Below are 72,089 nucleotides of genomic sequence, written 5' to 3'. Positions count from 1 at the left end.
AGATAAAGGCCTGATCTCCAAAATATACAAAGAACTCAAGAAACTAGACAATAAAACTCTAATTAACCCAATTAAAAAATGGGGTGCTGATCTGAACAGAGAATTCTCAACAGAAGAACTCCGAATGGCCAAAAGACACTTAAGGTCATGCTCAACATCCTTAGCGATCAGAGAAATGCAAATCAAAACAACTATGAGATACCATTTTACACCGGTCAGATTAGCTAAAGTCAAAAACACCAATGATAGCCTATGCTGGAGAGGATGTGGAGAGAGGGGAACTCTCATCCATTGTTGGTGGGAATGCAAACTTGTGCAGCCACTGTGGAAATCAGTGTGGCGGTTTCTCAGGAAACTGGGAGTCAACCTCCCTCAAGACCCAGCAATTCCACTCTTGGGAATATACCCAAGAGATGCCCTATCATACCACAAAAGCATTTGTTCAACTATGTTCATAGCAGCACTATTTGTATAGCCAGAAGGTGTGGAACATATATACACTAGAGTTTTACTTAGCAGTAAAAAACAATGACATCTTGAATTTTGCATGCAAATGGATGGACATAGAAAACGCTTTACTGAGTGAGGTAAGCCAGACCGAAAAAGAGGAATATGGTATGTATTCACTCATAAGTGGATTCTAGCCATAATTAAAGGTCTTTGAGCCTATTATTCATGATTCTAGAGAAGCTAAATAAGAAGGTGAACCTGAAGAAAATCATGTACTTATCCTCCTGGAGATTGGAAATAGACAAGAGTCCCAGGTAACCTCGGGTGCATGGGGGGGTGGGTGGGAGGGTTGTTGGAAGGGGAGAGGGTTAGAGAGAAGGGAGTAGGGGAGGAGTGGGGAAAACTCCGGGGACTGAGATGGGGGGAGGGAGGAAGGATGGATATGGGATTAGGGAAGAATATATCTCAACTAAGGGAGTAATTTTAGGGTGTACAAGAGACTTGATTATAAATGGGATCCCAGGTCCAAGGAGAGATCCCCAGATTGTTCTCTGAACAGAGGAAGGGTGCCTGAACCAGCCTTGGCCTATAACCATACTGATGAAGATTCTGCTTATCACCATAGATCCTTCATCCGACGATGGATGGCGATACAGACGGAGACCCACATTGGAGCACCAGACTGAGCCCCCCATGGTCCAAATGAGGAGCAGAAGGAGGAAGAACATGGGAAAAAAAAAAACTCAGGACCGCGAGGGGTGCGATCACCCACTGATACAAGGGGACTGATCTAATGAGAGTTCACCAAGGCCAGTTGGACTGGGACTGAACGAGCATGTGATCCAACCAGATTTTCTGAATGTGGCCGGATTCTCTGAATGTGGCTGGCCAGGAGCCTTTCTGAAAAGCCATTGACAATGACACTGGGACTTGTTTCCTCTGCATATACTGGATTTATGGGATCCAGTCTGTTTGGATACTCACCTTCCTGGACCTGGAGGGAGGGAAGAGGAACTTGAACTTCCCACAGGGCTGGAAGCCCTGACTGCTTTTAGGGATGGAGAGGGAGGAGAGGGGGGAGGGGGGGAGTGGGACGGTGTTGGGAGGAGGGGCGGAAATGGAAACTTTCATAATTTAATAAACTTTGAAAAAAAAGAACAACAGAAAATATTTTAATAAGGGATCTTAGATATAAGTAAAAATCTGTAATCAAGTGATCAAAGCATCAGAGTATTTTTAACATTAAAAATTAAATTGAATTATTTACATTGTTTTAAAGACTCACAGCAGGAATCATCCAAGATCAAAGTAGTGTAACTGAGAGAGCTGCACCTTTTAAAGGTGATGCTTGGGTTTACAGGAGAATTAGTTGAGTGATGAATGAATGACAGATGTGGCACATGGTGATGCTGAAACAATGAGAAGGGGTTTTCAATTGAATTCACAGAATACATTGTGGATGCAAGAAATTGAATGTTTATGAATATCATGTATTTGTTTTAACTTATCATCTTAAAGAGCTCATATGTTAGTGTCATCCATCTCTTTCTTACTTCTTTTTTTCCATTACCCTCTTCCCAAAAGGGTAATCATTTGATTTGGGAATCATTCCATTCCCAAAATGGAATCAAAGTCACTTGAGGAATCAGTAGAGAAACACTGTCGTATTGACTTGCTTATTAGTACAAGCATACTCACGCATACACATGTATCCAGGGGGTTGGAAGAGGTTTTGTCAAATGTAATATGTTGTTAGCCTCAGGAATCACATACTGTTATCAAAATATTCAGTGCAGGAATAGAAAACTTCACTTTCATTTGTTGGTTTGGTGAGGTCAGGCTGCCCTTGTCTCTTCCTAAACAATAAAGATTCTAGTCATGGTCCTTGATTGTTTCCCAGAACTTGAAGATACGATGGCTGAAGACAATATGCACTTCAGACTTAGTACCTGGAGCAATTTATAAGCAATTGATTTTGAAACTTTCAATCTGAGGATTTTCATAGTATTGGATGAGGCTACATAAGACATCTAGGGAGAAACGTAACCAATAGTCTTATTATCTGTCAGACCTATGGCTTATAACAATGACTGCCATGGAAAGAAATCCATAATAGCAAAATGGTGGCACTTTTATCTTAGGTTTAATCAGGGTAATCTAAGTCTAATTGGATTTGAGGCCAACTCATGAATAAGAAATTCATGTGTGGTACTGTAAAGTGAGTCAGCTGCCCATGACTGGAGGAATCACACATCCCAGAAGTAGAGTCTCTTACTGCTGTTTGACAAAACAGGTATAATTTCCAACTATATGATTATCATTTGTCCTTATAATCACAGGTCTCACAACTCATCAAAAATCTTTTAATGTGGCCAGTGGAGGATGTTGCAGAGATCCACAGCTGGTCAAAAAAGAGGAGAATAAATGATCTTTGGATGCCTAAGACCAATAAGCACACTTCGAGCAACACAACTTCTAAATCAGAGACTATGGAAATATTTTGGAAAAGATATCCAAAGAGCATAAGAGTCAGAGGACCAGGATTCCTGATGAAAGCTGGTGATATATGATAGCCTATAGGGAAAACTGTGGGCAATCAATGGCTGTCAAGATGGGAGTGCCAGCTTTCTCCACTATGACCTCCCTGATCTATTATTCAATACTCCATTGTCAGCCATAAACATGAGTATATAACAAGCATCAAAAACAGGACTCAGTGGGATGGTGATATGGAGAGAGCAAAGCAGAAGGTGAAGGAAACAGAAAATGATAAAGAACACATGTTCTAAGTCTTACACAAGTCTTTTTATGGCATTCAGAACAACCAGGACAACCAAAGTTTTGTGCCAGGACAACCATGGCAATCAGAGTGCTATATTGTAGATGGGAGTTGGTGTCACACACCTTTAATTCCAGCAGTCAGGAGGCAGAGGCAGGCAGATCTCTGTGAGTTTGGGGCCAGCCTGGTCTACAAGAGCTACTTTCAGGATTGGCTCCGAAGTTCCAGAGAATCCTGTTCGTTAAAAAACAACAGTATCATGTATTGTTGTATGATAAACAGTGTGAACTTTTTGTGGTGGGCAATATGCCATTGATCATTAATGTTTCTTAGTGGGTTTTGAAAAAATCCTGCTTTAGAAAACACAACAGGTATAAAATAGAATCTGTAAAAGTCAAGGTAAGAGCACAATGCTCCTTATAATAGGCAGTTATTTTACAATGCACACTTTGTTTCTGGAATACAAAAATACAAGACCAGCTCACATTTCATTCTCTTTCAAGCAAAGAATATTTAAAAATTGGTTTTATTTTTGACTGTTCCAAAACGAATCAGATTGCTTCCTATCACCCTTTAGCTTGTTACTGATGCTTTAGTTTCCCAGAGTCTTACTCAGAAAGTCCTTCTGGGGGACCCACTGAAAATCCTGGTATTGGGACCTAAAGTATCTGGTTTCCTATCCTTAAATCTCCAAAATACCTGTTAGAGGTTAGACAATAATTTATATCAGATTTCAAAATTTACAATATAGTATAAATTAGACAGTGCATAGCTAAATGCCGTTTGAATCTCCGGTGTGGAAACCAGGTGAAGAGACACTTTGTAAAAGTTCCACAGCCAGACCACACAAATGGTGCTCATTTTAGAAATCCCAAACCACCATTCTAAATGGGAGCTTCACCTACATGGTCAATATTGGTTCCCCACAATAAATTTAATCTTTTCTTCAGGATCTCAGGGAAAACAGGCATGCGTTATTATAGAAAAACAACATGGGAAAGAAAACTAAAATCTAGTTTCTACATACTCCAGATTAAGGATCAGATGTGGTAAGTTATCTTCATATAACCTGGGATGAGAGTCAGCTAGACCTTTTCTGTCATTAATCCTATTTCTACTGCATTATCTCTTAGCTCCCACTTCTTCCTAAATGAAACACACTCTACTCTTCTGGGTTATTAACAAAGTGCCGTAGACCATGTTTGATTGTGTCTGGTTCACCATAAGGCAGGGACCATTTCAACTTCTCATTTACATTGTCTTGTTTTAGGTTTGACAGATCCTAGAATGGCTGATACTTCCTTCGTTTTTTTCTCAATGAACATGTTACAAAAGGACTAAGATGGTGAACTATTTTCTCGTTTTCTTTGAAAAGTCTCCTGAGTGGTAACTAAGCAATCCTAGCTCAACAGTCTTATAAATAGGGAAGAGAATTCTGGGAAATCTCAATCTACTGCAGGTCTGGAAGCCTGTTAAAGCTATACTGCATGTAGTGAGGAGCTGCGGGCAGGCCTGCTTTTCATCTCGCCCAGCTCCCCGCACGGCTAGCTTAGCCCCGGAAATAACAACACACAAATTGTATTCATTTAAGCACTGCCTGGCCCATTATCTCTAGAGAGTTGGTTGCTGACCAACTCTCATATCTTGATATTAACCCATTTCTAATAATCTGTGTAGCAGATTATTAGAGGTGGTGGCTTACCGGAAAAGACTCAGCATGTCTGACCTCGTGGCTGGCTCCATGGCGTCTGCCTCATTCCCTCTTCCCAGCATTCTGTTCTGTTTACTCTGCCTATCTAATTTTCTGTCCTATCAAAGGGCCAAGGCAGTCTCTTTATTAACCAATGAAAATAACACATAACAGAAGGCCCATCTACATCAACTGCAGACATTTTTCAATATCTGCTAACAAAGTTTTTAAATAAACTTTCATTTTCCCCTGAATGTCTACATTCAAACAAGGCTCAAGAAAAAGGTTTAAGTGACCACTGAGAATTTAATGATTCTTGGGTAGTTTTGTTCCCTGTATCAGCAGACTAGAGAAGTTTAGAATGCACTCACTCACCATGCTTTCCTGTGATCATGATGTTTATGTCACTGTTATTGTCATCAAAAACACATTCTGTAGAATCTGTCATCTTTATCTTTGTTTCTAACCTGACTAAGGGCAATCATAATACTTGATTTACATAAACAGACCTTCCAGTGTCATCCCTTTCCAGACTTTAGTAAACTAAGAAGAAAATTGCCTTCTATGGGGACCTCATTTTACCTTTTGTGGAATTTGTGCAAGGGCTGATGCAATTGTGTTGGCCCTTTCTTGTGTTGTGTTATTGATCATTGACCCCAGAGAAAACACCACAACACCATGTTCCCCAGAGTTCCGTGCAAACTCTTCCATTTCCTGTGACTACAGAAATTGTTTTATTATTGAAGATCAATAGCAGATAAAACGCTGTTAAAATCTCTACTAATCTCGTAGAAAAATGAAGCATTATTGGAGAGATAACATCACTGGTCAAGCACACAGAAAATATTCATGCTGTCATAATCACCTAGTACACATGGGTATCAGCAAGGTGTATATTAATATCTTTGAAGAACAAATATTCCAAGTATTATCTTCTGAAAAATTTTAAATTGCTTTATATTCTACCTCAGGCTCCTGATGTGGCACAGCAATCCTGTAAGCTTTCAGTTTGGAATCCTATATACTATATTACATTCATGAAGAAAACTTCCTGGACACAACATGGTGACCCTATGCTATACAACCTCTATAAAATGACAGTTATCACATATCCAGAACTGGTTATGCCTTGCTAAGACTAGTAGTGTTAGAAAGTTGAATAGCAGCTTGCAATAGAAGTACACAAACCATTCAGCCTAGGACAGAAATATTCACCAATATCAATACTTACTACAGCTGAAGATGCTGTACAGACACTTCTAAAATAATCCCTTAGAATGATGGTCATATAGTTACCTAAACACAGTAAAGACAATATTGAAAAGTCTCTATTATTTAAAAATAAGATCCACTAATTAGTTATTTGTGTCTTCAATAGGTTAGTGCATGACAAAAAAAGGAAGTTATAGAAGGAATAGCTTTGGTTGGAGCATATTTTGAGCTTTTGGTATACATCATTTCATTAAATCCATAACAGTGTTCATGGAGGTAAGAGCCTTAACGGCTATTCCTTTTATATTGTTAAACTAAAAGGTGAATATTCTTTAAAAATGCCTGTACAGGTGAACACTTCATCTTCTAAATTGACTTTTTGTAGCCTGTTTGGTTATGATAATGAGAACAGTAGCCAATACAGGAAATTAATGATGATAAGTGTATCAGCGAATCAATCCTACACCAGTTATGTTTTAAGGGGTTATTTATTTTGGAGGGTAAAACTTACATACACCATAAACCATCAGGAAGGGAGCCTAGTGGCAGGAGCAGGAGCCGGGAGCAGGAGCCGGGAGCAGGAACCGGAACCAAGCGCCGGAACCAAGAGAGGCTGATCCGGATCTGCATCCCTTTTTAAAAGAGAAATATACCACGCCCCAGTGGGCTGGTATTTCAGCAGCTATTGGCTGACGGAGCGGAAGTCGCTCCCCGCTGCACTGTGGGCTCGTGCTTCAGCGACTATTGATTGAAGCAGCGGAAGTTACTCCCACAACATAAGTGAGCTCATTGCCTTGAAAGTGTCGCTTTAAATTACATAAGTCTTTGTCTAATGATTTTTTCAAAGAAATGTGGAAAAATCTGGACATATGAAAAGGCAAGTCTCTAGAATTCTGTAAGCAAATTCTGTGGGAAAGTTAAATATGAGTCCAAAAGACCAGAAATTCAAAAAACAAAGTGTGAACAGTGTAGGCTGGGTTCATGTAATTTTGGTAAATGATAATGATTTCATTAGGGTCTGTGTTAGTGGCCTTTATTCTTGTGAAGTTTGATTGTGTTTTACCTATGTTCTGAAAACTTGAGTATCACTAAAATAAAAAGCAATGGAATATGTTGTTTGGTAGAAGAAATTTAGAGAATGTTTTACATCTGACCTACTTTTCAATGCAAATATGGAATCTGAACTCTGAAGTTTTATTTGTTTGAATGGCAACTATGTCGGTGAACACAAAGAATGTGGCAGTTGCAAAGAATGGAGACCCTCCTGCCGTATTTATTTTGTAGGGGTAATTGTATATCTATTGTCTTTAGAGGATGTTTGTTGCCTAGACAATCAACATTGTTTTTCAGAGGCTACAACTTGTGACAATCAAAACAGTCTTCATTCTAATGTTTCTACAGTAGTCAGAGATTCAAGACCAGTGTACGTCAAGATTTGACACTAAAAGAGAAATAAGAATAAAATTTTATATAAAGCTTCTGTGATGTTTTTGATGTATGCATAACATAAACAATGAGAAGTCATTCACTGTTGGTGCCATGCTTGCCTCACCAGTGTATCTCTTCAACCATTAGGGCAGTAATGTAAGAAAATACAGACAATGAACTAGATATCAAGATTAAAAGGAGAAAAGAAGGAAAAAAGGAAGAAAGGAGAGGGAAGGATGGAGGGAGGGAAGGAAACATGTCAATTTTAAAATTCTTAAAGGTCTGTTTCTCTTTTATAGCCATATATTGTCTTATTGTTTCAGAGATTTTGTATCTGCTTATTGTGATTTATCCACAAAGCAAGTCAAATGTATAATTTTATAAATAGAAAGTCATGTTGGCTAGTTTTGTTTACTAAATTTATTTGATTAAAAAATATCTAGAGCAATAGGATATAATTCTTGGTTTATGTATGTACAGTAGTCCTGTTGACTGTAAGATGTAGGACTCTCAGTTACTTCTCTAGCATGTCTGACTCATGGCATCTTGTTCCACCATGATGATGATGACCTGAAACACTAAACTATAAATGAGTGTTTTTCTTTATAAGAGTTGCCATGGTCACGGTGTCTTCTTACAACCATAGAAATAGCAATAGGCTAAGACCGATTCTAACCCATTTTTAGGAGTTATTAGTTTATCACATTGAGGATTTGTCTTGGAAAATCCACTCAACAGCATATTCTCACTTGAGTGTCTGTTCCATATCACCATCTTGGGACTCTACCTAGGAGGGTTCCTGTGAAGTAACTGGCTAACTGTATCAGCAACTTAGTTTTCAGTCTTAAAATAAGACAATGGGCTCTGCCACCTCCAGATTGCCATAGGAAGTAAAACTTTGTAACCCAATTGGCTCAAACTGTAGAGAGCCTTCAGGAAAAAATGGGTATGACTTTTTATTTCACTGTTGCCCACTTATCAATTTTAACTTTCTTCTTATTTATCTGCAGACTGATGAAGAAATACTATAGCCTCAACAACAATAAAATTGTCAGAAATCCTGGCATAAGGTTCTTTGCTTAGAGAGGTCCAAAGAAGCTGAAAAGTTGTCCCATCCACCTTCTACTTTAGCTGTGTAGCTGTCACAACTGCTAGCCTGATTGTTTTTACTTATGTTGAAATTCTTACATTTCTCTGAAGCACTCAGCTAGCCTTACTCATTTGGACCCCAAAAGAGGTCGAATAGAAAAACTACCTAATAAGATGAGAAATAAAATGTTAGTGTTCATAAATGTACATCCCCATACTGATGAGAATGTATCTACCTTCAAAAAACTGCTACAGACCTTGGATTCTGACCGGAAGCACTCTGGGCACAAAAGTGTCACTTCATCTTGTGCAAAAAGCCATCACCCTATCTTACTAGCTGACAATATACAAGGCCCTTCTGATGTTATCAGTACAAAGCCACAACCAATACTTATTCAGGCAGATAATAAATGTTTAAGATGTAGGGGCTGAGAAATGCAGGCCCATTTCCCACATTGTCTGGCAGTCAGAGAATTTGAGAGACGAACTGGCACAATCTGTACCTCCAGACACAGGATGTGGTCACCTGGACTCTTTTAAAGTTTAGTAAACTCAGTGCCATACTGAGACAGAGTGCTAAAACGGTTCTGCTCCTTCCATTTTAACTATGATGTCATCTGGGAAGAGATTTTTCTGCCTACTTGACCAAGTGGACTTAAGTAAAACCTGACTTTAGTCACCAGCAACCTATGCAACAGAATGTTAACAAAGCAATACTTACCTGCTCCACGCTTTACCTTCATATAAAATTGTTGAAAAAATAAACGCGGGTGATTTCCGGATCGGAATAATCATTGAAATTCCATTCTGGTACTGTTGTGTAATTTTTTTGTCTTCATTTTTCCCACATGTCTACCCTAGAAAGAAGTGTTTTTTGTTGGGCTGGTCCCCAACATAAAACCAAGCTAACAGTGTGTAACTTGCATTAGAATCTGTATTATTTTCATCCCACAAATTTTATTTGTGAAATTTGAGAGAAAATGCTATAAAAGTTTTCTTTGGCAGTCTGGCTTTGACACACTGCTCCTTGTTTTGGGTTATGTAGACGACATATGGATGCTCTTTGAGAATGAAGTGAATTTATGATAATAGACATGTGTGACTTTACAGGAGAAAAGACTTCCAAGGATGGGCCTCTATCAGGACCATCTTCCTGCTTTTTTCCCTTCACCATTTGCCCTCCAACTTTTCACTTGTCATTAGGCTTTAATGAGAGATAATTGTGAAGCCTTCGTGTGGCAATTTTCTCTGAGATAAAATCTTCCATCTTTTAGGGGCATTCCTTAAGATCTAGACTATCTTGAGATGGGGAAAACATTCCATCCTACAGGAAAGCTCTCTAAGACTTAGGATGTTCCAAGAGATACTGAAACATCCTGTCCTGTAAGAGAGCTTCATGAGTCTAGAAAGTTAACAACTCAAAAAATTTCAGGAACTCTCTGAGACCCTCTAGATACACTCGACCATCTATAACATCTTATAAGCAGTAAGAATTGTTATGATATACTCTCTTACAAGATGAATAACCTAAAAAAGGAAGAGACCATCCAAGCTCTCTGGAAGAGTTTCAGGACAACTGAGCAGCTTTGTAGAGACATTTCTAACCTGTCAAGCTGCCTTCAATTTGTACACTGAGCTCTAGTCTTCAAGATTCCATGAGACTGATGATAGGGACTTTAACTTTTAGTTGTAACAGAACAATCACAAAATTGTTTTAGCATAGTAAAATTTCTTGACAAAAGTATTAAAATACTTACATAGGAGACATATTAATATATGGGTACTATATTGGGTATCTAATATGGGCCTATTAGAAACAGCCACAAAGGGTCGACAGTTCAAATATATCTGATCTCAAAATCAGATATATCTGATATCAAAAATATGTGATAATAAAGTGATGGAGGAGGGTTATCTGTCTATTGTGTTATTTTCATTGGTCAATAAAGAGACTGCCTTGGCCCCTTGATAGGACAGAAAATTAGGTAGGCGGAGTAAACAGAACAGAATGCTGGGAAGAGAGCAATGAGGCAGACGCCATGGAGCCAGCCACCAGGTCAGACATGCTGAATCTTTTCCGGTAAGCCACTACCTCGTGGTGCTACCACAAGATTATTAGAAATGGGTTAATATCAAGATATGAGAGTTAGTCAGTAACTAACTCTCTAGAGATAATGGGCCAGGCAGTGTTTAAATGAATATAACTTGTGTGTTATTATTTCTGGGGCTAAGTTAGCTGTGCGGGAGCTGGGCAGGATGAAAAGCAGGCCTGCCCGCAGCCCCTCACTACAATAAAGATTTATAGAATGAGAATAGAATACACAAACAGATATAAAATATTAGAAGTTAAATTTCATTTAAGAGTGTCAAATAAACTACTCAAATATTTAAAACAAGGAGTTCTTTTAAATTTTATTAGTGTTCAGAGACATGTTCTCAAGCTTATCAGAGACATTCCCTATAGTAATTGAGAAAATAATATAGTTATTTATATTGTCCCTCAAGAAAATTATTCTCACATTTAGACTAGCTGTTGTGCATAGACAGGCAGCAGAACTTCCTTGTGGTCTGTAATTGACATGGATGTTTGTGTTTCTGTCCAGTAGTTTTCTACAGAAGCAGTAGAGGTTTAAAAGGCTTTAGCTGAGGCAAAATAAAGCTTGTTGTTCTTCCACCTGAAAAGAAGCCTCCGTGTCTCAATCCCAGCACTCCTGCCAGTCTAGGCATCCAGGCTGTGCTGGTTGCATGGCAACTAGCAAGCTCTATTCAAACTGAAAATGGGCCTCATCTTCCTTTGCTTCTCCTTCTCTTTTTCTCCACCTGTCCCTTCTTTTGAGACAGTGTTCCATGTACACTCTCCGAGCTAACCTTATAAACTTTAAGAGTAAGCATTTCTCTTCCCTTGCTGAAACTAAATTATCTTATTGAGGACCCTGCAGGGCTCTGATATCTATTATTAGCCAGTGTTAATGAAGTTTTCTGCCTGAAGGATTATTCAACTTTGAAACTTCTCTTCAACCCATCATCTCCAGTTCCTCTAGCTATGTAGACATCTGACTTTAAAATTCTGGTCTTCTTGTCTTTACCAACCATGTACTGGTCTAATTTGTATAAACACCTACTTTCAGCTCTATCTTTTGCTTCTAAAGTCACAAAATGGTGAATGAAGCATTGCAAATAACTGGGAATATGTATGTGTAGTAGAAACCTTACATGATATGAAAAGTGAAAAAGATGAACTATGTCCTTTTTTGAGGTAAGATTTTCCTCTATATCCTTGGTGTCTGGCCACGAATGGACAGAGATCTGATTACCTCTGTTTCCTGAGTGCTGGGATTAAGTCATGCACCACCACTGCCATGCATTAAAAGAAATTTTTAATATTATTGAGAGACCCTATTGCAGTCAGTTAAAGTTTAAATTGTTTCTTTACTCTGAATTAGACTGTCACGTTTAAACGGACATAGTGAGGGTACATAGTCACATCAAGACCTAAACCAAGAAGGTTTAAAACAGGACAGTAATCCTCACTGTTCTCCTCATTTCTCAGATCCAAGAAAACCTGCATCACAGATTGAAATAAAATAGTCAAATCTATTGGATGAAGGAGTTTCCACACAAGCCTAATTATATTTATGTCTTATAGGCCACACTATAACCATTCCCAATGTCCTACCCAAAGAGCAAGCCGTGCCTGGTAGCCTCTGTTAAGTGTGCCCCTCTCCTCTGCCTTTTCCACATTGCACAGGCCACATATTAATAAGTCTGTTAGTGCAGAAAATCCTCCTTATAAACATTAAAGAGTAGATACATCCCTTTGCCTGGTGGGACTGAATCATCTCACTGAAGAGCCCCAATTGTTTTCTGATACTCAGTTGTCTGCCAGTTTTAAAGCGCTTGCTGAAGATTATTAAACTTTGGACCTTCTCTCGAACTCCCGTTTTCCTGTCCCTCCTTAATAATCTTCATGACCTAAAGGAGTCTTCTTGAAGTTGTGTATAAGAGAACTAATCTATCCTGTGTGGCAGCTCGTATCAACCCTTTAAGTCAGAAAATTAAGCTAGGATTAAGTAGCACATACAGAAATTGGGTAAGATAATAAACACTTGATATTAGTATCATTTCATATATATATGTATATATATATATATTTATATATATGGTATACAATGTATACCTTAATTTGTAAATATATTTTGTAAGTTGACAGCCTACAAAAAGATCTTACTACAAAAGAATGAATCCCAATTTTTTTTAGCCTATATCATGTTTCACAGAAAAGAAAAATTTTACCCTTGTTCATATACTGCATCTCACAGCCAACATTGACAGATTCTTGGGCTCAATGTTTAGATACATGGACAAATTTTACTCTAAGTCTTAATCAAGAAGCTCCTCTTTGCAATGAACAACTGTAAATGAAGCATGTCTGTTCAATAAGCTGAGAATGACAGGCAGGTAAACGTTCATCTCAAGACAGTAGATTTATCCAACAATTTCAGTGGCTGAAGTAACATCATAGAACAGAAAATACAAATATTGTGACCATAGACATAGAGAGGAAGGCTATAAAATTGCCTCTGTCCCTAACTCAGCCTATGTTGTCATTACCTCCCAGCAGATGCAAATGCCTGCAGTAATTTCTCTGGTGAACAGAAAGAAGAAGCAACAAAAAAAGACTTTTAACAAACAACATAGCCAAAGAAACAGTATTCCTACCTCAATTATCCTAATGTAGAAAGTGTTTGGAAGCTTGCCTACTATGCTATTTTAGATTCTGTCAATATTTTCTATTGCATGTGAAACTTTTTCCCACTAACTTGAAACTCTAGCCTATCATTTCCAAGAAAAGAGTTTACTCTTTGATGCCATAGGGTCATAAACTAAAATGCATTCATTCAGACTTTGAAAATTTGCCACGGGTAACAGTTGTACAATGTTTAAAACACAAACTCCAAAATGTCTTATGATACTAAAAGTGATCATTTTACTGTAAGCTTGTATAAAATCAAAGCCAGGTTACAAAATTCTGTCAATCAATGCCTCATGATAAGTACTTCCAATTCAAAGTGTAGAACTGGGAGTACAGCATGGAGTTATTGGGCCTGAGCAGGATTTCCACTTAGCAAGGAAACACCAACTTCTGTGGTACCATGTCTTGCAGTTTGGCTTGATGTAGTCATATGCGCTTCAAAGAGACTGGGTAATCTCTCAACTACTATTTGGTCATCTGCAACATATAAACCATCTGTAACAGAACTGCTACATTTTAATTTTAAATTTTTGAAATTAAAATGTTTTCCCCTTTCTTTTTTCTCTTCAATTTCTTCTCTGTACCCTTTCCTTGCTCTCTCTCTCTCTCTCTCTCTCTCTCTCTCTCACACACACACACACATACACACACAAGCACAAACATGCACACAATACACACAAAGAAACAGAGACTATATATATATATATATATATATATATATATAGTATGAGTATATATATATATGTAGACTATGTAGATATATATCTATATAAATATATAAATGCAACCTTCTAATTCCATATAATGTTAGTGGTTTGTATTTATTTTCAGTCCATCCCACTTGGAGTTTGATAACCAATATGGGGACTGTTCCTTAGGAAAGATCATTCCTCTTACTCTGAGTATTTCTTAGTTGTCTCCAGTTCTTTGTCTAGGATTAGGACCATATTCACTTTCTACCTTTGGTATTAGTATGTCTATTAGCTTGTTTCTTATTCAGGTCTATGTTTAAGCAGCCATGTTGATGAGACTTCATGCATGTAAATTCTTTGACATTTCTGGAAGAGACAATGCTGCACAAGACTTCCAGTTTCTCTGACTCTTAAAATTTTTCTACACCCTTTCCATGTTGTTTCCTGAGCCTTAATAATAGGTGCTGTGTTGTAGATATGTCGGAGGGAGCTGGGCACGAGACAATAATGTGTGCTATGTATTTAATTGGTTGTCATTTTCTGTATAGTCTCCATCAGTTTTCAATTCTTGAACTGTTTCCATTACCTGTTTGATTGTTTTTTCTTGGTTTCCCAGAATTTCATTTACGGATTTACTCATTTCTTCAAAGTTTTTGTTATAATTCTCTTCCATTTCTTTACTCTTTTCCTCAATCTTTTTGTTATACTTATCTTCCATTTCTTTACAGCAGATTTTCACCTCCTGTTTAAGTTCCTCTATTATTTTCATAAAGATCCACTTAAAGTCGATTTCTTCTACTTCTTCTGGAGTAGGGTGTTCAATTCTTCTATCTTCATGATCCCTGGATTCTGGTGATGTCTTGTTGCCTTTCAGGTTTTTGGAAAAATTCTTTCATTGGCGCCTGCCCATCTCCTCCTCTCTGGATGAAACCCCTCAGCACTCTCTGCATAGAACTTCTCAGCACTCTCTGGATAGAAATCCTCAGCACTGAAACAGGGACATCTGGTATTCCAAGGACACAGGAGACAAAAGGGTGGCAGTAGTGGGGGCAGGGAGGGGTCCCGTGGAACACTGAAGACCCTGCCGCAGAAGCTGAGGGGGGAGAGGCTGTACTCTCTTCCTGGGACAGAAGGTTCCGGCGAGTACCCACTCACCTCTCTGGACTGAACTCCTCAGTACTGAAACATGGACAGCTGGTATTTCAAGGACTCAGGAGACAAAAGCTCTATTTTTGTTTAAAGTATTCTACTTTGCAGCTCATTTAATTATGTAATTTAAAGTTTAAGTGCTTGAAAGCTATTTAGGGTAATAAATAAATGCAGGTTAATAGTTAATCGTTCTAACTATAAAATTTATAGTCATATTGCTTATGTTTTCATTATCATACAGAGATATATTTTAGATTATAGGTGATCATCAAACACTTCAGAGATATACAGAACATGGCATTTAAGATGCTTTAATAGCCTAAGGATTTTCATGACAATGATCTACTTCTGCTCCTTGCAGGACTGATCTACTTCAGAGAATATGATGGGCATCAAAGAACCTTCATATTGAAGTTTGTTTCTTTGTGGCAAAATCTAGTCATTTAAGCAAGAAATTGCCATTGCCTTGACTGCTGGTAACATGGTATCCAAACTGGCAAAGTAGGACACAAAAAATAACTGCTAGGACAGGCTGGAGCAGTCTTTAAACTTTCCTGCTTCTTAGAAAAGTCTGTCAGATATTCTAGGCTTTTAGGTCAAAGCTGGATGCCCCAACATTGCAAAGAAAACTTAGATGACTGCCCAGGCATCCAGCTGTTTCTGTCATTTCTTGAATTGTTGGAAGTTGCTTGCACTACACTTCCTGTTTACACAGGTAATATTGTATCCTTCTTAGGTCTTTGATGGGGCTGAAAGCTAGATTGGTACCATTACAGTTTTTCTTAATCATGTCTGAAAGTGTTTAGGTCAGAAACATTGGATTTCTTAGGAGATGACAGTCAATGGAGCTATTTCTCTCAATTTTCCAATTACAAATAGACTGGACATTTTGAATATATTTCTTACTTGATAATTGTTCTCATTGTTTGTAGTTTCATTTTTGTTAAGTTTAATAGCCTTTCTTTCTATTTAGACTTTACCTGATAATCATTCTTATTGTATATAGTTTTTCTATGTTATAATCATGCCTTCTTTTTAGACAGAAACTGGGAAAGGTTATGGGAATTTTGTCTATGTTGGGGTCCGGTGTCCAATTGGAGTAGTGCATTGGTTTGAGATGTGGGATTCATATTCAGGTGGCCAAATTTATCATGGAGTTCCCTGGCAAATGCTGGACTAGGGAAAGAGAGGCCCTCAGAAGAGAAAAAGGCAGGGTCTTGGGTTTGCGCAGTTTTTTGTGCTGAGAAGTAGATGGTGGTGGTGTATTGCAGTCTCACAGTTATCTCAAGTTCTTATCTTTAATATCTATCCCCTAGTTTCATTTTTTTAATAAATGGTAAAAGAAATTACTTTAGAAGTGAATTTACTAATTGCAGAAAATATAACTAATAATGTGAATTTAAAAGTAAGAGAAAGAATAATAAAAAACAATATACAATGGCTGGAATGATGTGTTAGTAATTTAGAGCATGCACTCTTTGCATGGACCAAGTTTGATTCCTATACCCACACTGAGCAGTTTATAACTGCCTGTAACTCTGGCTTCAGGGAACCGGATGCCTCTGGCCCCTCTGTATGCCTACATTCACATGAACTTACAAACACATAATTTAAAATAAAATATATCTTAAAGGAAAAGAATAAAGATCATAGTATTAAATACTATTTCTCTATCCCACTGATCTTCAACTTCCACTGCTGTGTCTAGTCAGCTAAGTGGCCATGAATTGTTAGTAAATGGATTCAAGGGATGGATACCACCTTACTTTAGGCCAGTCTTCATCCATGAGTTATACTCTAACTCCTTTGTTTTGATGATTTTCTTGTCACAATCACCCATCTTGTTTTTTAAAAATATTGTAGTTCACAATGTTTATGTCCATTTCGATGTCACATCATTACTTTTGCAAACTGCATGTAGTTACGATTGGCTTTTGACTTTTAAATTTTGTTGTTTATACCTAGAATTGCTAGTTAATTAGTATCTTTTTATGTCAGTGATTCATTCAGTTCCTTCGTTTGTCAGTTTCTCTGAGTCACATCTATCATTGCTGGGGAGCCAAGTTGTTTTTTCTCCGAACTGGGACATTAGCACAAACTGTCCACAAGAGGTCGGTGTAGCCTCTGAAAAAGAAAAGACTGCCTCATTAACTTAAAAGATGGCTGGGTAATCCACAGGATCCCTCTTTGCATCTTTGGTTGACCTGGAACTCACTATGTAGGCCAGGCTGTCCTCAAACTCGCAGAGAAGCAAGGGTAAAAACCAATAGTACTGTCTAGAGAAATGCAATGAAGAGTGAAAGTCCTTGAAACAGACAGTTCTAAAGAGGATGCCTCCAATACATGTGTCCCCTTAGCGCTCAGGGTACTCGAAGGAAGAGGAGGAGGAAAAATTGTAAGAGTCAGAGAGAATGGAGGACACCAGGAGAGCAAGGCTCTCTGAATCAACTGAGCAAGGATGGTATCATTTCGCAGAGAGTGAAGCGGCAACCACAGGATCAATACAGATCTGAACCACTTCCTTTCCACATACGTTATAATTTTCAGACTAAGTATTTTTACACGACTTGTTGTTGTGTGAATGAGTAGGTCTTTGATTCTTCTGCCTGTAGACTGAGTTACAGACTGAGATGCAGTCTCCAAATGTATAAAATGAACTGGAGAATATTTTCAAAGGCTGTGCTGCAACAGAAAACCAATTAGTGAAAACAAAGTCTTCTCATATCTCAGTGCAAAAATAAGATTGATAATTCTAATCTCATATACATTCCATGAGATGTTGATTAAAATAAAAGCAGAAAGTAGCTGTGATTTTATTCCATTTAGGCAAAAGTGGGTAGTATGATTTAAGTACATTACAGCCAAGGAGCACAATTTGTCTGTCAAAGATAGAGAGGAATGTATAGGAGTACATGCATAGTTTCAGGGGCACATGATATATTTTCCTTAATTAGCCTCTGGAAAGATTATAGAAAAAACCTTGGCAAATATTAACATGCTTACATGATATAACTCTGCAGGGAAATAAAATCAAGAGATTGATGAGAAAAAAATATAGGGATAGCACTTCTTCTAAACACATAATTTGCAGTCTCATTGGTGTAATAGAGTAAGGTGATCAATATGGCTGCCACTCTTTCTTATTCTACAAACACATACATAACCTAAGGGGAAATCAACAATGAGCAACACACTTAGTCAACTCTGTAAAGAACAGGTAATATCTACTGGTTCTTAGCATGCTAGAGAATTCTGTGATTTTATCATTAAAAAGTGGCTTTTTCTTAGAATATAAATGTTCGATGGGCTTTAAGCGTAGTGGTATAAATGTATTTATTCAATATAGTACTGTGAATTTCTGCTTTTAATAACGACCAGAAAGAACAAAGCATAATAGAACTTATGCTTCTTGTAGCCAGTAGCAATGAAGGAAAAAGGGATTCTCTGTGAATACTCACAAGCCATTACTTTGGTGGCCAAGTATTAGCTGCCTCTGCTATAGTACCTACTTTTCTAAATATAAGACTGGTAAAAATCTTTCAGACATTTAACACTAAAATCTAGTTCCTACATACTCCAGATTACAATTCAGATGTGGTGAGTTATCTTCATATACCCTGTGAAGAGAGTCAGCTGAACCTTTTCTGTCGTCAACCCTATTTCTACTGCAGTATCTCTTAGCTCCCACTTCTTCCTAAATTAAACACACTTTACTCTTCTGGGTTAGAGACAAAGTGCCGTAGACCATGTTTGATTGTGTCTGGTTCACCAAAACGGCAGGGACCATTCTGCCTTCTCGTTTACATCGTCCTGTTTTAGGTTTGGCAGATTCTAGAATGGCCGATTCTTTCTTTCTTTCTTTCTTTCTTTCTTTCTTTCTTTCTTTCTTTCTTTCTTTCTTTCTTTCTTTCTTTCTTTCTTTCTTTCTTTCCTCCCTTCCTTCCTTCCTTCCTTCCTTCCTTCCTTCCTTCCTTCCTTCCTTCCTTCCTTCCTTCCTTCCTTTCTTTCTTTCTTTCTTTCTTTCTTTCTTTCTTTCTTCCTTTCTTTTTTTCTCAATGAACATGGTATAAAAGCACTGAGATGGTGAACTGTCTTCTCCCTTTCTGTGAAAAGTCTCCTGAATGGTAACTAATGAAACCTAGTCTGGCATTCTAATAAAGAGCGAAGGGAAAGCTGGGAAGTGTAGATGGCAAAAGCAGGTCCATAAGTCTATTAATGCTATACTGCAAATATTTTTCAATATCTACTAATAAAGTTTTTAAATAAAACTTCATTTTTTCCCTGAATGTTTAGATTCAAACAAGGATCACGAAAAAGGAGTAAATGATCACTGAGAATTTAATTATTCTTATGTAGTTTTGCTTCCAGTATCATCAGACTAGAAAAGTTTAGGATGCACTCACTCACCAAGCTTCCCTGTGATCACGATGTTTATGTCACTGTTATTGTCATCAAAAAGACATTCTGTAGAATCTACTATCTTTATCTTTGTTTCTAACCTGACTAAGGGCAATCATAATATTTGATTTTACATAAAGGGACCTTCCAGTGTCATCCCTTTCCAGACTTCAGTAAACTAAGTAATAATTGTCTTCCATGGGGACCTCATTTTACCTTTTGTGGAATCTGTGCAAGGGCTGATGCAATTGTGTTGGCCATTTCTTGTGTTGTGTTTTTGATCATTGATCCCAGAGAAAACACCACAACACCATGTTCCCCAGAGCTCTGTGCAAACTCTTCCATTTCCTGTGGATACAGAAATAATTTCATTGTTGAAAATCAATAGCAGAAATGCTATTCAAATTGCTAGTAAAATAGGAAAATGAAGCATTATAGGAAAGGTAAGTGCCGCTGGTCAAGCACATATAAAACAAACATTGCTGTCTTAATTACCCCGTACTCATGGGGATCTCCACAATGTTTTCATATCTTTGAGCAACAAATATACCAAGTATTATCTTCTGAAAAATTTTAAGCTGCATCATGCACTTACAAATGGTATACTTACAAATTTTACTACATATATATGTGTATATATATTCGTATGTGTGTGTGTGTGTGTGTGTGTGTGTGTATACACACACTGCAATATTTATTTAGTTAAAAGCAAAACAAATCAGAACTTATTCAGCTGTGTGTCAGTCACTTGACAAATTTTGGGTGAATAAGCATCCCTTACAGACGGAGACACACATTGGAGCACCGGGCTGAGCCCCCCAAGGTCCAAATGAGGAGCGGAAGGAAAGAGAACATGAGCAAGGAAGGCAAGAGCAGAGGGAACCTTCATCCGACGATGGATGGCGATACAGACGGAGACCCACATTGGAGCACCGGACTGAGCCCCCCAAGGTCCAAATGAGGAGCAGAAGGAGGAAGAACATGAAAAAGGAAATCAGGACTGCGAGGGATGCTATCACCCACTGATACAAGGGGACGGATCTAATGAGAGTTTACTAAGGCCAGTTGGACTGGAACTGAATGAGGACGTGATCTAACCAGATTCTCAGAATTTGGCCGGATTCTCTGAATGTGGCTGGCCCGAAGTCTTTCTGAAAAGCCATTGACTATGACTCTGGGACTTATTTCCTCTGCATATACTAGATTTTGGGGATCCAGTCTGTTTGGATACTCACCTTCCTGGACCTGGAGGGAGGGGGAAGGAACTTGAACTTCCCACAGGGCAGGAAACCCTGACTGCCCTAAGGGACGAAGAGGGAGGAGGAGAGGGAGTGGGGGGAGTGGGAGGGTGTTGGGAAGAGGGGCAGAAATGGAAACTTTTATAATTTAATAAAATTACTTTCAAAAAAAAATAAAATGTTTTCCCCTTTCTTTTCTTCCCATCAACTTCTTCTCTGTACCCTTTCCTTGCTGCCCCCCTCTCTCTCTCACACACACACATAAGCACAAACATGCACACAATACACACAAAGAAACAGAGACTTTATATATATATGTATATATATATATATACATTAATATATAAATACAACCTTCTAATTCCATATATTGTTAGTTGTATGTATTTTATTTCAGTCCACCTCACTTGGAATTTGATAACCAATATGGAGACTGTTCCTTAGGAAAGACTATTCCTCCTACTCTGAGTATTTCTTAGTTGTCTCCAATTCTTTGTTTAGGATTAGGACCATAATCATTTTCTCCCTTTGGTGTTAGTATGTCTATTAGTCTGTTTCTTATTCAGATCTATGTTTAAGCAGCCATGTTGATGAGACTTCATGCATGTAACTTCCTTGACATTTCTGGAAGAGACAATCTCGCACAAGACTTCCAGTTTCTCTGACTCTTAAAATTCTTCTACACCCTTTCCTTGTTGTTCCCTGAGTCTTAATAATAGGTGCTGTGTTGTAGATATATCGGTGGGAACTGGGCACGAGACAATAATGTGTGCTATGTATTTGATTGGTTGTCATTTTTTGTATAGTCTCCATCTGTTGTACATAGAGATTCAGTTTCCTTTTTATGATGGTGAACACTGTTCTTATCTGTGGTATAAGAATTAATATTTATAATGTAGCCTGAAATTATGCTTGTTTAGAAAAGTTCATTGTAAGTTTTCCTGGAAGATCAATAATATCATCAGCTCCAGATAGTTAGCTAGATTTTCAGTACAGGCCATGATTTTCCTCCAGTTAAGTGGGTCTTAAATTCAATTATCAAGCTTTTTATTACCACCAGTATAGGTAGCCACTGTTGTACTCTTAGGTCTATTATGCCAGGCTGGCTACTGTTGTAGTTCAAAGTCATTGTAGCTGGGTAAGGCCAATGGTGTCTTCTCTCTACCTTGCAAGATATCTGCTCTACAAGGAAAGCTAGTCTTCAGGAAAGTCTTTCAGGTCAGATTGAGCTCAGCTGCTATGGATCCTTTGTCTTAAGTGCAAGGTGTCTTCCACAATAGGAACTTATTTTCCATCTCTGGGTGTAATCAAAATCAATAGCAATAATCTGTATGTTTTGAGAGTCTTTTGGACAACCCTAAGTAAGCAACAACTCCAAATGTGACTTCTCATGCAATATATGACAGTTTTTTTCCCAGTCTAGGGTTCTCGTAGGAATTTTTGCAATCTAGTAGGAAAATTACATAAAAACTGTACATATATATATACATATGCATAGACTTATATGTACTATGTGCATCTTTAGGTTACCATATTCTTACTATCATTTTACTCTATCCATTTATCTCTCTCTTTCTCTTTCTCTCACACACACACCTTCAGAAGAGTTACAAAGAGTTACTTTAATTCTTTCTGAATTAATGAATATTTGCTTTGTTTTTCAGTGCGTTGTCTAACTTAGAGTAGTTTCCATGGGATTCTGAGTTGAATTCTTTTGTATTTCAGGAGTATTCTCCAGATATCTCTGAATCCCAAATAATGTATGATGTTATTTTTTTCTGATGTTTCTTCTGCTGAATTTTTGTCCAGATAACCAATCTGTTGGAGAAAGCAGATTACTTAAGTCAGTTATTATTAATGCCTTGATATTAATCTATTTCTTTAAATCCAGTGTATATTTTTAATGAAATTGGCACCAGAATTTGGTTAATGTATGTTAAAGATAGTAATGTTTTCTTTGTTGATTGTTCTTTTTATTAGAATGACTTGTGTGCGTTTGTGTGTGTGTGTTTTCTTCTTGCAGCTTTTAATACCCTTTGTTTCTCCTGGATACTTACATACTCATGTTTTAATTGTGCTAATGATGTGGGAGATTTTTTTCTTGATGTTAGATGTTTGGTGTTGTGTGTGCTTCTTCTGTCTATATGGGTTTACCTTTTCTAAGGGGAAATTTTCTTGTTGAAGATCTGATCTATGCCATTGATTTGGGATTCTTCTTTTCAATTGTTCCCATAATTCAAAAGATTTGTTTTTCCTTATTTGCCACTTAACTTTCATGTTCCTTTTCTATTATTTCAAACTTTACTGTTCTCTGCTAATTCTGCCTAGGAACTCTAATTTATATTTAAGTCCAGATATTCTACCTGTTTTTTCCTGACTCACTACACTTGCCAGATTTTTTCCTTTGAATTTTCGAGTGGGGTACTGAGATTTTAGGTTTAATCTTCACTGCAGTTTAAGTCCCTTTTAATTCTTTTATCTCTTTCTTTATTTATACTTTCAAATCCTGGATTGTCTTCATGATTTCTATCAGTTTTATGTTTGTGATTTCTTCATTATCATCAGATGTTTCTACTATTGAATTTCATTTTCTTTACATTCATTCAGATGTTTCTTTGATCTCTATTCAATTCCTTGAATAATTGGATAAATTTTAAGATGGTTATTTTAAATTCTGTATGCTATTTATGTAATTTTACTGGAGAACATTTTTATATTTCTAAAGGAGTGATAGGTTTGTTGAGGGAAAACGAACTTGGCCTTTCACACTGTTTGTATTTTATAATACTATCTGGACATGGGGACTTCTTTTGTGAGTTCTATGTCTAATATGGTCACAGAGTCCGAGACAGACTACAGTATGTACACTGTGGAGTGGGCATGAGCATTGGATATAGCTTATGTGGAATGAAGTCCAGTGAACATGGAAGGCTGGGTGCTGTGTAAATTCTGTTTTGTGATCAATATTTGGAGTTTAGAGATAGGTCTGGTGGTTTAAGAGGGAACATGAAGGGGTCAAACAGGTTCACCCAGCTGTATTCCAAAAGAGGATGTGAAGACCTAGACAGTGCTAAGGGATTGGATGTGCCAGTTGTATGTGGAAGAAAAGTAATGTGGGTCTTGAGTGAAGTCTAGAGATTGAGAATATGGCAAGCAGGGCTATCTGGACAAGTTCAGGGCACTGGATGGGGGACCTGGGTTAAAAATGTGCTGCATTGAGAGAGGTTCTGATAAACTTCCAGAGTTAGATTCTGTCACAAAACATGCATGGCCTGGATGGGTGGAGAGATTAGGTATAAAGCATAAGACCTTTATGTTATCTGTACTATACTCTTCACATGTAGATATTACCAGTAATGTCCTATGGTCCTGATATCTCCAATAGCCTGGTATCTCATTTCCAACTTAGGCTTCACCTTAATACCTTTATGCAATAGGCCTCTCGTGGCACCCTAACATAGGTTCATGTGCTGCCACTCATATCCTTTCTGAGGCTTCTAAGTCCAGAAATGCCTTCATTATTATCTTAATGTTGTATCATTTATATCTGCAAAACTACCACTATGTGAATGATGCTGCCAAATTTTGAGGTAAGATAAATATGTGCCCCAAAAACCTTGAACAATAGTTGTATCTGGAGATATACAAACCTTAACTAAATGCATTTCTGGGCTCTTGTTTCTGTGAAGGAGTGCTTTGTGTAGTAGTCTTAATTCAGACTCTTTCTTTTCTAATTGCTTTGAGTTTTCATAAAATAGAGCTTTCAATGAATGAGTTATACCCTCAAAGCACTTTTGAAGTTGAACCATTAAAAGAAACATGATTTCTTCCTAATGGTGCTAACCTCTTCCACAATTAGAATCATTTTTCAGTCCCTTCTTCTTGGAAAATGAAAACTTTCTCATACTGCTTTCCTTGCAAACCTTCCCATTTTTCATAACTGTCTACTATATCTCAGTGCAGATCTGAACTAAAGCAGCAAGAAGTAGTGATATCATGTCTTGACGTAATTTGGCTTAAAATTTCTTCTGCCAAACAAATAAGTTCCCTAATTTTTAATTTGTCTTCAATCAGCTTCTTAGCACATGTGCAGAATCAGCCAGATTCTTGGGCAATATATGACTTAAACGGCCTATAATCCAGGTGCCCTTAGAGTCCTCCTTCCTTTCTGTATTCTGGTGAGTCAAGCCTCAGTTCACATTTTCCCTCCATTCTCTTCATCCTTATTCCTACTACAATAGTCCAATAGCCCATTCAGCTCTACTTACACCGTTCTGATTCAGTCCCTCCATATTCCTCTTGCAATCAATCCCTGAAGAATCATGATCACACTTATCAAAGCAATAGCCCTACTTCTTGGTACAATTTTTGCATTATGTACACTTATTGGTGCTGTAACACTTACATGTCAAGAACACACATTCACTTAGGATTTCATTTGATTTCCAAAGATAATAATGGCATTATCTCTTCTCAATTAGCTGTGTGTGTATGTGTTTGTGAATACACTCTTATAAAACTTCTTCATCTAGTAAACCAAGTAATATACAGAGAAAACAGTGAAAACTTGAAGATATGAATAATTCCTCCAGTTTTACTCATTATTTAAAATTTTATTTACATTTTTATTTTTGTTTTATATTTTATGCAGGCAAAGCACTATTATAAATTTACCAAAAGGAATATCCTTTCTGGGTTCTTTCTACATCATATCTAAAATTAAACTAACAAAGCAATAGAACTTCTTATTAAGGAAGAGGATGAATATTAATCCTACATATTTAACCAGGTTCTGTGTGATGATGTTGCAAATGATATTGGAGAGATCATACAAAAAAATCATCATATATTTTAGTGAGTACTTTCCTGTGGCCCATGTTTTCTGCTAATGCATAATATGTCATGGTAACTACATGGCCTATAAGCATAGCATGACTCTGTAGGCCAACAGTACAAGACATAGCCACATCTATTATCCACATGAGTTCCAATTTGTATTCATAACTTACCAGTTCAAATCTCAAGTAATGAGAATATGACCATCATATATGGAAGGGATGAGAAGTCCTACATAGTACACATTTCTTTACTTTAAAGTCACTTCCATTCTTTTGGTCTTTTGTGAACATTTCCCCAAATTTGATTGAAATGATTTTATATATAAATTGCATAAAATAAAATCATCTTCAATTTCAATATTTTTTATATAAAGCTGTCAAAACTGAACAAGTGCTAGACTCAAAAGATGCCCCAATATGGGTATAGGACAAGACAAGAAATATTAGGCCAAATTTTATTTGTTGTAAATAATGAAAGACATAAAGCAAGACATATAATGTGGACATTATTTAAACTCATGAAAAAATAAAACTCTTTTAAAATGAAATTTCTTACTTTGATAATGAATAAATGCTAGCTCATATGTGTAGGATTGTCTCTGAATTCAAATATGGAAAGTACCTTTTGCACTCATTTACAGAAGTAATAGATGGCATAATATAAATTCACAAAAGACACACAATTACATATCATAATCTTATGTCAATAAAAAGAAACTAGCTCTTAGTGTGGGAAGTCTATATATATATACATACATATATATACATACATACATATATATATATATGTTTCTTTTACTGGTTAATGAATGAGGAAGCTACTTGTGCCTATGACAGGGCAGAGTAAAGCAAGATAGAAATTGTAAGCAGAGATAGAGGAGAAAATAAGGTAGAGTCTGAGAGACAACATATAGATGCCGAAAGAAAACAAACACAACTTTTAGCAGTAAACTATGAGCCTTGTGGTAAAGTATAAAATAATAGAAATGGTTTAATTTAAGATATAACAGCTTGATAGAAATAGGTGTAAGCTATTGGCCAAAGATTATTGCAATTAATAGAGTTCTTTTGATCATTTTAGACTGGGTGGTCATTAAATGAACAAACAGTCTCCACCAACAAGTTCTGGAATAGGTCAGTAAGTTGGAAACTAAATCCTAAAACATCAGACAAGTAAACAAGAAAGTCAATCTAATACAAGAATTGGAACAAAATCAGCCTGTTGTAGGGAGGTCTCTTATTTTTCCTGCTGCTGAGCCCCAAAATAAGCACACAGAAGCTGTATTAATTAAACCACTGGTTGGCCTTTTAGCTCTTGCTTCCTATTGGCTATCTCTTACATTTAAATATGACCCATTTCTATCAATCTGTGTATCGTCACGTTTCTGTAGCTTACTGGCAAGATTCTGTCCAGAGTCTGTCTCTGGTGGGCTACAAGGATTCTCCTTGACTCTGCCTTTTTTCTCACAGCATTCAGTTTAGTTTTCCCCACCTACCTCTATTCCCTGCGTAGTCTAAAACAGATTATTTATTAACTAATGGTATTCACAGCATACAGAAGGGAATCTCACATAATCAGCACTTGCATGTACCTAGCTTAAACACAGCTTTTGGATGATACAGACTGTCAAGATCTTGTTAGAATTCTTTAACTGGTCAAAGGATCTTCATGAATTTTGAATAGTCAATATTGCACATATACACACTAGAAGAAAGGAACCCACTAAAATTCTAATTTGTGATTCATGGGTTTCTGCAACAAGAGAAAGAGGCTGACAGAAAGATGAAGAGAGAAAGAGAGAAGAGGATGCAATAAGTACATTTGAACATAATCCTAACTAAATTTTCAGCTCAGTGAAGTAATTAACAGACAGGGAATTTGTGTATACATAAGAGCATAAAATAGACACAATGAATTTAACATATTCTCGGGTCAAATAGTAATTCCACTTGAATTCTCAGAACTGTGAGCTCTAATCAGAAACAGAAAGCAATAAACACAGAGTTATGTTGTAGGTATTAAATCTTAGCACATCACTAGGACAATAATGGTGTGGGGGAATTGTCTGTATTCTGTCAATCATGTTTTAAATAAACACTGATTGACCTGGCAGGAAGTATAGGTGGGTCAACCAGAAAGGAGAGGCAGGAAAATGAGAACAGGAGAATTCTAGGAAGGAAAAATCCCATTCCTCACAGTCCTGCCCAGATCACCGAAGAATCAGGATGTGACCTGCCCTGCTGATAAAGGTACTGAGCCACATGGCTAACAAAGATATGAATAATGGGTTAATATAAGTTATAAGAGCTAATAAGTAGCCTGAGCTAATGAGACAATCAGTTTTATAACCTATGAAGATCTCTGTGTGATTTTCTTTGGAGCTTAAACAGCTGTGGGGCCTGGTGGAAGGGCAGAAACCCCAACAAAACAGCCCCTCATGTTACACAATAATCTAAAGGTTAGTATCTATTCTCCTAAAATATTATCTGTACTTTGGTACTGTAATAGACTTTATGACCTGCTTTGATTTTGCTTTTTACTTTTACTATTTCTCTATCTTCTTCCTCCAGACAATGATAAAGCTATTCTTTGTTAAGTTGCTAATTTTGGTACTTTAAATTCATTTGGCAGCATTGGTACCTGAACTCGGAGTATATTCTGTCCATCTTTCTCTCTGTATAATTCTTTAAGAAGCCCATATGGACTCCCAGTTTCCTGAGAAACCACCACACTTATTTCCAAAGTGGTTGTACAAGTTTGCATCCCCACCAGCAATGGATATGTGTTCTCCGTACTCCACATCCTCTCCAGCATAGGTTATAATTGGTGTTTTTGAATTTAGCCATTCTGATAGGGCTAAGAGGGTATCTCAAAGTTGTTTTGATTTGAATTTCCCTTATTGTTAAAGAAGTTGAACATGACCTTAAGTATCTTTTGGCCATTTGAACTTCTTCTGTTGAGAATTCTCTGTTTAGTTCAGTACCCTATTTTTAAATTGGGTTATTCATAATTTGAATGTCAAGTTTCTTGAATTCTTTATATATATATATTGAAGATCAGGCTTTTGTCTGATGAGGGTTTGGTGAAGATCTTCTTCCATTCAGTAGGTTGCCTTTTGTCTTAATGACTGTGTTTTTTGCTTTACAGAAGCTTCTCAGTTTCAGAAGGTCCCATTTATTTATTGTTGTTCTTATTGTCTGTGCTACTGGGGTTATATATAGGAAATGGTCTCCTGTGCCCATGTGTTGCAGACTACTTCCCACTTTCTCTTCTATCATGTTCAGTGTGGTCAGATTTATATTGAGGTCTTTAATCCATTTGGACTTCAGTTTTGTGCATGATGATAGATATGGATCTACTTTCATTCTTCTACAGGTTGACATCCAGTTATGCCAGCACCATTTGTTAAAGATTCTTTCTTTCTTCCATTGTATAATGTTAGCTCCTTTGTCGAAAATCAGGTATTCATTGGTTTGTGGATTAATATCTGGGTCTTCAGTTAGATTCCATTGTTCAGCATTTCTGTTTTTATGCCAGTACCAAGCAGTTTTCATTACTTTAGCTCTGGAATAGAGTTTGAAGTCAACACCCCTTTATGATAAAGGTCTTGGAGAGATTAGGAATACAAGGTTCATTTCTAATTATAATAAAAGCAATATACAGCAAACAGCTGACAGCTAACATTAAATTAAATGGAAGGAAAATCAAAGCCATCCCACTAAAATCAGGAACAAGACAAGGCTGTCCACTCTCTCCATACCTCTTCAATATAGTGCTTTAAGTTCTAGCAATAACAATAAGACAGCATAAAGAGATCAAGGGGATTCGAATTGGAAAGGAAGAAGTCAAACTTTCATTATTTGCAGATTATATGATAGTGAACATAAGCGACCCCAAAAAACTCTACCAGAGAACACCTACAGCTGATCAATACCTTTAGTAGTGTGGCAGGATACAAGATCATCTCCAAAAGATTGTTTGCCACAAAGAACAAAGATACCAAGAGGAACATCAGAGAAACATCACCTTTCCCAATAGCCACAAATAGCATACAGTATCTTGGGGTAACTTTAACCAAGGAAGTGAAAGATCTATTTGACAATAAATTTAAGGTTTTGAAGAAAGAAATTGAAGAGGATACCAGAAAATGAAAGAATCTCTCACGCTCTTGGATTGGGAGGATTCACATGGTAAAAATGGCAATTCTACCAAAAGCAATCTATAGATTCAATGCAATTCCCATCAAAATCCCAACAAAATTCTTCACAGACCTTGAGAGAACAATAATCAAGTTTATATGGCAAAACAAAAAACCCAGGATAGCCAAAATAATCCTATACAATAAAAGTACTTCCGGAGGCATTACCATCCTTGACTTCAAAGTGTGCCTTGTAAAAGTAACTGCCTATTATGGGGAGCATTGTGTACTTACCTTGGCTTTTACTGATTTAATTTTATACCTGTTCCCTTTTCTAAAGCAGGAATATTTTTAAAACCACTAAGAAACATCAAATCAATGACTTATTGCCCTTCACAAAAAGTTTACACTGTCTATCATACAACAATACAGGACACTTTTGCTGGTTTTTTCATTACCGGGTTACTCTGCAGCTTTGGAGCCAGTCCTAGAAAATAGCTTTTTTAGACCAGGCTGGCCCCACATTCAGAGATCTGCCTGCCTTTGCATCCTGACTGCTGGAATTAAAGGTATGTGACACCATCTCCCATCTACAATACAGCACTCTGTTTGTCATGGTTGTTCTGGCACAACACTCTAGTTGTCCTGAATGCCATAAAAAGACTTGTGTCAGACTTAGGAGATGTGTTATTAATCATTGTCCTTTGTGTAATATTTCATTTTTGTGAAAACCATGCAGAGGTTCTAAATTTTCATCGTTTTCAGGCTCATTTCTGTTTTCTTCACCTCCATCTCTGCCCTCTATCCTATCACCATCCCACTGAATCCAATTTTTGATGCTTGCTATATACACACATTTTGTGCTGACAATAGAGTATTGGATAATAGATCAGGAAGGTCATACTGGAGAAACCTGACACTCCCATCTTGACAGCCATTGAATGTCCACAGATTTCCCTATAGGAATAAGATTTTGTGAAATTTTCCCCATCTATGATGACAGGTCAAATGGGGCTGTCATTACACAGGTCTTATTTAGGCAATCACACTGGTGAGATTTCATGGATGCAATATTTCAATAATACAAATATATATATATATATATATATATATATATATATATATATATATATATATGTGTCACCATTTTCCATCAGGCATCCTCTTCCCCTGTCTGTTATGCTCTTCTGATACCTTTTCCAAAATGCTTCCATTGCCTTTAATTTAGAAGTTGTGCTGCTCTAAGTGTACTTACTTGTCCCGCGCTACTGTCTCGCCAGCAAGAATGACGCAGGGCACGTAGGATCCTTCTGCAGAACAGCTTTTTAATGCATCTTGAGAGCGAGAGCATAAGCAAACATGGCGGAGATCCAGAGCGAGGCGAACCCAGCCCTTATATAGGAAACAGTCCCCGCCTCGGACGTGTCACTCTCAGATTGGTCAGCTGCCCATCATCCCAGATGACGCCTCTGGAGAGGCAGGGACTACAGCTTTGAAAATTTGCCAACACATGCGCGTTATCCTGTTCACTGAGTGGTGGAACCGGATGTCAGCGCCATCTTGGAATGGCGAATGTGGTTACGGTCATCTACATCTCCCCCTTTTTTTTTTTACTTCTTTGCAGAAAGGCAATTCCCTCAGAAGGCAAAGATAGAGGTTGCACTTCCCAAAGTGGAAACATTATAATGGGCTTGCACGGAATCTGCCCCTAGGTTCATGACACCTGGAACTTTTCCGGCCTGCCCTCTGCCATTTTTCTGGGAAAGGGAATATACGGCAGGAAACCCTTATGCAGGGCGACATATCTCTCAGAGAGGGCCATTCTCTGTGCGATGCTCTTTAGCTCGACAACCTTCAGGGCTAGCTAAGCCAAGCACTCCACCCTGTGCAATGGACAGAGGTGTCCTAGGGGTGCAGGAGCTGGTTGGCATAAACCTTACTGCTTCAGCACAGATAACCACATCAGTAGAGGTTCCCTGTTCCAGGGCAGCCAGCGCTTGTGCAATAACCACACTTTGTCCCTATGACTTTGGGATTTGAGTCAGCAGACCATCCAGAGGAGAAACACTGATCCACAGCATAGGGCTGTTCCAAACATTCCCACCCCCACCCAATCTTAAAGTAAGAGATGAAGGACACAACCCAGGACTGGAATCCTTCGGCTAAGCTTATAAATAGAAGGTAGGGGAGCCCCAGAGTCTTATTGGTTGTAAAATAAAAAAAAAACGAGGAAACACTGCCACTCTATGGCTGACTGGTGTCGGTTTCAGGAAGGCTGAGAGTATCCACCATCGCTGCTCCTTCGTAACCTGCTCCTTCGTAACCTTTGTCATCCATCCGCAAAATGGTAGGAGGAACAGAAGCCAAATCTTCAGGCGAGTCCGCATGTTGTGGGTCACCCCTCACTGTTTGGGTCAGTCTTTCTGGCACCCAGAATGGTTTTTCCTGGTCCTGCGGGAACACACAAACAGCTCCCCTGGATCTCAACAGGATGGGATCCGGGCCTTTCCATTCATTAGAAAACACATCTTTCCATATAACCAAATCCTTGGCCTTCTGCGGATCTGAACTATGTCGTGTTGCAGCATTCTGGCCATTATCATCCAGATTTAAAAAATTTATAGTGAACAGAGCCATGGCAATGGCTACTCTTGGTGTCGGGGGTAATTCCTTCAATATTCCCCCTTTTTGTTTAAGTAGATAAGATTTGAGTGTGCGATGTGCTCGCTCTACAATACCTTGCCCCTGGGGGTTATAAGGCAGGCCTGTAATGTGTGTGACTTGCATCTGTGCACAAAATTGTTTAAACTTTTGAGAAGTATAGGCAGGCCCATTATCCATCTTTAAAGATGTGGGCTTGCCCCAAGCACTCCATGCCTCAAGACAATGTTGAATGACATAAGAGGTTTTTTCTCCTGTAAGTGGTGTGGCATGAATAACGCCACAGCATGTGTCAATTGACACATTCACATACTGAAGTTTTCCAAAGGCAGTGATATGAGTCACATCCATTTGCCATATTTGCAAAGGCGCAATCCCTCTGGGGTTTATGCCAGTGTGTCTGACAGGGAGAAACTGGCAACAATTGTGACATTGGGTTACAATATCACAAGCCTCCTTTCTGGTAAGAGAAAAACGTTTACGCAGGGTTTCAGCTGTAACATGAAAATTATCATGAAAGGTTTTAGCGGTCTGTAACGGGGAGGCAAGAGCTACCACAGCAAGCTGCATAGCACGATCAGCCAGATCATTACCTAAACTCATGGGGTCCGGGAGCCCCGAATGTGTTCTTATGTGTGTGATAAAAAATGGAGCTCTCCTATTTAGTAAACAGTCCTGTATCCTCTGGAAAAGAGCTGCCACTGTACTAGTAGGTTTTATAATTCCAGCGGTCTCTAATAATTTAACAGCATTAGCCATATAGACAGAATCAGAAACAATATTAAGAGGACAATGAAATTTTTGAAGAACCTCTAAAACCACCATAACATTCCATCACATGGGGTGAGGTGGCAGAAAAGTTCTTTGTATATATTTTAGAATCCACAACATAGGCTCCCACACCATTTTTGGAGCCATCTGTATACTTCATCACCCCGTCTTTTAGCAGGGCAGAAGACGTACCTCGGGGAAACACAATGGGATGACATGCAGCAAACTGCAGCAGAGGGTGTTTGGGATAATGATTATCAATTTTTCCTGAAAAGGTGGTAACCAAAATTGCCCAATTGTCAGAGGTGGCGGCCAAAGTTTGTATCTGAAAGGAGGTATAGGGAACTATCATAACCGCTGGATGCTTACCAAAAATGACTAACAGACATTTTAAGGCCTTTAAGGGCAATTTGAGCTACAGCAGCTGGATACCAATCAATACTTTTGTTAGGAGAAGCATGCGGATGGATCCACAGTAACGGTCCATCCTGCCATAACACAGCAGTGGGTAGCTTTCTTGTTTTAAACACACATAGAACAAATGGTTGAGTTTCATCAAAACGGTACAGCTGTGCCTCCTTAATGGATTCCTCCACTAGTAATAAGGCTGCTTCTGCTGCCGGCGTCAAGGCCCAAGTGGAGGTAATATGAGTATCCCCTTCCAACATATCAAACAATGGCTTCAAATCAGCAGAGGGGATTTTTAAAAACGGTCGCAGCCAATTAATATCTCCTAACAACTTTTGGAAATCATTTAATGTTCGCAAATCATCCCTATTAATTTTTATTTTTTGTGGTAGAATCTTTTCAGGAAGAATAACAGAACCTAAGAATTGGCCAGTGTCTGTAATCTGGACCTTCTCAGCGACTATTTGAAGACCCCATAGCTGTAAACTCTTAATGAGCAATGGGTAGGCTTCCCTTAGGACCTGTAAGTTCTCATGACACATGAGTACATCATTTATTTGGTTGTACTCCACAGGCGCATACACCCGTCCATTTTCCCCTTCGTAAACGGGGAAGGCCAGGTGCAGCTTTCTCTTGATCTTGTCAGGGATAAATGAAAAAGTCTTTGGCCCAAGGTGTTCCTCATAAGGAGGCGCCGAAGGGGCAGTCGGGCAAGGACGCAGCTCGTAAGGAGGCGGATGGGCCCTTTGGGATGACCTCATGGCCCTACCGCTGGTTAATTCTGCCTCCTCCTCTGCTACCTCTTCTCCTGAGCCAGAACTTTCATGCTCACTTTCATGGTCACTTTCAATTTGCAGAGCTTCAAGCTCCTGCAGAGGATATAAACTACTGTCCTTTCCTTTTTTCTTATTGTTGGTTCCAGAAATCTTTCGACCTTGTAAATCAGTCTTCTCCCCCATTCTTATTTTCTTAAAACCACTGGGGGGTCTTTTTTCCTTATTTGAGACTGTGCGCGCACCTAACCTCTCACTGTACTCAGTTTCTGAAATGCTATCCTGGACTTCCTCCGTTGCAGCAACCGCCTGGCAGGATTCATCTTTTAAGCAATCTTTGGTGAAAAATAAGAGGACTACTAAAAGAGGTAGCAAGGCCCCTACGAAACCTTCCCAATGCGGAAACAAGTCAAGCTCAAAACCGAAAAATCCAGGAAAAGCCATATCTCTCTGAGTATACAGACCTGCAGTTCTGAATCCTCCTTGTGTCCAAGGGGTCTCTGGTGGTGCGAGCAGTTGTCAGGGTCCCTCAGCGTCCTGAGGGATTCGGCACCAGATGTCCCGCGCTACTGTCTCGCCAGCAAGAATGACGCAGGGCACGTAGGATCCTTCTGCAGAACAGCTTTTTAATGCATCTTGAGAGCGAGAGCATAAGCCAACATGGCGGAGACCCAGAGCGAGGCGAACCCAGCCCTTATATAGGAAACAGTCCCCGCCTCGGACATGTCACTCTCAGATTGGTCAGCTGCCCATCATCCCAGATGACACCTCGGGAGAGGCAGGGACTACAGCTTTGGAAATTTGCCAACACATGCGCGTTATCCTGTTCACCGGGTGGTGGAACCGGATGTCAGTGCCATCTTGGAATGGCGAATGTGGTTACGGTCATCTACACTTACTGGGTTTGGGAATCCAATGATCATTTATTTTCTTCATATTTGACCAGCTGCGAATCTCTGCAATATTCTCCACTTGCTGCAAGAAAAGACTTTTGATGAGTTGTGAGAGCTACAGTTACCTGTGATTATAAGTATAAATGCTAATAATTTAGTTAGAAATTATACTTGTTTTGGAAAACAGCAAAGGGAAACTCTACTTCTCGGGTGTGTGATTTCTCCAGTCATGAACAGCTGACTCGCTTTACAGTACCACACATGAATTTCTTACCACTGTGTTGGCCTCAAATCCAATTAGACTTACATTTTTCTTGGTTATACCTAAAATAAAAGTGCCACAGTTTTACTGTTATGGATATCTTGCCATGGAAGTCATTGTTATAAGCTGTAGGTCTGACAGATAATAGGACTATTGGTTACATTTTTTCCCCAGACATCTTATGTAGCCTCTTCAAATACTATGAAAAACCTCAGAGAGGAAGTTTGCTTCTGAACTGCTTCTGGTCCTAAGTCTGAAGTGTATAATGTCTTCAAACATCTTATCTTCAAGTTCTGGGAAGCAATCAAGGACAATGACTAGAATCTGTATTTTTTGGGAAGAATCAAGGGAGAAGTTTTCCATTCCTGCACTGGATATTTTGATATTATTCCTGAGGCTAACAACATCACTACATTTGACAAAACATCTTCCAACCCCCTGCACACATGAGTATGCATGAGTATGCGTGTACTAATAAGCAAGCCGGTATGACAGTGTTTCCCAACTGATTACTCCAGTGACTTTGGTTCCATTTGTTATATTGGGAAGAGGGTAATGGAAAAAAAGGAAACAAGAAAGAAATGGATGACACTAACATGTGAACTCTTTAAGGTGATATGTTAAAACAAACACATGATATTCTTCAACATCCAATTTCTTCCATCCACGATATACTCTATGTATTCAATTGAAAACCCCTTCTCATTGTTCCAGTGTCACCACATGCCACATCTGTCATTCATTCATCACTCAACTAATTCTCCTGTAAACCCTAGCATCACCTCTAAAAGAAAACAAAAGGTGCAGCTCTCTCAGTTACACTACTTTGGTCTTGTATGATTCTTTATGTGAGGCTTTAAAAAAATTTAAATAATTCAATTTAACTTTTAATTTTAAAAATACCCTTATACTTTGATCACTTGATTACTGAGTATTACCTATATTTAAGACCTCTACTTAGTATATTTTCTGCTGATCTTCTGATCCTAGGTAATCCAAAAACAAAAGTCACATATCGGTTTCCAGAATCTGCATGTGCAATCTTACAGAAATTGATGACCTCAGGAATGGTCATCACAGTGTTTCCTTGAGAGGAGGGAATGTAGATGCTTGCACTCACATACTTTTTAGAGCCTTTGTAGACTAGATCCTGATAACATGCTATTCAACTACTTCTTGGGCTTATGAAAGGCCTGTAGACAGGTTAAATGAACAAACTAACTGCCTTAGCAGACAATATCACTCAGATTAGTCTGTCAACTATGAGTCTAACAATTCAATTGCTAATTTACTTTTTCCCTAGGGACATGTGTAGGAGAAGGCTATTGTTTATCTGCTTCCCAGGGTTTCGGTCAGTAGAATTCGTTAGGTGCACTACCAAGCTATTTAAGAAATTATATGCATGTGTATATGTTTATCAACATTCTTATAATAATTTCTTAAAATGATAATAATAAAATATGTACTTTATATTGCAAGTACTTTATATTGGCTTCTTTGTTGAGAAGAAATTGTTAACTAATGTTCTCGCCAATATTGCTAACCAAAGATCTTGCTACTATTCAAACATCTAAGAAACAGAACAGTTATGCAAACAAGTCATGAACTCTTGAATTTGCTTTATTTACTGCATTTGCTTCCGTCAACCTCAGTTATATTTTAACTCAAGGATTTTTCTTCTTAGATACAAGGATAAGCGATGACACAGGGGAAACACTGTGACAGAAGATTTGATGTCCCACAATGACTGTGAAGTGGATGTCTGCTCTGCTGCTCCTGCAGATGAGTTGCTACTTCAGATCTGGGAGCTGTGGGAAGGTGTTGGTATGGCCATTGGAATATAGTCACTGGCTGAATCTAAAGACAATACTGGATGAACTTGTACAGAGGGGTCATGAAGTGACAGTTCTGAGATCTTCAGCTTCCATCTTTCTTGATCCCCAAAAATCACCTGGTCTGAAGTTTGAGAGTTTTTCTACATCTGTCAGTAAAGATGATCTGGTCAAGGTTTTCACAAAGTTGGTAGATGTACGGACTAATGAAGTACCAAGAGATTTGTGTTTATCCTTCTCTCCTTCACTACAAAATGTGGTTAATGAAGTATCTGATACCTATCTAAGGCTTTGCAAAGACACAGTTTCAAATGAACAACTTATGACAAAACTACAGAGATCCAAGTTTGATGTCCTTTTTTCAGATGCTATTGCTCGCTGTGGGGAGTTGATAGCTGAACTTCTCCAGATCCCTTTTCTGTACAGTCTTCGCTTCTCTCCTGGCTATACAATGGAAAAGTACAGTGGAAGATTTTTAATCCCTCCCTCTTATGTACCTATAATTTTGTCAGGACTAGGTGGTCAAATGACATTCATGGAGAGGGTAAAAAATATGATGTGTATGCTGTATTTTGACTTTTGGTTCGAGACATTTAATGAGAAGAAATGGAGTCAGTTTTACAGTGAAACGTTGGGTGAGTTATGTTTCTTCTCAGTAGCTCAGTGACCTAAATTTCACAAGTATTTAAATCTATAGTCATATCCATAAAATACAAAGTAAACTTGACTTTTATAGGTGATCAAATGTAATATGATATTAGCTCTCAAAGTCACTGTAAAAGCTCATATTATTGATCAAAGAGAAGCATGTATCAGACCTTATACAGGACATTCTGGTAAGGTACAGAGCCGCAAAGAGAAGCAAGTAAACTTTTTCTCAGTGGTTCCTCCTTGTTTTGCTGTAATTTTTAATCTATTTTAATAAGTAACTAGTTAGTTATTCAAATCATAATTAGTGTATATCAAGGAATAAAATATTTTACAGTTTCAATATGTATATAACATTAAAGAAATTATTTTCCCTTGCATAGGCAGCTGTCTTTATTTAAAATTGAACTGAGGGGCTTGAAAATATGACTAAAAGTTTAAGAGTTTTGTTTCTTTTCATTTTGTGTAACCAAGTTCTGTTCCTAGCACTCATCCAGGACGATTGACTCAAAATTGCCTGTAACTTCTGCTTTTGGGACCTGCTGCCCTTTTATGGTATTTGCCAATTTCTGAATAAACTTGGTATATATTCACACAGACACACATATATAAATAAAAAATATAAATTATAAAATATTTTCTCTGTATTTCCTACAGAATTCCTTTACACTGACAAGATACTATGTTAGGTCACAGGCTTAAAAGTGGAACTGGAGTTTCTACCAACACCATACATTTTTATTGTATACTTTCCTAACATCCATTGTTTAAACACCACAGAAGCATAAATACACAGGTACCTGGTCTTTATTTTTTGGAGTCTTGTTTTCTTTTTTCTTTAAAAGTATTTCATAGGTAAGACTAGCCAAAATTTCTCTTCTCATAATTTCTGAAAATATTGTGCTTGTATTTGTAAGATAAGTATTATTAAATTTCTTAATATGAAACAAAGTTAGAAGCACTAACCAGAAATTCAGCCATTCATAAACTTTACAGCTCCTTTAGCAAAACAAGGAAGAAGGAATGGCTACAAACTACAAGGACACTGGGGAAGTCTGGCCATGGTACACAGCGTTATGTGAATTTTGGCCCTGGAATGTGTGTTTATATTTGCACTGTTCCTTTTAAAAATGTAGAGAGGAGTTAAAGGTGTGCTTATTAAATAGGGGCTTAGAGGATTATTTCAAATTACTATGGAAACATTAGGTAATTCTTACAGTTTGCTTTAAAAATAAACCCCTAACTGATATTTATGTATATCATATAAGTCAAATATACTGCAAATTATGTTACATATGAAGAAACATTGGTGTTTAAAAGCGTAAGTTTCATATCAAACATATATTCTTCCATCATTTTAAGGAAATATATTTTATGTTCGAATGACAATTCTGTCAACTTTTCTCTTTCTAATTTGTTCATTTCTCCTTCTAGGACGGCCCACTACCTTAACTGAGACAATAGGCAAAGCAGAAATGTGGCTCATTAGATCCTACTGGGATTTGGAGTTTCCTCGCCCATCCTTACCAAATGTTGACTTTGTTGGAGGTCTCCACTGCAAACCTGCTAAACCCTTGCCTAAGGTAAATATATTCTTTAGATATATTTTTCTTTTGATTTACTTTCTGGTGAATGTGATTCTACACCCTTCAGTACATTTTTCTCCCAGGGATAGAGATATATAGGAACTGGACTTAAGCCTCCTGCTAAATAGGAGTTCGATTAACAAAGGAGAAATATGATAGACCTAGGAAATATTCATATCAGTAAACTACATTAGGTTAACTAGGGTACTTAGGTTGTTAGCCATTGTGTAAAGTCCTTACCTAGTAACAATGAGGATGTAACTTTGAATCCTAACACCCACGTAAAAAGTTTGGTGACCCAGCACAGTTCTATGATATGAGCACTGAGGTTGCAGAAATAGGTTGATTCTGGGATTATGCTGACCACTACTCTGTTAATAAAATGGTGACATTAGTGTTCAATGTGAGACAATCTCAAAACCTATGTTGAAGATTGATAAAAGAAGACATTAGATTTTAACTTTTGGCATCTATGTGCTAAACAATGGCAAGGAACCTCCCTAGCAAACTCAAAACAAACAAACACACACACACACACGGGCACAGACACATAAGCACACATGAACATGTGTGCAGACACACACTAAGAACACACATGTTCACATGCATATACACAAACAGAAATGTGCACACAAGCTATCAGACACATAAACACATGCACAAAAGACAGAGAAATTAAGTCAGGTAAACTCATCATTCATAAACTGCTCATCACCAAAAGCTATGATTAACATATATCCAAGGTAATTGTTTGATAATCAAACAAACAACATAGAAATAGTTTCTCTCCAACTAGTAAATTTTGAATATCAGCTCTGAAAATACCCTCTGAAAATATTCATACACCATATCAGAAAATTATTGTATAGTATATGTTTATCCTGCAGCTATAATTATTTTACAAAGAAACAAAATATTTTATTAATCATAGTAGGACATTTGTGAAAACCACCACATATGTACATACTATAATATAAATATTATTTCATCAAACACTAGTTAATATTATTAAATCAGCCATTATAGGAGAAAAATTAAATAGCAAGGGAAAAAATATTACCCTTTCTGTAGGAAGAAAGCTTGTAAATGAAGCAACAATTTATAAATGCTTCATAGAATATGTTTGCACTCCTGAGCTTTAATTTTGTCCGAGGAAATTATTTTGAATGTCTGTTGGACAATGTGTAAGTATAGTTTGTGTGGATGACTGAGAAGTTCAAAGTCTTTGATATTGTCATGTTTGTCTCTGTATATTTTAACACCACTATACTAAATATTCTTATAAACACTTCAATTTTCATTCTTTTAGTTTTTTCACAAAAGGTTTCATAAGTGATTATTCTACAACTATAATTTATTATGAAATAAATTCTCTTCACAGGAAATGGAAGACTTTGTCCAGACTTCTGGAGAGCATGGTGTCGTGGTGTTTTCTCTGGGGTCAATGGTCAGAAACGTGTCAGAAGACAAAGCCAATGCAATTGCATGGGCCCTTGCCCAGATTCCACAAAAGGTGAGGGAAAGAATTCCATGGGAGGTGACTCTATACAAAGTCTGTGAATGTCCTTGAAAGGTCTGATTATAGAAATGATTGTGTGAAAGGTAAAGTTTTAAGGATGCTCTAATTTCCCTTAATCAAACAGATATCAACAACAGATGTTTCAATACTGCAGAACGTGGTTTTGACTGAACGTGACTTGGATGTAAACACCGTGATCAATGTGAGAGCATTCTGAAATGCTGGCATGATGATGACATTGTTATCAAGAGTATGTCGACATAGTGATACTTCAGAGTCAGTTTTTCTATTTGTTGATTATTTAAAGTCACTGCATACATTAGATTTTCAGTGGTGAGTTAATTTGTATTTAGTATTTTTATCAGAATAACAGTAAGCAGGTGTTGAAAATGTTTGAAATGTAGCCTGACTGTGCACCCTAATTTTCGTGTTCAGTGTGCAGTTGAGAGGGCCCTTTAAAGGAAGGGAGTCCAAGGTTCACCACCTGTCAATCAAAGTACAATTTTGGCTGATTAAGAGAAAAAGCAATAAATGAAAAAAAAAATCTGTTTTCTGGTTGGCCCGCCAGTATTTGTAGGAGAAATATCTAAGGGAAAGTTAAAGACGGGTGTTTCCCTCACAGTGATGTCTGCATCATGAACGATGAAGCTCACAACTCTGCTCTAAACCAGTCAGAGTAAAGTCTTACCACTCAAGATATAGGAAAATAAGAAAGGAACCAAAAGAACATAAGGTAAAAAATAAAGTTTCAGATGACTCACTTCATAAAGCATACTACAAAGTAATTTTCTATGGATTAAATTTGAATGTTTATGAATGTTTTTAAGTTTGGTAGTGGAACAGCCTATCTTTAATTACCTACATTAATTTTTTGATGTCATCTCGTAGTTGATTTATCAGTCATGTAGCAAATTCATCTTAACTGTGTGGCTAATGCTTCATTTTATAAGGTCTGTCTGAGAATTTCAAAAATAACAGTTATCCTAGGCTTCAACTTGAGACTGGCTTTTCTGTCACAGAGCATCCATGAATATTTGGAGTACACGACTGGTCTTGAGGGAACCTTTTTTAGGGATACTGAGTGGAATGGATAGAGAAGGGCTGATTTAGGGAGGACTGATGTAGGGGAATGAATATGACAACAGGATACTATCTGACCTCCCAAAGAAGTGAAGAAAAAAAGAGATGTCAGTTTCACTTTCTGTGATCATAGTCGTCGTTTAGATGGCAGATGGAGTCCCAATGTGCAGGCATGTTCTAAGCTTATTGCTCTGAATAAATAACTTCACAAAAAAACAAAAACAAAAAAAACAATAGTTTTGGAGGGCGAATGTGATACAGCTGGTTGAATGTTTTATTTTAAAACCTAAACTGTTCCTGCTCCAGGGCCAGTGACACTTGGGAGAACAGGGCAGAAAATGGGGTAGAATAAAGTCTCAGGCCAGAGTAAACATTATTCAGAGAACCAGACAACGTATGTGCCGAAGGTTAAGAAAGGTCTTATGAGCAAAACATCCATGAGTTAAAGCTGTATGCAATCATAATGAGAAACTCTGTGTGACAAAAACATGTTTTTCCACAGAGGCACACAAAGAGCAGTTTAAATATTAACTAGAAAACAGCAGCAAGCAGTAGTGGCTACCCTGAAGTAAACACACTCCTTTCTACTACATCTGGGAGAAGGGCAAAAACACATTCCAAGAAATAATAGGGTATGAAGTTAAATGTAAAACAGTTTTCTATCTTTCCATAATAATGTATAAACAAAATTTGAATATCCATACAGTTCTGTAACTCTCCTTAAAACTGATTGTTAGTTAGGGGTAATATAGTACAGTAAGGATCAAAACCATATGCTTGTTGACATTGGACCCTCCCCTGATTCACTGATTGAGCAATAAAAAGAAGGTAAGCAGTTAGTATTTTATGGCCCTTATGGTGTAAATAAATTCATTCTAAAGGTTTATCCTTCTGTGCTACATTATGTCTAGGAGACAATTGAGCAGTAAAAATAAGTTTAAAGGCAGCAAAGTATCCACACTGTGGGGGCCCAGAGATTTAGTTCCACTCCACATTGAGCAAAGGCCAGAGAATTCAAGCCTATTTCTGTTCCTTTAAGGATAAGATAGGTTTGACGCAGGGAGTGACTGCCTACAGGATACTTGGTCTAAAGTAGAGTCACAGCATGTCCTGCCTAAAACTTCAGAGTGCTTAACCAAGGAAATTGTGAGTTGATGTCTCAAGTATTGAAGCAAGTAATTGTTCTATTTGTTCTTTGTGTCAGGTTAAATCAGTCTTTTGTCTTCTTCCCCCTTTTTTGGATTGGGGTATATAAGCAGATGAAAAAAAAAACACAGGCATATTCACTATTCAGTATTCACTGGATAATCCTCCTGCTTCTATCCTAAATGTCTGAATTTCTTTCAAGTCTCTGTTCCTCCTACCTGAGTTTTCTAATCCACAGGCTGCTACCCTGGAACTTGCAAAACCTGTCAAGGCTGAACCCCAACAGAGGTCACCACAAAAGGTGTCACTCCAACTTGTGGTTATGACGTTACACAATATAAGATGCCTTATTTTAATTTAAAATTAAATAATTATAATTCTTCCGTTCCACTCAAGATAAAACTAAGAACTATAGAATGCTTTCTCTCTTTTCAGAGTTTTAGAAATATTGGTTAAGTCATAATTAGGTATTCATAAAGTGGTATACAGAAAATTGACATACCCTAATGGTTTATGAAAGTCATTTAATGTTTTAAAATTGTCTAATGGACATTTGTGGTGGAGGTGGGAAGTTGCTTAGAGGTTGTTCTAGTAACTAGTTACCCCAGATACTACACAGTTGTTTCATTGCTGTACTTTTTCAGGTGTAATAATAAGCCCATATTTATGTAGTACATCCTGAGTCATGTCCTATATGGATTGTAGCTCTTTCTCTTTGGGGAAGACTAACAGAACATCATCCGTATAATTAATAATATTGAATTTTTAAAAAAGAAATAAAAAGATAAGGAAAGGATGTAGTTGTTCTTATGTATACTGGAGAAGAAGGTTTATTATAGATATATGAGAGAGCAGAGCCAGAGGCAGGGACAGCAACATCTCGAAGAGTCCTGAGAGGTCATGACAAGACTGAGCCGGTCAATGTGAGGAGAAAGGAAAGGGGAAGGGAGAGGGTAGAGAGGAGAATCAGGTGAAGCAGCCTAGAGACAAAAGGCATGAAAAAGAGCAGGTTATCATAATGGTTGTGTTATGTAGGGAAGAACAGTCCAGCCCATTGGTCTGGAAAGTCCAAGATATGGGGCAGGGTATGTCAGGCAGGAGGGTTTCACAGGTAGGGACTGAAGAATGAAGGGAAAACCAGGCAACCAGGTCAACTTTGCAATATTAAATAATCACCTTAGCAATTTGTCCAAGTTTGAACCTAACAAATCTAAGCCCATCCAAAGGAAGACCTCCCTCACAGGCTCTAATCATTTGCTGCATAGTATTGACACATAATAGGGGATTTTGTAATGTCTTGGTTTAATACAGTCCATTAATATCAAAACTGAGATCATTTATGATTGAATGAAGGAACAGAAAAGCCAAAATGTACTTTATTATGAGGACAAATATGTATAGTAAAAAACCGTTTTTTACAAATGCAAATCTATTAAATGGCAACTATAGCTGTCTTTAGATAAACCAGGCTGCAAAGCTCCGATTGGCCACATGGTGGCATTAACATTTCATAAGTCTTTCAATCATCTCCATTTGCCAGATGATTTATAATTATAAAACCTGGAGAACTCCAGGAAGAAAAAGAGGTCTCTATGTGCCTTTTCTACACTGTTCTCTGTCGACCTTGTGAAGAGCCCATATCTTTTCTTTAGAAACTGAAAGGACAGGGTAGCTAGATTTTATATAATTTTGACTCCTATGAAATCCCAAATTGTGTTTATATTCTTATCCATGTGAGAATATAGGCTTCATAATCACTTGTACCTCTTTTCCTAGTCCTTTCGTTTTCAAGAACTCAATATTTTCATTAGCAATTCTGATTGTGAAGTTGACTGAAAGTCACACCAAGGTAAGATTGAGGCAAAGAGACCTTAAACTCCGCCCCACAGTGACATACTTCCTCCAGCAAGGTCACACCTCCTGATATTGCCACTCCATTAGGGGGCCATTTTCTATCAATCCACAACAGAAATGCACAAAGGGCAGTTTAAACATTATCTAGATGACAATAGCAAGGAGTAGTTGTTAACCCGAAATAGATCCACTCATATCTGCTATACCTGGAAGGGGAATAAAATACACTTAGCAAAATCCATCTAGCATTTTGAAGAAATTGAGGTCACAAGAATCTTGTCTTGTTTTCTTAGAGTGCTTTCTCAAGGACTCAGAATTCTGCTCATGTGACTCTATTCCTGGATCATGTTCCAAAATTATACTATGCAAAGTTACTCCCTGGATGGGCCAAATGATTCAATACTCCTATTGGTCAATATGATGGTATTGTTTCAAAGAACTTCAGACCAGAGAGAATTGTGGATCAGGAATATTTGTCATGAATAAGTAGCCAAAGATTAACAACTTGAAATTCAATGAAACTAACTAACTCATAGGTGAATAAAGTAAACACCCCAAAGCATTTAAAATATAATTGTGTTTAAAGTAGACTATTAGAACTGTCAGAATATGTTTATATAAAATAAGAATTATTAGTAATGTGCCACTCTTCCCTGCATTTGAATTATACCACCATGGGAGTTTATTAAATATTTTATGCATCATTAGCTATGTCATTTGTCTAAACATCTATGCTTAGAAAAATGATGATTATGTTCAACCTGTCTGAATGTAAAAATAAGCACAGACTTCTGGAACAATCTTCTTCTTAGTCTCTCCAGAGATCTCAATATTTAACCTTTTTGAAGGCCTCATCCCTTTTATGGGAGGTATTTACCTATGTTATATTTAAACATAAAAATATCTATTTTTATAATTTCTGTTTTTAAAATTATAATACAATTGCATCATTTCTCCATTTTTGTTATTCCTCCAAACCCTCTCATATCCATTCTCCTTGTTCTCTTTCAAATTCATTGCATCGTTTTTTGAATGTTGTTACAAACATATATGTAATATATATATATATGTATATGAATATGTTCCTATTCCTAAATATAACTTATTTAATCTGTATAATGCTAAATTTCACTCCAGCAATAAAGGTGATCTAATCTTTAACAGGTTCTTTGGAAATTTGAGGGCAAAACTCCAGAAACCTTAGGACCCAATACCAGAGTTTACAAATGGCTCCCCCAGAATGACCTTCTAGGTAAGCCTCTCATAACAAACCTATCCTGGTTGACTTCAAAATCCTTTATATTACACTTAATGAATGTATTATTTATTTAAGATAACAAGTTCTGATATGCAGTTGGTCATTTTTAATACTCATTTTTTTTCTTAGCTACCATGCACCTCATGTGATCAACTGGGAATCAGGATTTCATAGTTAAACTCTCAAGTTCAAAGCAATTCTGCAAAATATCTCTCTGTAAATTTAGTTTCTTCTTACTCTGAGAAAAAAACATTTCACCAAGGTTATGAGTATTAGAATCTTCACATAGGTTTTCTTGGAATGAGAAGTGAGGGGAAACAGGAGTTGTGTGGTAAACTAAATTAATAAATTGAATTAAGTAAAATTAATCTTCTTGTAGAAAATCCCCTTTCAGTTCCTGATAGTGCACATTTCTCCTTTCATGTCTAAGACTGCTAATTAATGTCAACCTGAATTCATCTTATTCTAGGTCATCCAAAAACCAAAGCCTTTGTTACTCATGGTGGCGCCAATGGAATTTATGAGGCGATCCATTTTGGAATCCCTATGATTGGCATTCCTTTGTTTGGAGAGCAACATGATAATATTGCCTACATAGTAGCTAAAGGAGCAGCTGTTTCATTAGATTTCAGAACAATGACAAGGGCAGATTTGCTCAGTGCACTGGAGGCCGTCATAGATAATCCTTTGTGAGTATAACCTTTTGAAATGTACATATGTTGTTATTTGTTTATCATTAATTGCAATTCTTACTGAAGGTCAAAGGAGCAAGAATTATCCTGAAGACAAAAATAATAGAAGGTACAGAGACAAATTAGGGTATGATTCAGTGTCATGTTTTTTTCCTCTTTTTGTTATTAATTTTCATTTTTATGTTGTACTTTATATTTCTTTCCTATGTCAATCATACTGGTCCTAATTGTTTAATCCTTCTACTTAATCCTCCAAACAGATTGTCCAACAGGCTCTGGACAATTTTTTATTTTCGATTCTTTTAGTAAAGTAATTGGTCAGAGTTTTAAGGATAGTATAAAACTTAAATAGTCAGTAAGTGAAGTGAAATTAAATGTTGGAGGGGAGAGTCAGTTGTTTGTTCCTTGTCATCGAGACCCAAAACTATCACACAGAGGCTATATTAATTAAATCACTGCTTGGTCCATTATCTCTAGCTTTTTATTGGATAACTCTTATATATTAATTGAACCCATTTATAATAATCTGTATATCACCACATGGCAATGACTTACAGGCAAAATTTCAGCACATCAGTCTCCAGCGACAGCTCCATGGCATCTCCCTGACTCTGCTTTCCTCCTCCCATACTATAGGTCAAGCCAACACACAGACAGATGGACCGAGCACACCATTTTCCTTTTTCTATCTAAACAGAAGGAAGGCTTTACCATAGTAAAATTTCAATTAATAAAACAATTATCAAGCAAGAATTACAGTTACAATTTTTATATCTACTTTATCTTTTAGCATAACTAAGGAAAACTATAAGCATAAATTCTTCAACTCTATCAAAGACGCCAGAAAGATTGCATTGCCTAAGTAAACAGGAGGTGCATTGTCAGCAACTTCCAAAACCGTAGAATTGAAAGAAACATCTTGATGCCTGGATAGTCATCCAAGGTTCTTCTGTATTGTTGGGCCATCTTCAGTCCACAGGTCCATAATATCCAGCAGACTTTTTCATGAAGCACAGAATCTTAAAGATACTTCTGCCTATACTGGAAGTTTGTCAGTCTTTTTCTTCTGTGTCCTACAGAACATCTGGCAGACTCTTTCATGTAGCAGGAACTCCGAAGAACCATCTCACCTTTAGGCAATTTCAGCAGTCATTTTTCTGCAGGTCCTGCATGTCCGTTTATGTGGCCACACAAGAGCAGTTTCTTGCCCAATTGACTAACAAACTTCATAAGGAGCCTCTTTGATGCCCATCTTCTTCTTGAAGTAGCTTGTGCTACCAGGTGCAGATGTGTCTAATTGTCATGAAAAGTCCTAATTTCTTGAAACATTTAAATGCCATATTCTGAAGATCTCTGAAAGATTTGAAGAATACCTAAATGAAATATCTCTCTATATATCTAGAAAACCTAACATAACTACAAGCTTGACTATTATAGATGACTATCTTTTAACCTTTATTTCTTAATTATACATTATATTTTTAAATGAACTACACAATCACAATACCATAATCAAGAGCAGAAATATACATGCAATAAGATTGACCTTAGATTTGCATCAATAAACCTAGATCCATACAAATGTAAATCTCTATAGCATATCCTCCTTTAATATAAAGAGACATTTATAAATAATATTTAGGAATATGGGTATAGTTTTTCTCCAAACTGATTCCTGCTGTTTATTGGAAAAGTAATTTTTGAGGGGTGTTCAAGGCAACCTTTCAGGGGTTCTTGGTCCATCAACCACACCAGTCTGGAAGCAATCCATAGGTTCTCAACCTCTGTGAAAACAAGAGAAGAACCTCTTTTCCAAAGCAACACATCCTTAAACTCAAATTTGGAAGTCATGATACCTTTATAATATATATGCTGGTTTAGCTTAGCAGCACATACAATGAAATATCTCTCCGTACTTAGTTTTTCACAGTCAAAAAATTCAAAGAAAACACAATAATATACATGATCCAGACTCCCTGTGAATTTTCCATTATCTTTACATGGTTTATTTTTCTTTACTCCTTTTATTGTATGACTTTCTATACTATGTCTCTTTAAAGACTTTGTTTTTTATATGATTTTTTTACAACTCTTATACTCTTTTCTTTCTCTCTCCCAAAGCTACATACATTTATCCAACTCTGTGACCCATTTAGAGATCTTTTCTTTCTGAATTTGTCCTATTTTGTACCTATAAATATTTACTGTCCAAAAGAGTTTTTTAAAATGCTAAGAGCTTCACTGGTCAGCAGGCTTCTTGTCTCTACAGTCCTGTGCTAGGATTGCATACCAGTTTGCCCCTGGCTTTGCAGCCAATGTGGCCACCACCGGTAGTGGCAGCTGAAGCCACAGCCACCAAAGTTGGCTGAAGCCACAGCTACCAGAGTGACCAAGCCCTCTGAGTCTCGGAGTTTTCTGTTGCAGCCTCACTACAACATCCTCCTCAGGCACTTGGGCCCCAAACTCCACTAGAGTCACCACACTTTGCTGGGTATTTTTTTTTTAATCAGGATATTGCTGATTTTATGAGCTGGCTTTGGAAAAAAATCTCTCCATTTTAATTTTTCAGCTAATGGATAGAATTTTTAATAGCCATTGATAGTTTTGTATAGCCTGGTATACTGTTTAATAGCCATATCTATTTTTTATTTTCTGTCCAGAAGATCGGTCAATTGCTGAAACTGAAGTGTCAAAAATTCCCTCTTTGTCTCTGATTGTTTGTTTGTTTTGCTTGTATATTATGATTTCTGATTTTGTTTTTTAATGGTATGTTATGCTTTTTCTTTGTTTTTGTTTGTTTTTACTTTGTTTTAATTGATTTTTGTTTATTTCATTTTTACCTGTTTGTTTCCTAAAAAGAAAGAGAGAGAAAGAAGATGTGGAGTTGGCTGAGTGAGGAAGTGGGCAGTATCTAGGAAGATTTAGGAAAGGACCATGATCAGAATATGCTGTTTGAAAAAAAATTATTTTCAGTTTTAAAAATAAAGTCCTTTACCATTATTAAAAAAAATGCTAAGAACTTCTTAAAGCTTCTTTAAGCTATTACTAAAGTAATAGTGCCATTACTATGGTATATGTGGTACCTCTTGCTTGCCTGTCCAGTCTAAAACTCAAGCTGCACCATTACTATGTTATATATGGAACTTCCAGCTTGCTAGGCACAGTCCAGCATGGCAGAACTGTTTGCTGTCTCTGAGAGCCATGTCCACAGCCTCAATTTCAGGCACACATCCAGTCTATGCCACAATTAAGCAAGCTGCAACAGTCTGTTCACAAACCCCACCCAAATATTCTGACTATCAAAAGAGCTAGAGGTCACACTAGCAGCAAGACCAGAATGCTAGCATTTCAAAATGGTCACAACTGAATCAGAAAAACCTCTCTTAAGGGAGCTGCAGCACACTGCCAGCAAACAGCAAGAAGCTGTGTTAAACTCTGTATTTTTGTGTATAGAATTCCTTTTCAAGCTTTCTCACGTTTTACATGGATTTTAGTCCACCACATTGACACCAATTTGTTGAAGAGGAGAGCCACTTGTTGGTTCTCAGCCATCCAGAACGGAAATAATCACATAGAATGTGTATTAATTAAATCACTTCTTGGCACATTCGTTCTAGCTTCTTATTGGCTATCTTACATATCAATTTAACCCATATCTCTTAACCTGTATATCACCATGAGGTCATGGCCTACCAACAAAGTTTCAGTACGTCTGTTTCCAGCAGCTTCATGGCATCTCTCTGACTCTACCTTCCTTTTCCCATCATACAGCCTAGCTTTCTGCACCTAATAATGTTCTTCCTTGCCACAGGCTCAGAGCAGTTCTTTATTCATTAACCAATAAAAGCAACAGATATTCAGAAAAACCTCCCACACCATTTCCCCTTTACAGGATATAGACCTGCCAGACTTTTCCAGTAAGCCACTGACTTGTGGTGATAAACAGATTAATAGAAATATGTTAAATTAATATGTAAGTGTTTCCAATAAGAAGCTAGAGCTAATGGGCCAGGCAGTGATTTAATTAATGCAGTTTTGTGTGATTATTTCAGGTCTAAGGTAGCTGGGTAGCAAGGAACCAACAAGTGGCCCTCCTTGCAACAGTGAAATGTTAGAGATGGTACCAGATATTGTGCACCTAGAACCCATAGGAAAATATTACAACCGATAAATTGATTGTTATAAAAGAGATAGGTAAGTTATATGAAAGCTGTAACTTTCTACATTGAAAGAAAATAGATATTAGTATAAAGGTAAGCATATGGTTAGATATTTAAATATAAAACTTGTCTTAGGATAAATTTAAATAATGAAAAACTATTATTTTGAAGCAAATTAACATGTTGATAATCATTTTTATTTGATTAAAAAATCTATTTTTAAGTCCTTTCCAAAAAGAGCTTTTTTGGAAAAAGGATTTTTCTGACTTTTAGCATCATTTTAGAGCCTATAAAAATGTTGGGTTGAATTAGGACCAAAGTGAAATCTACTGCTTTTCATGTTAGCATGGCTACTGGTGTCATCCTTATTCAGATCCTTTTGGAAGAAGCTGCTTGTTTGTTCACAGTCACTCAGACTCAAAAATAATCAAACAGAAACTATATTAATTACAACACTGCTTGGTCTATGTGCAGATGCATATTTCTTGCAAGCTCTTATATCTTAAGTAAACCTATTGCTATTATTCTGTGTATCACCACATGGTTTGGACCTACCCATAAGTGTCTGCCATCTATCTCCTCCGGGGGCTGCATGACTTCTCTCTGACTCCACCTGCTTTCGCCCAGAACTCAATTTAGTTTTCCCTGCCTAGTACTATTCAGCCCTGTCATTGACCTAAGTCAATTCCTTATTAACCAATCTTATTCACAGAATACTGTGATAATACTATGTAATATATTTAATGTTTACAGAAAAAGATTCACATTATGATCTTGTTTAGGGACCTATGTAGTTGATAATGACAATAGATGTCATATTTATTCAGATTTTGTTAGGGACCTACGTTTTTCAAAATGACTAAGAATGACTATTGGTGTCATCATTATTCAGATCTTGTTTAGGTTTGCATATTGCTAAGACTTCATGAGTGTAGTTTATCAAGGAAACACCTTCACAGCAGTTCCCTCTGGCTTTTAAAATTTTTCAATCCTCTCTATTGTTTTATACTACAAAAGCTACTTTTCAGGTAAGAGGATATCAAGTCAGTTCAAGCTGAGAGGTCTTTGGGCTCTGCTTCATAATTGAATGATCATTCAGCAATAGAAAATTACCTTTCACTTTGGGGAAATAAGCAACATCAGTAGACTCAATGTTTAGGGACTTTCTTTGACAGACCTGGCAAACTTCTTATAAAAAAGATTACTCGTGTTTGGTGTTGAAGTGTATGTAAGGTGCTCTTTGACTCTTCAACTGAACACCATCGGTCCAGAAGAGGACAAGATCATTAAAATTATATATGTATATTTATACATGAAATTGTATGCGTTAAAGGGGATTTGGATAAATTATTAATAGTAAAATTTGTTATTGCTTTTTCTGATATTTTTATTGGTACTTTATTACTATCTGTACTTTTTTATATAAACCTTCCTCACCCTTCCCTAAGGAGCTTCCCCTCTTCCCATTATTTAATCATTATGTAATCATATGTTACAAAATAAATTTTAAATAGATGTAACATGCATACTAAGAAATGATAATTAATTAATGAGAATAAATAAATAATTCTCTCATCTTGCTTTGTAAATAAAAAGGCAGTAAGTTACCATTATTGTCATTGCTACTTCTGCTGCATCAAATTGACATCGGAGTTGATGACTTGTCTTTATAACTCTTCTCCTTTAGATGTTCATCAATAATTGTTTCAGCATTAGAATCAAGTACACATTGTATTTGATCTTCAGTGTGAAACTTTTACAACTCATACTTATAAAATGGCATTACTAACAAAAATTATCAATAATAAGATCAAAAATTAGACTTGAAAGATGGCTCTGTGGAAAGGGGATGGTCTACCCTCTCAGAGGACCAGAGTTCTGTTCCCAACACTTACATCAGTTGGTTACAAACATCTGTAACACTAACTCCAGCAGCTCTCATAACACACACACACACACTCACACACAAACAATGTTTATACACTTTGCACACATGCACTCTTACATACATATTTAAAAGTAATAGCAAAAATTTATTGTAATTATACTTTATAATAAGAATAATAAAAGTAATAAAAATTTCAGTACAGTGACAGAGAAGAAAATTATTTTTCCTATTAATTTTATCAAATATTTGATAACCTTAATTAGAAAAATGTAAAAGCAATAAGAAGCAGCTGTTAGAGCTAATTAATAAGAACCAGAAAACATTTGCAATTAAAACCACTAATCATTGATACATGTAACATAACAATCTCATTTCAATCTTTATCAGATTTACAAGATTTACACAGATATGCACCAACATGAAAACTCAAGAATGACTTGCCTTCTACTTATACATCTTGAAACCAGTACAGATTTTGTACACAAAAATTACTAATAATTGCTTATGGGTAACTGAAGCTTTATATACTCAAATAATATCTTATTTTGATTTATTTTGTATTTACACTTAGCTGTCTCTAAACTCTTTTTTAGGGATATTTGATCTTTATTATTTTTCTTTTTAAATGCTTAATCTTGCATTTTCAAAAAACTCAGACATGCCTCTGAATATCTTCCTAGTCATGAACATGAAACAAAATATGAAACAAAATATATTTTCCTTATATATGGTGTGATTATCTATAATGTTTACACAAGAGTTTACACATGTGCATTTTTTATTTCTTATGTAAGTTGATGTCTGTTTTCCTTCTGTCAGCTATAAAAAGAATGCTATGTGGTTGTCAACCATTCATCATGACCAGCCCATGAAACCCCTGGATAGAGCCATCTTCTGGATTGAGTTTGTCATGCGCCACAAAGGGGCCAAGCACCTGAGGCCACTTGCACACAACCTCACCTGGTACCAGTACCACTCTCTGGATGTGATTGGATTCCTACTGGCCTGTGTGGCCGCCATAACTTTTGCTTCCACGAAATCTTTCTTATTCATTTATCGAAAGTTTGTAAAGACAGGAAAGAAGACGAAGAGAGAGTAGAGCTCACTGAGAAGGCACATGAACTATATTTCAGCATCGTTCTAGTTTATGAACGGCCTTCTGAACATTCACTGATTACTCTATCAAGACATATCTTCATTAGACAGGAAGGGAAGGGAGAAATAATGCAATTATATTATAATCTCAAAAAAATAAAAGACATAATGAAAAGAACAAAGTTGAGCAAATGATAAGGAATAACCTAGTAAGCAGAGTTCCTCCATGGTATCAGTTTCAGTCCTGCCTCCTGAGTCCTGCCTTGAACCCTTGGCCTACTTTTCCTCAGCAATGAACAGGGAGCTATGAGATGAAATAATCCTCTTTTTCATCAAACAATTACAAACAAAAATTAAAATTTAAAATCTAAGGAGAAGCCTGGGTCTGAGTCAGGGCATGTAGCATTATTATGAGCAAATATGTGGTGGAGAGGTGAGACAGAAAGGGAAATGAGATCAGTTTGTTCTCTGTGAAGAGAGATGGGACTGTAGACATGAAGCTAGCAAGGAACGGCCTTTTGTGAGAGGCCTGAACTGCCATCAGAGGCCATGGTGTTATCTGGACCGGTGCTGCTGCAGAGGGCCATGGTTGAGTTCATGGCCCTTCTGTAGCAGGGCTCTGTGTCAGTGTCCATGCATTGTGGACCTCCTTCATCTGGGCTCCCATTTGAGGCCATGATGTTGTCTAGGTACGGTGCTGAGCTAGTCCAGACCCTCACCAAACACCACACAGTCACACCACCAGTGATACAAGTGCAGAAAACATGGCCCAGTCTCTAGCCTGGGCAGTGTGCAATAGCTGGACCCACTGGTGTGGACATGGGAGAGCAAGATCTACCAATTGCTGGACACAGGACTAGGGTCAGCACACCCTGCAACTTGCTTGAGCAGCTAGGTAGAGCTGGTCCTGAACAAAGGTGTGGATGAGAATGACCTCATTAGTGTGGGAAAGTTGATTTTTACTGCTCATTTTGTATCTTGTCAGTGTCAGAGAGTTGGTTCTGGTGGCATGGGTGAGGAACAGCTAAACCTGATTGTGTGGAGACAGAAAAAGCAGCCTCACCCCTGGGCATCATGGAGAGCTAGAATTGGTGACCAACTCAGCTACCACTCAGTCCCAGAACCCGGGCTTTGAGCTGACCCACCCAACACATAGCACATCTGGAATTAAGGGAGGGGCAGGTCCTGCAGAACCAAAGTTGGAGGATCTCCACGGCACAGGATAGCCCAGAGGAGTCTCAGGGAGGACCCAGCATCAATAGTGTAGCAGAGCCCAGAGGCCTTGAACCAGTCCAATGACTCATTGCAGTGAACTTTCACAAGTAAAGCTGTTGGTTTAATGATTACACCATGTGACACACTGTGAGACACTGCAGCTTCCACCATGAGACTTTTTGGTAATTTTTATTTTCTATTGTCTTTTGGGGAGGGAACTTACAAGGGTGGAAGGCAGATCTGGAAGGACTGAAAAATAAGTGGGATTGAGCTGTATAATGTGAAATTCACAAACACTCAATAAAAAAAATGTGGAAAAAATTTAAACAAAGAAACAACCTTTATTCTTTTATGAAATGTTAGTGTGAAAAAAATTATAGAAGTAATGATTCATTATGATAACCCATCTTATATCCATAAAAGTTGTGTTTGCAGCGTGGTGTTGTTTAATTAAATATGTACGAGAAAGTTAGTTCAATAATTAAATCAAAACAATACCTGACAAAATTCATACATCTTATCATAATATATTACTGAGGATTGCCTCAGAGCAGGAAAGACAGACAATGTTGAGAAGTTTCAGAAAAGAATGAGATTGTGTTGTAAATGATGGTAAAAGTTGTAAATGCTGTCCTTTGTTTTGTTTTGCCTGTAAATTTTATTTTAACTTTTTGTTTGTTTTTATTAATTTTTTTCCTTTATTTTCCATACAAACCACAGTTTCCCCTCTTTACTGTCCTCCCATTCTCTCCATTCGTTTCCCGGCCACTCTCCATCTATGCCTCCTCCATTAAAAGGTACAGGTCCTCCATGGGAGTAAGCATAACATGGCCTATCAAGTTAAGACAGGACCAAGAATTTTCCCTCCATCAAAGCTGGTCAAGGCATTCCAACATAGGGAAATGGTTCCAAGGTGTCAGTTCATGCATCAGGGACAGGTCATTGTCCCACTAACTACGAGGGACCCCACACACAGACCAAGCTATGTATCTGTCACCCACATGCAGAATACTTACGTTGATTCAATGCAGTCTCCCTATCTGCTGGTCCAGAGTCATGAGTTACCATTAGCTCAGGTCTGCTGTTACTTTGGTTTCCCCTCCCAAGATCTTGATCCCCCTGTCTCCTATGAAAATGCTGAATGAGACAACGAAAGTTCAGAAATATACTAACAAGCAAAAATCCTTCCCCAGTTAGCATTTTTTTCAAAGATCAACGTTTAGGGTTAAGTTTTAATGTTACTCTCAAGATTGCACGTTGCTCATCAGCTGTACCGTTTTGAATTAGGCAAACAAGCAGAGTGAGAATGTAGATAGCATGGCCAGTGGGCTGCAAGGAGCTCAGCAATTAGGATGTCCACACAAGATTTGTCTTTTGAATATGCTCAGTTTATTCACAGCAAATGTTTCTTAATGTTAATAAACATTTAACAGACATCTCACCAGCAGGGAAGAGTTGGCAGTCAGAAAATGCTGTGCAGGGTTCCATTGGGGAATCTCCTCCTTTGAGAATGCTTAGGAAATTATCTATGGTCTGGACCCATTCCACGGTGAAGTCCTTCAGCTGTTTCAAGCCAGCACAGGAAGAGGTCCAGAAAGTCCCTGAGAGGACAGTGGGGAACATGTGAGCTTAGCAACAGTGCTAGAAGTTTAATGGTAACTAACGCTAGGGTCACACACAGAGTCTAGTTTCAAAGTTCTCAATACAAAGCTTGAGTAGCCATTTCTCAGGAGGATAACGGCATGTGGTCCACAATCTGACCATATTTATACTGCTTGCATATTGGAACAGTCAAGTCCATATGCTTCCACCGTGAGACACTGCAGCTTCCACCATGAGACTTTTTGGTAATTTTTATTTTCTCCTGTTTTTCGGGGAGGGAAGTTACAAGCATGGAAAGCAGGTCGGAAAGCCCTGAGAAATGAGTGGGATTGAGCTGTATAATGTGAAACTCACAAACAATCAATAAAAAAATTGTGGAAAAATTTAAACAAAGAAGCAACCTTTATTCTTTTATAAAATATTAGTGTGAAAATAATTATAAAAGTAATGATTCATCCTGATATCCTTTCTTATATTCATACAAGTTGTATTTGCAGCTTGGTGTTGTGTAATTGCATATGTATGAGCAAGTTAGTTCAATAATTAAATTAAAACAATAACTGACAAAATTCATACATCTTATCATAATATATTACTGAGGATTGCCTTAAAGCAGGAAAGACAGACAATGTAAGAGAAGTTTAAGAAAAGAATGAGATTGTGTTGTAAATGATGGTAAAAGATGTAAATGTAGTCTTTTTCTTTTTGTTTTGCCTGTTAATTTTATTTTAATTTTTGTTTGTTTTTCTTATTTTTTTTCCTTTATTTTCCATACAAACCACAGTTTCCCCTCTTTACTGTCCTCCCATTCCCTTAATTCATTTCCTGACCACCCTCCATCTATGCTTCCTCCATTAAAAGGTTTAGGCCCTCCATGGGAGTCAGTATAGCACGGCCTATCAAATTAAGACAGGACCAAGATCCTTCCCCTCCATCAAAGCTGGACAAGGCACACCAACACAGGGAATTGGTTCCAAGGAGCCATCAGGGACAGGCCCACTATGAGGGACCCCACAAACAGACCAAGCTACACAACTGTCACCCAGAAGCACACTAGTTAGGATTATTTTCAGACATACTTCTTCCTCTCTTTCTATTCTCTCTCTCTCTCTCGTTCGTATTCTTCCTGTCTCTGTTTCTCTCTCTCTCTCTCTCTCTCTCTCTCTCTCTCTCTCTCTCTCTCTCTCTCTCTCTCTCGGCAGACATCCACAAATCACAGAGTAGAACATCAGTGTTTCAGTGGCTTCCTTTCTATTACCTCTTATATGTTCAGTATTGACTAATCAATATTGATAAAGACAGACCCTCTGTCCAGTTAGTGACTTCTAACAAGATCTTGACAGTTTGTGTCACCCAAAAGTTTAAGTTTAAGCTAGCTGAATGCCAAGGGCTGATTGTAGTCCTGTTCTGGTATTATTAGATGTACCCACCTGCTTACTTGTCTGATGTTTTAGGATTTAGTTTCCAACTTCCTGACCTATGCTAGAACTTTTGCATGTAGCCTGCTCGTTCATTTCCTGGCCATGCATATCTGAAATAATCACACAGAAACTATATTAGTTGCAATACTGTGACTAATAGCTTAAGTATATTTCTAGGTAGCTCTTATATATTAAATTAACTCATTTCTATTATTTTATATCCCAAATGATAATCATCATTTACAGTTAAGGTTCAGGTGTCTGTCTTTTTTGGTGTCTTCATCTCTCTGACTCTGCCTTATTTTCTTTTCTATGTCTGCTTGGAATTTGTGTCTTGCTCTATTCTTCCCTGTCATAGACCCAAGAAGCTTCTTTACTCATTAACCAATAAAAGAAACACATATGCAGAAGGACTTCCCACACCAAGAACTGGATTCTTTTTATTGATGTAAGTTTATGTACATGTAATTTTGTGGATTGTGTGAGTTTTTATTGTGTGCCATTTCTATTACTACTCTAAACAAATGATCAAGGGTGCTTTCCACATTTGAATTCAGAGTCAATCATACACATATCAGCTAGTATTTATTCATTATCAAAATAAGAAATTTAATTTTAAGACTTCCTCTTTTTTCTTGAGTATATGTAATGTCCTCTTTATATGTCTTGCTGAATGTTTTTCATTATTTACAACAAATAAAATTGGACCTAAAATTTCTAGTCTAGTCCTATACTTTGATTGGGACGTCTTTTGAGTCTAGCACTTGGTCCATTTTGAAAGGTGTACCATAAAAATTATAGACATTGGAAATGATTTTATTTTATGCAATTTACATATAAAAATAGTTCACTAAAATTTGGGGAATGTTCACAAAAGATCAATAGATTAGAAGTGACTCTAAAATAAAGAAATTTCTAATATGTAGGACTTCTCAGAGCCTCCAATATCGGATGGTCATATTCTCATTACTTGGGATTTGAATTATGAGTACAATAGTCGACCCCTGTACTGATGGCTACAAAAAACTTGCTAATTGAATTTAAGAACCACTCAAAAAGAGGGAAATCATGCCCAGTACTGAAAATCTAGCTAGCTATATAGAGTTGGTGACATCATAGATATTCAAGAAGAACTTATAATGAACTTTACTAAACCAACATACACAGGAAAGACTAGTGTTCACCTTTTATAAAAAAGAAACTAAATCACTATTTGCAACAAATGGAGACCATACAGAAAATCACAATCAATCAAAATACAGAGCACACATGATTGTCTGGTGTCCAGCTCCAACTGATTTATCTACAACACAGCACCTACTCCTAAGGCTCAGGAAGCACCATGGAAAGGCGACAAAAAAACAATGTAAGTCAGAGAAACAGAAAGTTTTCTATGCGATTCTTTATTCCAGATGTCAAGGAAGCAGCATGCATGAAGTCTCATCAACATGGCTGCCTAAAAATGACCTGAACAAGAAGTAAACCACTATACATATGAACACTAAAGTGAGAAATTGCATATGTCCCCAGTCTTAGGCAAAGTACTGGAGACAACTAAGAAATACTCTGAGTAGGAGGAATAATCTTCCCTAAGGAACAGTTCCTATATAGGTTATCAAAGTCCAATTGGGTTGACCTGAAATAATCCATATAAAAGTAACATTATATGGGATTGGCAGGTTGTATTTATATATTTAGGCAAATATATATTATATATGCATCTTTGTATTTATGTTGTTGTGTGTGCATGCATGTAGTTGTGCATGTGTATATATGAGTGTGTGTGTGTGTGTGTGTGTGTGTGTGAGAGAGAGAGAGAGAGAGAGAGAAAAAGAGAGAGGGAGGGAGAGAGAGATCAAAGCAAGGGTACAGAAAAGAAACTGATGGAAAGAAAAGAAAGGGGAAAGCATTTTAATTTCAAAAATTAAGATTAGAATGTAGCAGTGCTATTGCAGTAGGTTTATATGTTGCTGACGGCCAAATACTGTGGAGATTTGGAGACTCTGTTATAAAATGCAGGGATCGTGTCTGGGGAGGTGTTGAGTACTGCCTGGGAATCTAAGAGAAGTTCCATGGACTGCTATGGGCCATTTCAGAGTGACAAGTCCTCTGACTTTTAATTCTGAGAGCAAGTGTCACATGCCCTGTGGTTTGTGGAAGTGGCTGCCCTGAGACCGCAGTCTCACCTTGAAGCAGCTGTTCTGCTCACTAAAGGAAGTCTTAGAATAGATTGGGACAGTGAGATAATGTCTCCTGAGGCACTTGTTTAAAATAGACTAGGATGTCTTGCAAGCCCCCAGACCACCCTTGCTATGTTAAGCTGCTTTGTGTGCATAATCTAAATAAGTCCTTGGTTAACTCATGGTCTATAGTTCCTCTTTAAACTGTTGACTGAAGCAATTGTTTCCAAAGCGTATAAAAGGATTACTTAATAAACATACAGCATGCAGTTGCAAATGCTGTTTTTCCTGCACTGCATTCCCTGTGTCCTGGTTTGTTCGACACTCTTTCCCAGGGACCCTTGATGCTCTAGACGTCAACAAAATATGAGAATAGAAATTACCCAGTCTCTTTAAAATCAATATGACTACATCACAAGCCAAATTGCAAGACATGGTACTACAGAAGTTGGTGTTTTCCTTGCTAATGGAAACCTTGCTTGACCTGATCATTCCATTCTGTACTCCCAGTTTTACCCTTTGAATTGGAAGTATTTGTCATGTGGCATTGTTTAGGGGGACTTTGTAACCTGGCTCTGATTTTATACAGTTATCTACTCCTACTTCCTCTCTCTACCTGGAAGTTCCCTATACCTCCTGCCTAACTATTGGCCTTCCAGCTCTTTATTAAATAAATTACAACAATATATCTTCACACAATATATAACATTGCCTATGAACATCAAAAATACATGAATGGTAGGAAATACATTATATGCACTTGTACTTTTTAACAAGCTGTTTACCAAACTTAGGGGAGGGGGTTATAGTACCTTGTATGCTAGAAGAAATTAGCATATGTTTCATATATACACACCAAATAAATAATAGTAATGTCAAGTGCTTAGTTTCTGTAGGTACTACTTAATCCTAGCTTCATATTCTAACTTAAAGGGTTGATACAAGCTGCCACACAGGCTAGATAGGTTCTCTTATATACAATTTCAAGAGAACTCAAATTATGTTTTGAAGATTATTAGGAAGGTAGAGAAAAACACGGGTTCAAGAGAAGGCCCAAAGTTGAATAATCCTTTAGCAAGAGCTTTAAAACTGGCAGACAGTTGAGTATCAGAAAATACTTGGGTCTCTTCAGTGAGATGATGCAGTCACACCAGGCACAGGGCTATATCTACTCTTCAATATTTGAGAGCAGAAGTTTCTGCACTAACAACGTGTTAATATGTGACCAGTGCAGTGTGGAAAAGACAAAGGACAAGGGCACACTTAACATATGCTACGGGACATGGCTTGCTCTTTGGGTAGAGCATTGGGAATGGTTATAGTGTGCCCTGTTATGCATAAATATAATCAGGCTTGTGTGGGAACTCTTTCAGTCAATAGATTTTACTATTTTATTTCCATCTGAAACTGCTCTTTGGATCTGAGCAATGAGGAGAACAGGGGGATTGTTGACCAATTTTGGGTCTTGTTGGTTTAGGTCTTGAAGGTGCTATGTACCCTTGGAATGTCCATTTAAGGATGACACTCTAATTCAGAGTAAAGAAAAAAGTAAACTTTATCTGACTGTAACTACGCCTATCAACAACATTAAAAATTCCTTTACCACAGCGGTGGTACATGCCTTTAATTCCAGCACCCAGAGGCAGAGGCAGAGGTTAATCTCTGTGCATTCAATTCCAGCCTCATTCTATAGAGTGAGTTCCAGGCCAGGCTCCAAAGATACACAGAAACAGTGTCTCAAAAACAAAACAAAACAAAAATTCCTTTTTAAGACATAGTTTATCTTTTTGCTTTCTATATCAATTGTGGATTCTACTACACATACATTTTCCAAGTTATTTGCAATGTTACCTTCACCATTTTGTGACTTTAAAAGCCAAAGATGAAGCTGAAAGTAGTTGCCTATTCAAATTAGCCCAGCACTTAGTTGATATAAGCAGGAAGATCAGAATTTTAAAGTCAGGATGTCTACATAGCTAGAGGAACAGGAGAAGATGGGTTCAAGACAAGGTTCAACATTTTATCATCCTTCAGGCAAAAAACTTAACACTGGCTGACAGATATCAGAGTCCCATGGGGTCCTCAATAAGATGATTCAGTTTCATCAAGTGAGAGAGATGTCTTCTCCTAAAATGCTATAAGGGTTCTGTTATTAATTTCGAAGGTGTACATAGGACATTGTCTCAAAAGAAGGAAGAGGAAGGGGAAAGAAGAAGGTGGAAACAGAAGAAAAGAAGGCCCATTATCAGTTTGAACAGAGTTTGATATTCCAAATATGAGAATAATTTGCTTGAGGGACAGTTTTAGTACCTCTATTATTTTCTTAGTTACTGTAGGGAATGTCTCTCATAAATTTGAGAACATGTCTCTGAATATTAATAAATTTAAAGAAATTCCTTGTTTTAAACATTTGAGTAGTTTATTTTCCACCCTTAAATGACAGTTACCTTCTAACATTTTATATCTTTTATGTATTTGTCCTCATTCTATAATCCTTTATTATCACAAGACTGATATCAGATATAATCCTTTAAAAAGTAGATTTTTTTGTGGCTGTTTCTAATGGGCCAATATTCGATATGTTAGTGTATTCATATAATCATATGTCATTTTATGTCGGTGTTTTAATACTGTGGTCAACAAATTTTTCTATACTAAAACAAATCTGGGATTTTTCTGTTTCAATAAAATGTTAGAGTATATAAAATCAGGCTTGTGGAATTGAAAACTTGAGTTCACTGCACAACTTGAAGGCAGCTTGACAGGTTGGAAAATATATCTACAAAGGAGTTCAGTTGTCCTAAAACTCTTCCCAACAGCTCGGACCATCTCTTCCTCTTCCAGGTTTTCATCTTGTAAGAGAGTATACTGCAGCAATACTTACTGCTTATATACATTATAGAGGGTCAAGTGCAACTAGTTGGTCTCAGGGCATTCCTCAAATTTTTTTGAGTTGTTTACTTTCTAGAAGCTGTATTACAGGACAGAATTTTTCAGTATCACTCAGAACATCCTGAATCTTAGAGTGTTTTCCTGTAGGGTGGAAAAATTTTCTTCTCTTAAGACATTCTATATCTCAAGGCACGTTCCTAAAAAAAAATGGATGATTTGATCTCAGAGAAAATTGGCACAGAAAGGAATCAGAACTATCTTTCATTAAAACAAGATGACAAGTGAAAGTAGGCACAAATGGTCAGGGAAAAAAATCAGGAAGATGAGCCTGACAGAGGCTCATCCCTGGAAGTCTATATTCTTCTGATAAATAACACATGTCTATTATCAAATACTCACTTTATTCTCAAAGAGCATCCAATGTCTGCAGAACCCAAAGCATGGAGGAGTGTGTCAAAAACAGACTTGCCAAAGAAAAAATTTAAAGCATTTCCTCTCACAAATTTCACAAATATAATTTGTGGATTTAAAATAAATAAACATTATAATGCAAATTATACTCTGTTAGATTGGTTTTTAAACTTTTATTATCTGTCTAAATAACCACTGTTTGGAGCTTTGTACTGATAATATTTGCTGTTCCTTGTATATTGTCAACTACCAAAATAGGGAGATGGTTTATTGCACAAGAATGAAGTCGCCTTTGGGCTCAGGGTGCTTCTGGTAAGAACTCAATGGCTGTTGAAAGATCTAGAAAAAAAAGAAGCTGATTCACCCAGGAGGTCTAGAAGACTGGAAATAATCAAACTGAGGGCTGAAATCAACAAAATAGAAACAGAGAAAACAATCCAAAGAATCAATGAATCAAAAAGCTGGTTCTTGGAGAAAATCAACAAGATTGACAAACCCCTATTCAAACTAATCAAACGGCAGAGAGAGAACATGCAAATTAATAGGATCAGAAATGAAAAGGGGGACATAACCACAGACACAGAGGAAATTCAGAGAATCATTAGATCTTACTACGAAAGTTTATATGCCACAAAGTTGGAAAATGTAAAAGAAATGGACATTTTTTTAGATAAGTACCATATACCAAAGTTGAACCAAGAACAGGTGAACAATCTAAATAGACCTGTTAGTCGCGAAGAATTAGAAGCTGTTATCAAAAATCTCCCTACCAAAAAAAGCCCAGGACCAGATGGTTTCAATGCAGAGTTCTACCAGAACTTCCAGGAAGAGCTAATACCTATACTCCTTAATGCATTCCATAATATAGAAACAGAAGAGTCATTGCCAAACTCCTTTTATGAAGCTACAGTTACCCTAATACCAAAACCACACAAAGACACAACCAGGAAAGAGAATTACAGGCCAATCTCACTCATGAACATCGACGCGAAAATTCTCAATAAAATACTGGCAAACCGAATCCAAGAACACATTAGAAAAATTATACATTATGATCAAGTAGGCTTCGTCCCAGAGATGCAGGGATGGTTCAACATACGCAAATCTATCAATGTAATCCATTATATAAATAAACTGAAAGAAAAAAACCATATGATCATTTCATTGGATGCTGAAAAAGCATTTGACAAAATTCAACACCCATTTATGATAAAGGTGTTGGAGAGACTGGGGATACAAGGATCATACCTAAATATAAGAAAAGCAATATACAGCAAGCCGACAGCTAACATCAAATTGAATGGAGAGAAACTCAAAGCCTTTCCACTAAAATCAGGAACACGACAAGGCTGTCCACTCTCTCCATACCTCTTCAATATAGTGCTTGAAGTTCTAGCAATAGCAATAAGACAACATAAGGAGATCAAGGGGATTCGAATTGGAAAGGAAGAAGTTAAACTTTCGTTATTTGCTGACGATATGATAGTGTACATAAGTGACCCCAAAAACTCTACCAAAGAACTCGTGCAGCTGATAAACACCTTTAGTAATGTGGCAGGATACAAGATCAACTCCAAAAAATCGGTAGCCCTCCTATACACAAAGGATAAAGAAGCAGAGAGGGAAATCAGAGAAACATCACCTTTCATGATAGCCACAAATAGCATAAAATATCTTGGGGTAACTCTAACCAAGGAAGTGAAAGACCTATTTGACAAGAACTTTAAGTCTTTGAAGAAAGAAATTGAGGAGGATACCAGAAAATGGAAAGACCTCCCCTGCTCTTGGATTGGGAGAATCAACATAGTAAAAATGGCAATTCTACCAAAAGCAATCTATAGATTCAATGCAATCCCCATCAAAATCCCATCAAACTTCTTCACCGAACTTGAGAGAACAATAATCAAGTTTATATGGAAAAACAAAAAACCCAGGATAGCCAAAACAATCTTATACAATAAAAGAACTTCAGGAGGCATTACCATCCCTGACTTCAAACTCTATTACAGAGCTACAGTATTGAAAACAGCTTGGTATTGGCATAAGAACAGAGAAGTCGACCTCTGGAATCGAATAGAAGACCCGGATATTAACCCACATACCTATGAGCACCTAATTTTTGACAAGGGAGCTAAAGGTATACAATGGAAGAAGGAAAGCATCTTTAACAAATGGTGCTGGCATAACTGGATGTCAACCTGTAGAAGGATGAAAGTAGATCCATACCTATCACCATGCACAAAAATCAGGTCCAAATGGATTAAAGACATCAACATTAATCCGTCCACTTTGAACCTGATAGAAGAGAAAGTGGGAAGTAGTATACAAGATATAGGCACAGGAGGCCTCTTCCTAAGTAGGACCCCAGTAGCACAGACAATAAGAGAAACAATGAATAAATGGGATCTACTGAAACTGAGAAGCTTCTGTAAAGCAAAGGACACTGTCAGTAAGACAAAAAGGCTGCCTTCTGACTGGGAGAAAATCTTCACCAACCCCTCATCAGACAAAGGTCTGATCTCCAAAATATACAAAGAACTCAAGAAACTAGACACTAAAACTCTAATTAATCCAATTAAAAAATGGGGTACTGAACTGAACAGAGAATTCACAACAGATGAACTTCGAATGGCCAGAAGACACTTAAGGTCATGCTCAACCTCCTTAGCGATCAGGGAAATGCAAATCAAAACCACGTTGAGATACCATCTTACACCTGTCAGAACAGCTAAAGTCAAAAACACCAATGATAGCCTATGCTGGAGAGGATGTGGGGGGAGGGGAACACTCATCCATTGTTGGTGGGAATGCAAACTTGTGCAGCCACTGTGGAAATCAGTGTGGCGGTTTCTCAGGAAACTGGGAGTCAACCTCCCTCAGGACCCAGCAATTCCACTCTTGGGAATATACCCTAGAGCTTCCCGAACATACTACAAAAGCATTTGTTCAACTATGTTCATAGCAGCGCTATTTGTAATAGCCAGAACCTGGAAACAGCCTAGGTGCCCCTCAGTAGATGAATGGTTAAAAAAGGTGTGGAACATATACACATTAGAGTTTTACTCAGCGGTAAAAAACAATGACATCTTGAATTTTGCATGCAAATGGATGGAAATAGAAAACGCTTTATTGAGTGAGGTAAGCCAGACCCAAAAAGAGGAACAAGGTATGTATTCACTCATAAGTGGATTCTAACCATAATTAAAGGTTTTGAGCCTATTATTCATGATCCTAGAGAAGCTAAATAAGAAGATGAACCTGATGAAGATTATTTAGCTACCTGCCGAGAGGTAGGAATTAGTCAAGAGTCCCAGGTAACCTCGGGTGCATGGGGGGGTGGGTGGGAGGGGCGTTGGAAGGGGAGAGGGTTAGGGAGGAGGGAGGAGGGGAGGAATGGAGAAAGCTAGGTTGACCGGGATGGGGGGGTGGAAGGAAGGTTGAATATGGGATCAGGGAAGAATATATTTCAACTAAGGGAGTCATTTTAGGGTTTTCAGGAGACTTAATTATATATGGGATCCCAGGTCCAAGGAGAGATCCCCAGATTGTTCTCTGGACAGAGGAGAGGGTGCCTGAACCGGCCTTGGCCCATAACCATACTGATGAATGTTTTGCTTATCACCATAGATCCTTCATCTGGCGATGGATGGCGATACAGTCGGAGACCCACATTGGAGCACCAGACTCAGCCCCCCAACGTCCAAATGTGGAGCAGAAGGAGGAAGAAAATGAAAAAAGGAAATAATGTCTGCGAGGGATGCTATCACCCACTGATACCAGGGGACGGATCTAATGAGAGTTTACCAAGGCCAGCTGGACTGCGACTGAACGAGGACGTGATCCAACCAGTTTCTCTGAATGTGGCCGGATTCTCTGAATGTGGCTGACCCGGAGTCTTTCTGAAAAGCCATTGACAATGACACTGGGACATGTTTCCTCTGCATATACTGGATTGTGGGGATCCAGTCTGCTTGGATACTCACCTTCCTGGACCTGGAGGGAGGGGGGAGGAACTTGAACTTCCCACAGGGCAGGAAACCCTGACTGCCTTTAGGGACAAAGAGGGAGGAGGAGAGGGAGAAGGGGAGTGGGAGGGTGTTGGGAAGTGGGGCGTAAATGGAAACTTTTATAATTTAATAAAATTACTTTAAAAAAAAACAAAAACAAAAAAAAACAAAAAAAACAAAAAACAAAAAACAAAAAAAAAAGAACTCAATGGCTGTAACAGTTATTTGAAGGTGAATTCATTTTTTATCAATGAGTAGTCCAACTGTTCTCTGGGGGATGTGAATTCATGAAAATATTAACATTTTGTTTCTCGTGTTTAGGGAGTGTTTCTGAGAATGAACTGTTCAACCCGAGGATTTACATGAGAGTGAGATTCATCTGCTTTTGTCAGCACCAATCTACTTCAAAGATTATGATGGACATCGAAGACGTTCCTTATGGAGTTGGTCGGTCTTGCCATTTGAGCAAGAAATTGCTCTTGACTTGTCTGCTTGATGTTATGTTGTACATGCAGGACCCACAGAGAAATGACTGCTGAAGTTTCCTAATTAAGGTGAGACATTGCTTCCAGAGTCCTGCTTCATGAAATCGTCTGCCAGACATTCTGCAGGAAACATAAGAAAGTGACTGACAAATTGCCAATATAGGTGAAACTGTCTCTGGAATTTCCTGAGTCCTGAAAAAATCTGCCAGATATTATGGGCCTGTAGGCTAAAGATGGGTGTTCCAGAGATGCCTAAGAACTTTGGGTGACTGTCAGTGAGACATCTCTGTTACTTCTGGAGTTTTATAAGTTGCTTACAATGCACTTCCTGTTAACTTAGGTAATATGATATCCTTCTTCAGTCTTTGATGGAGTTAAAGAGTAAACAGTTATAATTATAGTTTTCTTTAATTATGATGAAATATAAAGTAGATGTAAATATTGTAACTGTAATTCTTGCTTGCTACCTGTTTTATTATATGCAATTTTACTAGGTTAAAGTTAAAACCTTCCTTTGTGTTTAAGCAGAAAAGGGGAAATGGTCCTTCTGTATATGTGTTGCGTTTATTGGTTAATGAACAAAGAAGTTGTTTTCGGCCAATGACTTAACAAGATATAGCCAGGATGAAAGAGATATATAGAGGAAGAAGGCAGAAACAGAGAGAAGCCATGTAACCTTTGCTGGGGACAGATGTACAGGGACCTTGCCAGTAACCCAGAGCCATGTGGCAAAACACAGATTAATAAAAGCTGGTTAATGAAAGATAAAAAAGCTAGGTGGCAATATGCTTAAGTTATTGGTCAAGCAGTGCTTTAAATAATACAGTTTCTGAGTGATTGTTTTGGGTGTCTGGGCGGCCAGCCTGAAAACAAACAAGCATCCTCCTACAAAAAACCTATTTTGTTCAAATAGGTTCAAATGAGTAAGACTACCTGAGTGCTTCATAAGAGTGTAAGAGTTTCAAGAGAGTCCAAACGAATCAGATTCGCATTTGTGACAGCCACGTAGCGTAAGTAATGGGTGGAAGGGTCTGCTTTTCTGCTTGTTAGGACCTCTCTGGGCAAAGACCCTCATACCAGGCTTTCTGAAAATTTTCTTGTTGTTGAGGGTATTGTATTGCTTCATCAATCTGCAGATAAGTAAGGACAAACTTCAAATTCCAGACTAACCTTACTCTAACCAATATTCTGCTATTATTCAAATATCTTACAAGCAGAGGAGTTATGCAAACAGGTTATTGACTCCTGAATTTGCTTCATTACAAAACATGTGACATTAAACACTGACAAGAAAATATTAATAATTAATATTAGCTTTTACTATCTACATTAAGCTCAGAAGTTCAATGTGATCATGTAATAAGTTTTTTTTTTATTGACTCGGGTTATACTTTAAATCATGGATTTTTATTCTTAGATATAAGGCTAAGCAGTGGCAGAATGGAAAACACTGTGACAGAAGACGTTGATTTTGCAGGATGCCTGTGAAGTGGATGTCTGTTCTGCTGCTACTGCAGATGAGTTGCTACTTCAGATCTGGGAACTGTGGGAAGGTGTTGGTATGGCCAATGGAATACAATCCCTGGATGAATCTAAAGACAATACTGGATGAACTTGTACAGAGGGGTCATGAAGTAACAGTTCTGAGACCTTCAGCTTCCATCTTTCTTGATCCCCAAAAATCATCTGGTCTGAAGTTTGAGACTTTTCCTACGTCTATCAGTAAAGATGATCTGGACAAGGTTTATAAAACGCTTGCAGATGTATGGACTTATAAGATACCAAGAGATATGTGTTTATCATTCTCTCCTTTGTTAAAAACCATGTTTGAGGAATATTCTAATAGCTATCTAAGGCTTTGCAAAGACACAGTTTCAAACAACCAACTTATGACAAAACTACAGAGATCCAAGTTTGATGTCCTTTTCTCAGATGCCATTGCTCCCTGTGGGGAGTTGATAGCTGAACTTCTCCAGATCCCTTTTCTGTACAGTCTTCGCTTCTCTCCTGGCTATACAATGGAAAAGTACAGTGGAAGTTGTCTAATCCCTCCCTCTTACGTACCTATAATTTTGTCAGGACTAGGTGGTCAAATGACATTCATGGAGAGGGTAAAAGATATGATGTGTATGCTGTATTTTGAATTTTGGTTCCAGACATTTAATGAGAAGAAATGGGATCAATTTTACAATGAAACTTTGGGTAAGTTATAATTCTTATTAGTAGCTCTGTGTCCTTGAGTTGCAAGGTGAACTTATCGTTTATAGGTGATCAATTGTAATATGATATTAGCTACCAAAATCACTGTAAAAGCTCATATTATTGATCAAAGAGAAGCAGGTATCAGTCCTGATACAGGACATTCTGGTGAGCTATACACCCAGCAAGAAATATCATTAGACTTTTCATAAGTGATCTTCTACTCATTTTACTATAATTATTAATCTATTTTATAAGTCACTAGCTAGTTAAATAAATTATGATTAATTTAGATTGAAATATAAAATATTTTACAGTTTCAATATGTATATAACGTTGAAGAAATTTTTTTCTCTTGCATAGGAAACTGTCTTAATTTAAAATTAAATATGTGGTTTCTAAAAACAACCAAAACGTTAAGAGTGTTTTCTGTTCATTTTGTGTATCTGGGTTCTGTTCTTTGTACTCATGCAGGTCCAGTGACTCAAAATTGCCTGTAACTTCAGCTTCTTGGGACCTGCTGCCCTTTTATGGTATCTGGAGGCACCTGAATAAATTTACCATACACAGACACACTTACACACATATAAAAATATGAATTATAGGATATATTCTCTGTATTTCCTATAGAACTTCCTTACTCTTGGATGATACTATACTACTCCACAGGCTTACAAATGGTACTGGAGATTCTACCAATACCATATTCCTTTATTGCTACTTACCTAGTATCTGTTGTTTAAACATTACAGAAGCATGGATATGTATGTACCCGGTCTGTATTCTTTTGCAGTTATTTTTTATCTCCTCTCCCTCTCAAAAAATATGTCATAATTAAGGCTGTCCAATATTTCTATTCTCATAATATCTAAAAATATTGTGATTGTTGGTATAGGATAAGTACTATTAAAATTCTTAATATGAAACAAAGTTAGACGCACTAAACAAAAATTGAGCTATTCATAAACTTCACAGCTCCTTTAGCAAAACAAGGAAGAAGGACTAGATACACACTACAAGGATTCTGGGGAAGTCTGGCCATGGTACACAGCGCGATGTGACTTTTGGACCTGGAATGTGTGTTTATATTTGCACTGTTCCTCTTGAAGATGTAGAGAGGATTAAAGTGTGTGATCTTTCATATAGTGGCCTAGTGGTTATTTCAATTATTATTTCAAATAACTTTAGAAACAAAAGGTAATTCTATGTTTGCTTTAAATATAAACTCAAGCTGACATTTATGAATATTATGTGAGGAACAAATCAATTACACATGCAAATTGTGTTACATATGAA

At 37.4% G+C, this 72,089-nt stretch overlaps 1 protein-coding gene and 1 pseudogene across 2 annotated transcripts; both read left to right on the top strand.

The window, feature by feature from the left end:
• Positions 1-37,308: 37,308 nt before the first annotated feature.
• Positions 37,309-56,268, top strand: LOC125400885 (UDP-glucuronosyltransferase 2B17-like). 2 transcript variants are annotated; one of them, XM_048435007.3, is made up of 7 exons: positions 37,309-38,090; positions 39,538-39,686; positions 41,071-41,202; positions 41,333-41,410; positions 46,453-46,540; positions 47,016-47,235; positions 54,106-56,268. In XM_048435007.3, the coding sequence occupies exons 1-7, from the start codon at positions 37,367-37,369 to the stop codon at positions 54,383-54,385; spliced, it is 1,671 nt and encodes a 556-aa protein (XP_048290964.3). In that variant the 5' UTR covers positions 37,309-37,366; the 3' UTR covers positions 54,386-56,268. The 2 variants fall into 2 exon arrangements, with proteins under 2 accessions (XP_048290964.3, XP_048290965.3); XM_048435008.3 differs by lacking the exon at positions 41,333-41,410 and having other exon boundaries at positions 37,310-38,090.
• Positions 56,269-70,050: 13,782 nt separating this feature from the next.
• Positions 70,051-70,834, top strand: LOC146893797 (UDP-glucuronosyltransferase 2B17 pseudogene; annotated as a pseudogene).
• The last annotated feature ends 1,255 nt before the right edge of the window (positions 70,835-72,089 follow it).

The sequence above is a fragment of the Myodes glareolus genome, chromosome 8 (assembly GCF_982192425.1).
Source record: "Myodes glareolus chromosome 8, mMyoGla1.1, whole genome shotgun sequence".
NCBI classification, from domain to species: Eukaryota; Metazoa; Chordata; class Mammalia; order Rodentia; family Cricetidae; genus Myodes; species Myodes glareolus.
Note: the sequence above shows the minus strand (reverse complement) of the source record. Positions and strands in the feature narration are given on the sequence as shown.

Bases quoted from the DNA above. Each gene is read 5' to 3' on its own strand.
- LOC125400885 (XM_048435007.3), top strand. From the start codon at position 37,367: ATGACTGTGAAGTGGATGTCTGCTCTGCTGCTCCTGCAGATGAGTTGC. The intron at 41,411-46,452 runs GTGAGAGCATTC...AATCTTTAACAG, and splicing joins ATGTAAACACCGTGATCAAT to GTTCTTTGGAAATTTGAGGG. The intron at 47,236-54,105 runs GTGAGTATAACC...TCCTTCTGTCAG, and splicing joins GCCGTCATAGATAATCCTTT to CTATAAAAAGAATGCTATGT.